The sequence below is a fragment of the Bidens hawaiensis genome, unplaced genomic scaffold (genome assembly GCF_021521415.1).
Source record: "Bidens hawaiensis isolate Kalapana, Puna unplaced genomic scaffold, B.hawaiensis_p1.1 tig00061517_1, whole genome shotgun sequence".
In the NCBI taxonomy this organism is placed as follows: domain Eukaryota; kingdom Viridiplantae; phylum Streptophyta; class Magnoliopsida; order Asterales; family Asteraceae; genus Bidens; species Bidens hawaiensis.
The window spans coordinates 1-64,984 of NW_027501070.1; the positions used below are offsets into that span (position 1 = coordinate 1).

The 64,984-nt window shown below is 37.7% G+C and overlaps 2 protein-coding genes across 4 annotated transcripts; both read right to left on the reverse strand.

The window, feature by feature from the left end:
- Nucleotides 1–331: 331 nt before the first annotated feature.
- LOC143603403 (cyclin-T1-3-like) lies at nt 332–6,679 on the reverse strand. Of its 2 annotated transcripts, XM_077080203.1 has the most exons (6): nt 6,114–6,679; nt 5,143–5,224; nt 4,317–4,451; nt 4,055–4,230; nt 1,118–1,263; nt 332–471 (listed from the first exon to the last, which is right to left on the reverse strand). In XM_077080203.1, exons 1-6 carry the CDS (start codon nt 6,665–6,667, stop codon nt 440–442), a joined length of 1,125 nt encoding a protein of 374 aa, XP_076936318.1. In that variant the 5' UTR covers nt 6,668–6,679; the 3' UTR covers nt 332–439. The 2 variants fall into 2 exon arrangements, with proteins under 2 accessions (XP_076936318.1, XP_076936319.1); XM_077080204.1 differs by lacking the exons at nt 332–471; nt 1,118–1,263 and adding an exon at nt 3,582–3,867.
- A 20,827-nt stretch (nt 6,680–27,506) lies between these two features.
- LOC143603401 (putative ATP-dependent DNA helicase CHR12) lies at nt 27,507–35,629 on the reverse strand. 2 transcript variants are annotated; one of them, XM_077080202.1, is made up of 13 exons: nt 35,477–35,629; nt 34,579–34,735; nt 34,416–34,480; nt 34,160–34,348; nt 33,903–34,052; nt 32,496–32,879; nt 32,165–32,424; nt 31,875–32,090; nt 31,007–31,214; nt 30,661–30,814; nt 29,363–29,965; nt 27,966–28,334; nt 27,507–27,929 (listed from the first exon to the last, which is right to left on the reverse strand). In XM_077080202.1, the coding sequence occupies exons 1-13, from the start codon at nt 35,612–35,614 to the stop codon at nt 27,676–27,678; spliced, it is 3,147 nt and encodes a 1,048-aa protein (XP_076936317.1). In that variant the 5' UTR covers nt 35,615–35,629; the 3' UTR covers nt 27,507–27,675. The 2 variants fall into 2 exon arrangements, with proteins under 2 accessions (XP_076936317.1, XP_076936316.1); XM_077080201.1 differs by having other exon boundaries at nt 27,507–28,334.
- Between the last annotated feature and the right edge of the window lie 29,355 nt (nt 35,630–64,984).

The following is a 64,984-nucleotide window of genomic DNA, read 5'->3' on the forward strand; positions in this document are numbered from 1 at the left end:
CTGCCAATTTCTTATGAGCCTCATATTTGCACTCACCGGTGAAGTTAATGGAGTTGTTAATAAAATGTTGATGTGTGACTGTGTGAGATGAATCAAATGGCGCTCTAGGAACTATGATTTTAGAGCGAAATATCATCGGTACAAATACAAATTGTGTTCATCTCAGACGGGTCAGTCTAAAAACAATATTTAAATGCGAAAAGGGACCCAAAGTTAATAATCATCATTTTGTATGACTCGTTTCAACTTTCAATCCTTTTAATCTGTTCTGACACTCCCATATTACCATCTCTAAGCACATAATGAAAACCTACAATATACTCTTGAAAGAATAAACAGCTCACAGCTTTGAACATACAGCCAATTCAACCTCTGATGTTCTGACACGTATATGACACCAACAGAGGCATCAAATCTTGACCATCTTTCAGGTTATAGTCTAAAACAGCTCCATCAACTGCTGAACAACATCTGCAACAAGAAAATCATTTGTGAGAAGGTTAAACTTTAGTCCCCACCGTCAATCCTAGTTGGTTTTTAAAAAAATAAGTAAATATAATATCTGAAATAATACCATATGCACAAATAAGTCGCTTACAATGATCTAATGTTTCTGGACAACGCAAATTAGGAGGATCATGGGTGAGTTCTAACCTCTTGGATCCGTTCACTTTTTGCCAGGTTGACCCGTTAGCATTAGAAAAAGCACAAATGAACCCAATGTCACATATATGATGTGAAAATCACATCAGTGAGCTTAAAGGTAAGAATTTTGACCCGTTTATAGATTGGTTGACTTAGACAAATAAAATATTCAGCTAAAGGGGAGCAAGTCAAACGGCTTGAACAGGTCAAAATCGGCTAGCTGTTCAAACTGAGCCCGTGAGCTGTGCCTAGAAAGCTCGAGCCTAAAAATAAGCTTGTACAATAAACGGGTGGCTTGGCTTGGCCCGTTTACACCACTAATCCTTTAGAGAACTATTGTAACAATGTTGCATTCATGATTATTCAACATTTAAAAGAACTTTAAAGTTAGTGGATCAAACTGACCAGTTACCCAACTAACCCAAACCATCCATCCACCCAGCTAAACTGAGGCAAGAATAAAATTGCATACCCCTGAGCACAGATGGCGGTGTGTAGAACTCTTGCCAAATCTTTTGAAATGAAGTAAGATCCATATTTAAGGATCTTGCAGCAAGATATGCAGCTCCAGCAGCAATCTGGTGTGGTTTAAACTGAAGCCAAAGTGAGCTACGCAGCCTGCAAAAATTTACTCAAATTTAGAAAAGGAACAAAAAACGATGAGGGCAATAGATATTATTAAACAACCATCTTTGTAGCAATAAAACAAAATGATGAAGATCTGGCACAAACTAAGACAAACAGGTTCAAAGTTTTTAGTAATTACCAAGCGTGTATATGAAATGTTGAATGAAGCTTCAAAGTTTCTAGTAATTACCAAAAGTGTAATCTGATGAACATTTTTCCAGGTAGATGCAGCATTGCTGACAGTGTCACTCACTAGCATAAAAATAAGATTTATATTCCCGGTCTACACCACCATACTAGTACTCACTTTGAAGTCACAATTTATTGGAATACACAGAAGAAACTAATTTGGGAAAGTCCAAGACTCTAAGAAAGCCGCCTTTCAACCCATTTACAAGTAAACGGGTCAATTTAGGTTATAAGTCACCAAGAATGTATTCTTTAACACACATACAACCTCCTAATATGTTTCACTAATATAGTGTTTTAATCACAGTTAAAATATTGACAAGCTATAAACCTCACGAAAAGAGAAGATAAAAAGTGTGTGGGTGAGTACAACCAGACCCAACGAGCCCATTTTGACACATTTAAAGATTGTACGTTTCACCCAACCCAATTTAGCCCATTATCCAACACGCGCTAACTGCCACTTTTGCCAACTCTAGTGCTGACACTTAGCACAACACAAACATTACCACACGTTCATTTTCAAATGCTTCACTACCATACAGCCTGGTACACTATTGACCTCTCTAGATTGCATATTGAGATCACCACTACTTGTGCCAGTAATTGAATAAGAGCATCATATTACAAAATCATGAACAATCTATCGAACAATTAGTTACATGATGCATTATTCACTAGCAAACCTACAGAAATGAATTATATACTGACGCATTAACATCCTATGCATATACTTACATAAGGGTTCAACGATCCATAACATAAGTCCAATCAGTGGGTTAAAACTTAAAGCCAAGAGCCACGTTATGTTTTAGACGATAACTTAACAAGAATATAAGAAATAAAGACTAAACAAAATAAAGAGAACAAAAAACAAATGGCTCAATTTATGTAAAATGGCTCAATTTAAGTATATTATAGGCAGTTGGTAAAAAGATAAATATAAAATCAAAATGAATTAAATGGGTCGAAGACGGTTTATATACTGTTCCAGTTATGCTCTAGTGTTTACACCCTCCTAAATTGCTTTAATCAAAAGAACTGGATCATTAGTCTAGTATTAGTTTTTGTAATCATCTCTAATACTTTACCTATGAAACTAAAACAAAACGAACAAGTTTTTATGTGTCCAACCCGGCCGTGATTCAAAAAGGCTGTATGAGGCTCTGGGAAAAATTATAAGAGGCTTAGCCTCATGAGGGTCAATTGAAACCTAAGCCTCAGCCTGTCCGAGGCGGTCCAAGGCGTCGAGGCTTAAGCCTCACTAGACTTTGTGAAAGTTACCTAATTTATGATTTTCTGGACTATTCTTTGACCCATTTAGTGCTTAGTGGACTTAAATGGTGGGCCAACCCAACATTTAGCCAAAACTAACTCATGTAACCTCTTAAAATCAACATCGTTAAATTAGGTTTTTTCTTGTTAAACCTAATCCTACTTTCACACACATACGCAGACACGCAGTCACACAATCTCTGACCTTCAGACTCGTAACATTAGTAATTTAGGTTGTTGAACTATTTTATGTTTTATACTCCCTCCGTCCCATAACAAGTGTCATGGTTTGAAAAACACAAATTTTAAGAAACTTTGAATTATTGCACTTTTTGCTTGATAAATGACTATAATGCCCCTTACATATATAAAAAGACAAAATTTAAAAAGTTTCAATGATTGTATTGGTGTAAGGGTAAACATGGATATTAGTTAATAAATTTTAAAAGTGAACATTTGCAATGGGACAAACTAAAATAGAAATGTAGACACTTTCAAAGGGACGGAGGGAGTATTAAATTAGGTTGTTTTACTATTTTATGATGTTTCTTTAATTACTAAATTAGGATTTATAATATTCATAATGTTTGTTTTATGATAAAATTGTGATTTTTATGGGATATATACTTTTTCATTTTTTTTAATGTCTCGAGGCTTACGCCTCGGTATGCCACGAGGCTTACGCCTTGTGAGGCAGACGGAAAACACCTCAAGGCTCGTTTCCGTTCTTTTAAAACTTACACAGCCCATTTTGACACTCTATCCAACCCGCCACACCTGCCCATTTGCCACCTAGGCACCTATACATGACCATGTAGCCAGATCATGAGTGACCAGAGACCGAACTGCAAGTCAACCACTATTGGTGATTAACCAAAACTAAATTAGGTCTCGGTCAGCCTTTTATAGTTTTGGCAGACACGCCCCTTAGGTTAGGTTTGAGATTTCTTAAAATTTTAAAGTTAATCGAACCGTGAGCATCCTAGGTCAAACATTAAGTTAAGCAAGAATATCATAGACACTGCATCCAAACACATTGGTTGTGCAACTTCAGTGAGAAATCAAAATGCATATCTATCCACCAGCTAACAAAATCATACACTGTGCATGCATGCTACTCTTCTATTTCCCCTGCAATTATACGTCAATCCAAAAAGTCAATATAAATCGACCACTAAACATACTACTCTTTTCCATGGTATCCTGCTATCTAACATCATTTTAACTTCTCAAAAAAAGCTACCAACGTCAGGGCCATAAACTTTGAAACTTGTATATTTCAAGCTTATAAAGAAAGACAATAAATATGATAACTTACCCTTCACTGACCAAACTCAAAGCCAGATTCACCAAAAGTGACTGTGCAAGCCCTGATTTGTCAAGCATGGATGTAAGATGAGCATACGGATGCTCCACGTTAAGCTCAAAGTTTAGAGTTGTCAAAACCATTTGCTCGGCTTCAATCACCCTCTCCCGGTACTGTTCAAACCAGTCCTGTTAAAAAATGGCGCATCAGACATAAAGAATCATAAAAATAACTATATTATCAGACGTGGAGTAAATAAAAAGTTATTGCTCACCACAGGGAGTAAATAGCAGAGTAAGTTGAAATCCTGCTTGTGTAAAATTTCAGAGGATACTCTCAAGACGTTGTTTAGAAGACAAGGTGTCTCCTCAGACTTCGCAGCAAGGAAAAGAGTAGCAGTAGCAATCAACTGTAGAATAACAATAACTAAATCAATAATAATAATAATAATAATATGATTAATAATAATAAGATGAAGATGCAAAAAGCAGCCTATGTAAGTTGTAGCATCTAACATACATAAGTGAATAGTTTGACAGAAAGTTGGTTTATTTAATAAATGAAAGAACATGAACACAATTTTTTTTTCAGTTAGTTAATCAAACGAACATGAAAGCATGTCTTGTTTGTTCATTTATGTTCGTGAGCGTTTACTTTACGTTCGTGTATGATTGTTCGTTTCATCGTTTGTATTCATTTATGTCCGTTAGTTACGACTGTTTAAATTTGGTCTGCGTTCGTTAATATATTTATTAAATTTTTTAGGCCTATTACAATTTAGTCTACTTTTAAGTCATTCACATTTCCTTTTAAATGGTTTTAGCTCAGTAGCATCCGTTTATCTATGTTCATGCGTTTGTAAACTGTTCTTTATCCCGAACGAGAAAACATAAAAAAAAACATGAACACATTTGTTTTCTTATCAAACGAACATGCGAATGCTCAGTTCATGTTCGCTCGATTCGCTTATAGGCCTAAGAAACTTTCAACAGTAAAGTGTATTTAATATCATAGTTTCATGCATTCTCTTAACCAACAAAGTTTAACATCTTTAAGCATTGCTATGTTTATTTCTTTACCATAAAGATATTGTAACTTACAAATCTATCATTGGATGCATGCGACCGCCGGACAAAAAACCGGTGGCATAGAACCATAGCTGTCCCTATAGTAGTTTGTGGCCTGTAAATATGTTATGAATTGGACCCGAGCCAAAATTAGCCCAATAAATCTGGCCCAACCATTGAGAAATCTGATTATATAACAAAGCGGGCATGACCAAAAGGGATACCAAAGATGACGAGAGAGTGTGCATCCTCTTCTTCCCATCCCAACTCTGAGTTTCTGATTTCCTGTCCCCCTTTCTTGTAATTTCTAAATTCCCATCTCCTTACTCTAGTATTTTGCTTATCTCAGTTTCTATTGTAATCATCTCTGAATTTGAATAGAAATTTATCATCTTCTGTTAATGATTGTTAGTTGTGAACATCAAATCACAACATTGGTGCTTTCATTAAGAAATGTTCATCATCATCATCATCATCATCGTACTCAGTATATCCCACCAATAGCAAAGCTATGGTAGGGTCTGAGGAGGGTAAGATGTAGGCAGCCTTACCTCTACCCCATAGGGATAGAGAGGCTGCTTCATTAAGAAATGTTGTGATTTGATATTCACAACTAAACAATTATTAACAGAAGATGATAAATTTCCATTCAAATTCAGAATTGATTACAATAGAAACTAAGATTAGCAAAATACTAGAGAGGGGTGATGGGAATTTAGAAATTACAAGGGGATAGGAAATCAGAAACTCAGAGTTGGGACGGGAAGAAGATGCACACTTTTTCGTCATACTCGTTATCCCCTTTTGGTCATGTCTGCTTCGTTATATACTCGGACATCTCACTGGTTGGGCCAGTTTTATTGGAATAATATGGGATTGGGTTCAATTCATAACAAAATATATAAAAATCTTGTCAAATTACAAAATAAACCAATCAGACCAAGATATATTAACTTAAATGATTAATATATGTCTACAACCACAAACTAAAATGTTTTACTTACAGCTCAAGACGAATTCCAAGGTTCTGAAGAAACGCACAATATGAGTAACGCAAATGTGTTTCCTGCAATGAATCAATACCATCTTTTCTAGAAGGAGAAAACCTCTCGATTTCATCTCGTGACATAAATTCAGTATCTTTGTCTTCAAATGTTGCACGGTCACGTTTATGGCTAGTAGATGTGAATGCTCTAGCATTGAATTCAGATGCTATTTGAGGAAGGAATGAGGTCTTGAAGCTTGAAGGGAAATGTTCATATGCGCTCGATTGATTATAAGATGTCCCATAACTTTCGTGATTATTGGCAGAAAACCTCCTTCTCTTATTTGAAGGTAAGAGTTGAGGATCAATGTTGTTGTACATGTTAAATTGCTGTCTCGATTCATTTGAGAAGTCATGCAAGTTGGTATAGTTTGTTCGATGGTTATTATTATTGTAATGCATGTTGGTCGTAACGGTTGTGTCATACACGCGAGGATGATTTCTTCCAAATGAGAATCTAAAATCACCAGGAAATTGACTGTTTTCCGCGTGATGAGGCTGAGCAAGGGACATTGTTCCTATAGAAATGCCTGCAAATTGAAAAGAGAAATGAAGCTAAAAATGGTATATATGTGCTTATACTTGCTAGAAACATACGAGTACATCATTTGCTTCCAGATAATGATTTTCTATGTATCATTACTCATTTCAGTCTCATTTAGTACTGAGATGAGCAACATCAAGTGTGATGTAATTTCATACCAGTCAAATTAAACTATGCTGCATGTGGAAAGCTAATAATGTATCATTTCAGTACCATGGTAAGCATAAGAAATAATAAAAATATTACAGCTTTAGCCGTGGAAAGAACAAAAATAATATTTTTTTTACAATAAAACTTTGAATATCATCAATCGAGCAAGATGAGATTCTACAACGCTTCAAAACTCAACTTCAAAAGTTTCTTGAACAAGGATCATAACAATACAAAATTCTGAGGCTTCGCTTGGGACAGTAGGTAGTGTTTATCTAATTAATAACTATTTGAATAAATCTTTTCAGTGTAAAACATATATCTTTATTTTTAATAGCATAATATTGTCGTATAGAGAGATATCAACCTTAGGAATGATTGCTAAAACGCCTGAATTACAACCAGTAAGGTGTTATTTTCTATGATTGTAAGATACAGTGTCTTGAGTTTGATGTTCAAAAAATCTTCATAAGTTTATTTTTTTTATTGATTTATCGGTCCATTTTCTTCCCCTAATTCCAAAATTCAAGCCCTATTTTACCAAGTTCATAGCAGATAACAAGCAGGTTACCAACAAACCACCGAAACACACAGATCCAGCCAGAATCAGACTGCTAATAGAGGCATGGTTGTAAAAATCCCGCCTAGACGCCGATTAATCGCTAGTCGGATCCCCACCGACTAGTCGCAGAATAATCGCTATTTGGTCAAAACTGAAATATATATATATACCGTCAAACTAGCGATTTCTATAATAATCTACCGGCAGCAAGAACTTAAAGAAACAGTATAAGATAATTTGTTTAAAATCAAGGGTGAAATTAGGGTTTCCAGCAACAAATTCAATACATAGAAGACATCTGAAGTGATCAGATTCGTTGAATAATAATAATAATAATAATAATAATATTATGTTAGGGTAAACTGATAGAATCATACCGATGCGTAAATGAATAAGCTAAGCTAAGCTAAGCTCTGGATCGATCGATCGATCTGACGATTAACTAGTAAAGTATCGATGTAATAATATCTCAGAAAAAGAGAGCGTATACGAATGGGAACTACGAAATAAAGGGCATCAAAAGAAAGAAACCCCCCACATAATAAATAAATAAATAAATAAAACCGACACGAACTCAGTCAGTATCGGTTAATTTTGTTTCATTAGCGTACTAAATCCGAAAAATAACTTTGTAAACGCTCAAAGTAGCATGGCCATATGTGCAACTTATGATTACGTCGACATGTAGGGATGAGCTCGGTACCGATACATAAAAAAAATGTTGATTATCGAAAATCGCCAAAAATGGATACTGATGTTGTTGTGTACTCAAATTAACACAACGGGGAGATAATCAAATGAGAAGTAATTACTATGATTCGATTAACTCAATAGAGAGATTACATGAGAAACCAAAAGATAACAAGAAGGAGATGGGAAACAGATTATAGAAGAAGAGATGAGAAGACCAGAACCATCTGTAACAATATTCATTCATACTCTATACTCCCTTCCTAACGCCTTATATCAACGGTCTCTCGTCAATTCATTCTTGTTGGCCTAATTACTTCTCTTGACTTGGGCTGCCCATCTTGACTCGGGCTACCAAATGGGCCTGGATGAGTGTTCATAACATTACTCTCCCCTTTCAAACTCACCTTGTCCTCAAGGTGAAAGAAATTTTCTAACGGGTCGGATTGAATCAAGCGGTGTAAACCAAGAAAGCTACTCATCTCATAGACACCAAAGCATTGGACATTGACACCACACCAATCTGATGATCTGATGTTAACTTTTGGGTCAATATTGACAAAAAAAAATCAACCCTTTTCACACATCAACTTTGACAAAAATATCAGTATATCCCACATAAACATATTTTTGCCAATATTCAATATTAATGATGAAAATACCCTCGATGGCATTTGACACCCATAATACCTGAAGTTCTGTTTGTATTTTCCGATGACCAAATTGCCCTTTCTATGATAAATGTTATGTGCAACTTTTTTCTTGTTCCTTTGATATTTATAAAGGCTAAAACCCTCAACAAGCACCCCTACTTCATTTCTTTTAACCTTAGTAAACATTCTGGCCCAATCAACGGCTTGAAATAATAAAAAATGAAGATTCCACCCAGGTTCACCATGGACCCATAGAAAGTCAACCAACCATTGTAATGCACCTTTAAGCATTATGTTTATTTTACTTTGACTCTTTGGAAAGTCAACACCAGCATCATTAATGTCCATGTCACTTTCACCAATGTTTTTTATATTGTGCAACTTTTCTTTATTTGAAGGAAACCAAATAGTAAGAATACTATAGGACCTTGTGTTTGCAACATGTAGGAGTACCAATTTGAATACAGCAAGTAGGAATGTCAATATTGCCATTGGTTGGACTAAAGCATTATCTCCAACAGTATCTTTCCATTTCCACTTAACTAACCATTTTCTCACACCTTTTTTTTTATAATTGGTTAGCCAAAAAGTAGCAGACATCTTGCCAAGAATGCTCAAAATTTTAATTTTGACTTGACTTTTAAAAAAATCAGCAGCCACAATGTTCATCCGCTGAACTTTACCAACATTACCTGAGTTATAGTGATTCTTTTTAACGGAATTTTTTAATTCCATTGCAGAGAGTTCATGTAGTTGGACTGTTAAAGTAACACGCATAGGAGTGTCGTGGTTGGAGCGAACTATTTCTGGTGGGTATCTCTCTGCTTTGGCAACAACAACCATGAAAAAGACCGCTATAAGTGTCCCCCCTTTCCAACCAAGGCGTTGATCCCCTAGTTGGAATAAAAGCACCACTGAAACTGTCTTTGTGTGTCCCATAACGAGTCCAACATGTGGTAATCTTCTGCGGAAAGAAGACTGAGCAGTCTCAAACCGATCATCTTGAAGCTGAGTAACATGTAGAAGTTTTGGCGGATGAGTTCATGGTACCGAAGTAAACGCACTAAGGAAACCAAATGACATTGGTCTAGATGGATACTTTGAATTAAACTGAGTGGCAATTGCTACTGTGAGTGTCGGCCATCCGTTGAATAAAGTATAACGAAACTGGTCATTTAACCATACCTCTGCCACACCATAAAAGACCCGAGGTAATTGATCATATTCGGAGATTGCATAGAAATAATTATACCTATTGGCTTGAGCATCACATATGAGATTAGTAGTAGTGAACCATTTCTTACTCATGATTTCATAGATTCTTTGACGTATCACACCAACAGATTCAAGGATGATAACACGAGGACAAGAAGGTGTATCAATAAAAGCCGGACCAGGAACAAAACCAAAATCTGTGTTGTTCAATGCAGAACCAAAAGTGGAACTAGAACCAGCCACGACAATAGACATGCTAAAAAGTTTGAAATATTTTGTACTAACAATCGGAACAGTTTCTGTTGGTTTCGAATATACTGGAAGAGAATCTGAAGTAAGGGTGGGACACGGGTTCGGTGGTTTGAGATGTTTAACCAAAACAAATAGCTTAGGAACAGTGGTTGCAAAGTTCAGTAAAACTTGAGCAACAACAGTAGGTACATGGCCCAAAATCGAATTACTAGTCTCGGGCATAACTGTATCAACAGTGGGAACCACCCTACTAATAAAGAATAAAGCATTGCGAGAGTAAACTGAATAAATCTTCAGAGGGGTATCAGGTATGAAAACGTCCTGATCTGGATGTGAATTTCCAATTGACGACATCAAATACGGTGGTGTCATGAACCCCTTGTGGCCTGTACCACCTGGATCATCTTTCATCTTTTCAAAAGTATTAACACGAGCAGGAGGTGCAAAATTATGCACGACAGAAGCAAGAACAACAGGATCAAAACCAAAGTTCCTCCGAAACCAATCAGCACCATAATTCGAACTATAACCAAAAGGGAAATGAGCTAAACAACTAATAGTGTCATGCTTTGCATAAACAGCAGTAATAATATTTGGAGTAGAAGATATCCGAACAGGATTGGCAATCAAACCCGGTTTCCATGTGAAGGAGTGTGCAACTATTGAATCAACAACATCACAAACGGTGGTTTCGAGCTTATTAATTGCTTTCGAATCATCTGCCAAAACCATATTTACAAAAGGTTTTACACGCTCAAGCGAAAAATTATAATTTGATATATATGTTTGACCATCCCTTACCCCCTGTGAGCCACTAACAGCAACCATGGATTCAGATTTGATATAGAATACCTCTTAATCAAGCGTGTGAGGATCTTCATCATCAATTTCAGCGGAAATATCGTTAGGCATTTCATCAAACACCTGGTGAGCAGTAGTAACAAACGGAATCGAAACTGAGTGAATCGAACATGGCTCAACCGAAGTAGTCTGGAATTGAGTAATCATTGCAGCGGTGAAATCATTCCAGGTGATGAAATCTAAACTCCGATGCCAACCATTGAACCACCAGAAAGGTTCATCATCGAATAATTCAATCACATAAGGAAATCGTTCGTCATCATATATAGCATAAAAGAGAAAAAACCGTTCAGCCTGAGAGATCCATAATTCGGGATTAGATCCAGTGAAACGAGGTAGTTGTGGATGTTCTTCCAAAGCCATCGATGCTAAGGTTCAATGAAAGCACCAATGTTGTGTACTCAAATTAACACAACGGGGAGATAATCAAATGAGAAGTAATTACTATGATTCGATTAACTCAATAGAGAGATTACATGAGAAACCAAAAGATAACAAGAAGGAGATGGGAAACAGATTATAGAAGAAGAGATGAGAAGACCAGAACCATCTATAACAATATGCATTCATACTCTACACTCTCTTCCTAACGCCTTATATCAACGGTCTCTCGTCAATTCATTCTTGTTGGGCCTAATTACTTCTCTTGACTTGGGCTGCCCATCTTGACTCGGGCTACCAAATGGGCCTGGATGAGTGTTCATAACAAATGTTACCTAAAATGCTCTATACAGTACCGGTACCGAAGATACAAAATCAGTAAAATAGCAGTACGGTACCATATCAATCCCAATACCTCAGAAAATGATAAGAAAATGTATTTAGGGGATGTTTGGTTCATTCATATCTGACTCATAGTCTGAATGAGAATCTGTCTCATTCAGCAACTGTTGGACTTGGTCTGCCCAAGAGACATATTAAATTGATGTGGCCTGTACGTTATGATCCAAGTCGGGTCATACCCAATAACAAGCTAGACAAACACCGATAATATTCGTTCATATATGATGTGATCATAACAAATGAATATTAACACTTGAGTTATTTGGAAAGGGGTTTCTAAATAAAATGTACTTGTGTAATAAACAAATCATATGGATGATTTATGTTTTATGAAAGAACATTACATAGTGTTATTTAAGTTGGTTAAATAACAATATGTGAATATATGTGTGAACCCATATGATGTATATATGTGTGAACCCTCGGGTGGGCAAAAGTGAAATTGTACTAATTTTGACGTTATTTTACTACTCTCGTGAAAATAACGTTAAAAGTGACGGACGGTTAATCAGGCATCATGTAGTGGCGTTGATAGCTGAAAGATAAGGGTACATGCACCGATCAGCCGGTGTCCCGATGATTGAGTGCTATGTGCCTTATGTCTAAGGCTTGATGCAAAACTACTATCGAGCCGGGGGTCTCACCGGAAGCAGCCTCTCTATCCCTATGGGGTAGAGGTAAGGCTGCCTACATCTTACCCTCCTCAGACCCTACCATAGCTTTGCTATTGGTGGGATATACTGAGTACGATGAAATAACAATATGTGAATAATAATAACCAAGCATGTCTCTTAACATATAATAGGTTTTATAAGTTATAAGTTATAAACTTATAAAAGTATATATGTATGGATATATATATATATATGTTTAAAGTTTTATAAAAGAAAAGGATAATAACTCTTTCAAATGTAATATTATTATATGTTTGAGTGGAGACATGCAAGGTGAGTGGAGACATGCAGTGGTTATTATTGGTGGAGAGAAAGATGCCTTTATATAAAACCAAGTCTTTCTCTTTCATTCTTTCATAACACACATAATTTCCAAGTAAACTTTTCTCTCTTCCTCTCTAGGGTATTTTCATCCAACATAAGAAAAGAAGAAGAAAATTTCAAGTTCAAATCCTAGCTAGAAGTGGTGTGTTGTTGAAGCTTGGGGTATGCTAGCTTGAGGAGCTTCCATATTCAAGTTCTTACCTTTCAATCATCATCTCTTTCACTCGGTTTTGTCATATTGAAAGGTAGTAGTAACATGCATGGACTTATAGTGACATGCATGTATTTGATAGTGTGTAATTCGTATTTGGATCCGGGTTTGGGTTTTGCATGTTTAAAATTGGTTTTATACATATCATATTAACAAGATTTAAAACTTTTATATCCGCTGCGTTTTTGGTAAAATAGGGATTTTATCACTTTGATAATCTTGTTAAAACCCAACAATGGCATCAAGAGCCGCTTATACGAATGCATGCTTCATTAGACCCAAAATTTTTCGGGTTTATGGTGGGTTTCACCATTTGGCCGAAACTTTTTGGGGTTTTGGTTACCCCATGGTTTTTCAAGGTTATACTTTACATGCATGTGGTAATCTTGAAAAACCAAGTCATTTGGATGATTGTTTAGTTTGTTTGGACAAAACCCGAAACTTTCGGTTTGCTTAAGCTTTGGCCGAAAGATATGAGGCAAAAAGGGGAACCATTTTGGTCTTGTATTATTGCATATTTGGATGTGTAATAGATGTTCATAACCTAGCCATGACCTTGTGTTTGGTTGAATGATTGTGTTGGTTGTTTGTTCATTCGATTTGGTTGTAATATTTATTTGGGTTTGTAATCTATTTATTCATTCATATGGCTTGTAATAATAAGTAGATTAGATGTATTTCTTTTACTAGAAAAATGTATTAGGATATATTTTGTAAAAGAAGATGCATGGATGGAAGCCCAAATAAAATGATGAAGACCACAACACCGGGAGTAAACACTTGGAGCATATGGATGCGGAATCAAGTGGGAGTTCACCGACACAAGTGCATGTTCTTTTGGGTCCCTTAGGAGAGACTTTTTGACACACTTGTCTTCGGTCAACAAGTGTGGTCAATATTAGGAGGGTATGGTTATGAACTTGTGGTTGTGTATATTTTATGCTTGCATGGTTGATTTACTTATTATTTTCAATATGGTTTGCTTAACAACTTAAAATCAACTAGCATAAAATTGATTCCTTAGAAATCGTTAGGTAATAAAAATTGGTTTTATTAATAACTAATGATTTCATAATAAAAATGGGTTTTATTAATTGGAACTTTGAAAATGGGTTTTTCAACTAAGTACCATACATTTGAATGCATGCAAATGAAAGGTACAATAAATAGTTTTCCAATCTAGAATTTAGAAAACTAAAATCCCTTTTTAAAAACAAGTTAAACACCATCCTTTTATGCGACACTTAAGTCACTTGTAGACTTGAAAGTGAGTTAGGATCACCTAAGCACTTTTAAGAAAACTTGTGATCTTAAGGTGATTTTACAAGTACTTTTGGCATTAGGATCACCTAACCACTTGTATGAGTAAACTCACACGTGTGTATAAGTAGGACGACTTGATTTGAAACCATGACTATAGGATCACCTTAACATGGCGTTCAAAGGTGTTGATGGGATTTAACATACCAACTAAACATATGATGTTTAACCGATCCCATAAAACTAGAAGTTTCAAAGGGTTGCAATTGTCAAACGTTGACTACCTTGTTAATTCGAATAGTATGATAAAGGTCACCTAACTACTATATGAATGAAACGTTGGGTTCTAGATTTTAATCAATAATTGTCTTGGAGACATTTAAAGGGTATTAAAGATTAAAATTTTATTAATATCGAAAATACTAATTTGAACTTTGTTAAAATTCTTTTAGATGGCCGCAAACAACGCACCGAACGCAATTATCCTAAACGTGCATAATCTATCACTAAGATCCATTCTGGATAAGGATCGTCTAAACTTTAACAACTTCATGGATTGGTATCGAAACTTGAGAATTGTTCTCAAGCAAGAAAAGAAGTCTTATATTTTAGACGATCCTATTCCCGATGAACCCGATGTCAATAACTTGGATGCCTATGCGGATTGGTTAAAATACACCGAGGATTCGGTGCAAGTTTCTTGCCTCATGTTGGGAACAATGATTCCCGAGATCCAAAAGGATTTCGAGAATCATGGGGCGTATGACATGATAACCCAACTTATGGAAATGTTCCTTACTCAAGCTCGGGTTGAGCGATTCGAAACGGTTCGAGCGCTTCATGCATGTCATATGGAAGAAACCCAATCTGTTTCATCTTATGTACTTAAGATGAAGAGCCACATTGATCGGCTTGAACGGCTTAACTGTCCCGTCTCAAAAGAGTTAGCCACGGATTTAATCCTAAATGGCTTAACTAAAAGGTTTGAGACATTCGTCATGAACTACAACATGAATGGATGGGACAAAAGCATTGGTGAGCTTCACGCAATGCTTAAGACAGCCGAGGCCGGCATGGGTAAAAAGGTTTTACCCGTTCTTGCGATCAATGAGGGTGGCTCAAAGAAAAGGCATCACCCGGAACCAAAAGCAAAGGTTTCCGTTGGTAAGGGGCAAGTCAAGAAGGGGTTCAAGGGAAAGGCAAAGGCGGAGCCAAAGCCAAAGAAGCTAAAGGTTAGCGCTGAGGATCCGTGCTTTGGTTGTGGTGAGATAGGTCACTGGATGAGAAACTGTCCGACCTATCTCAAGGAGTTAAAAGCTAAGAGGGATGCGGGGCAAACCTCAGGTACAACTTTCATGATTAACATTGATCTTAATATTATTTCTTCTAACACATGGGTATTGGATACCGGATGTGGAACTCACATATGCAATTCATTGCAGGGGTTCAAAAGAAGAAATGAGGTGAAGAAAGGAGATATAAGTCTCTTCATGGGCAATGGAGCAAAGGTTGACGTCCAAGCCCGAGGAGATTATGTTTTAAAGCTTCCAAATGGTTTGGAAATTGTTTTGAAAAACATTTTATATTCCCCTAGTTTTACTAGGAATATTATCTCTGTTTATGTATTAAGACAATCTGGTTATGACTTTAAGTTTGTTGATAATGGTATTTATGTTTTCATGGATAATGTCTTTTATTTTAAAGCGATGCCGTTTTATGGCATTTATGAATTAATTCATGATGACTCATACATTGATAACTCGTTGTACCAAGCTAACACCAAAAGACTCAAAATGGATTTGAGTAATACTTTTCTTTGGCATTGTCGTCTTGGTCACATAAACAAGAATCGTATTCATACACTTCGAAAGAAAGGTCTTTTGAAATCAAATGTTGATTCATTTGATGAATGTGAATCTTGTTTATTGGGAAAGATGACCAAAGAACCCTTTAATGGAACAAATGAAAGGGCGAAAGACTTATTAGGTATCATACATTCGGATGTATGTGGACCTTTTAGGACAATGACAAGAAATGGTGAAAGATACTTCATTACCTTTACCGACGATTATAGTCGCTATGGGTATGTGTTCTTGTTAAGACACAAAAATGAGGCCTTTGAAATGTTCAAAGTCTTCCAAAATGAAGTACAAAATCAACTCAACAAAACAATCAAAGTACTACGTTCCGATAGAGGAGGTGAATACCTCAATGATGCGTTTCTAGAACATCTTAGGAGTTGTAGGATTGTCTCGCAACTTACTCCACCTGGAACACCACAACATAATGGTGTGTCCGAAAGGAGGAATTGAACTTTATTGGACATGGTTCGATCCATGATGGCTAGAAGCTCATTACCTCTATCATTTTGGGGTTTCGCTGTGATCTCTGCTGCCCGTATTTTAAATATGGCACCAACCAAGAAAGTGGATAGGACACCTTTTGAAATATGGCATGGAAAGGCTCCAAAATTTTCATATTTAAAGGTATGGGGTTGTGAGGCTTATGTTAAGATCTACACCCCTGAAAAACTTGAATGTCGATCCACTAAGTGTATATTTGTAGGATATCCCACGGATTCGATGGGATATTATTTCTACAATCCAAGCGAGCATAAAGTGTTTATAGCTCGAAAGGCTAAGTTCTTGGAAAGAAGGTTCCTTATGGAAGGAACTGATAGAACTGTAGAACTCGAAGAGGATCGAGAACTACAAGCCGATACACGTTTGGTTGACACTAGCAATCAACAAGAGGTTGTTGAGGATGATCAAATGGTTGATCAAAACACACAAAACATTCGCAAATCTGGTAGAGTTAGCACCCCACCTGAGAGATATGGATTTTTCATGGATGGATGCTACGTGGTTGATTCGGATGAACCCACCACATACCGAGATGCAATGTCGCAATCTGATTGTGACAAATGGCTAGAAGCCATGAATGTTGAGATGCAATCCATGCATGACAATCAAGTATGGGACTTGGTTGCTCCACCTCCAAATTCCAAGCTGGTTGGAAGTAAGTTGGTTTTCAAGAAGAAAACTGATATGCATGGAAACTTGGATACTTATAAAGCTAGACTTGTAGCAAAGGGTTTCACTCAAACTCAAGGGGTTGATTATGATGAAACTTTCTCGCCCGTGGCGATGCTAAAGTCTATAAGGATATTGTTTGCCATAGCCGCATATTATGACTATGAGATATGGCAAATGGATGTCAAAACTGCTTTTCTAAATGGGCATCTTAATGAAGATGTTTATATGGTTCAGCCTGAAGGTTTTGTCGATCCACAACATCCTAACAAAGTATGCAAGTTGAAGAAATCAATCTATGGATTGAAACAAGCATCCAGAAGTTGGAACCACCGTTTTGATGATTGTGACAAATGGCTAGAAGCCATGAATGTTGAGATGCAATCCATGCATGACAATCAAGTATGGGACTTGGTTGCTCCACCTCCAAATTCCAAACTGGTTGGAAGTAAGTGGGTTTTCAAGAAGAAAACTGATATGCATGGAAACTTGGATACTTATAAAGCTAGACTTGTAGCAAAGGGTTTCACTCAAACTCAAGGGGTTGATTATGATGAAACTTTCTCGCCCGTGGCGATGCTAAAGTCTATAAGGATATTGTTTGCCATAGCCGCATATTATGACTATGAGATATGGCAAATGGATGTCAAAACTGCTTTTCTAAATGGGCATCTTAATGAAGATGTTTATATGGTTCAGCCTGAAGGTTTTTTCAATCCACAACATCCTAACAAAGTATGCAAGTTGAAGAAATCAATCTATGGATTGAAACAAGCATCCAGAAGTTGGAACCACCGTTTTGATGATGAAGTTAAGAAATTTGGATTCATCAAAAACGCTGATGAAGCTTGTGTGTATAAGAAAGCTAGTGGGAGCATCATAACCTTTCTGGTATTATATGTCGATGACATATTACTGTTGGAAATGACATTCCAACATTGGAAGGTGTGAAAGCCTGGCTTGGAAGCTGTTTTTCCATAAAGGATCTTGGTGAAGCCGCCTATATTCTGGGAATAAGAATCTATAGGGATGGATCAAGGCGGTTGATAGGTTTGAATCAAAGTGCATACATTGACAAGATCTTGAAAAGGTTCAAGATGGAAAACTCTAAGAAAGGTTTGGTACCTATTCAAAGAGGAACGATGTTGAGTGCTTCTCAATGTCCAAGCTCAAAGGATGAGCAAGACAAAATGAGTGGTATCCCATATGCATCTGCTATAGGATCCATCATGTATGCCATGATTTGCACTAGACCGGATGTGTCATGCGCCTTGAGCATGACAAGTCGATACCAACAAAATCCGGGAACTAGCCATTGGATGGCTGTAAAGAGCATATTGAAATACCTTAGAAGGACTAAGGATATGTTTCTAATATATGGCTCTGGTGAGGAGGAACTCGTTGTAAAGGGTTACACTGATGCGAGTTTCCAAACTGATCGAGATGATTCTCGATCACAATCGGGATATGTTTTCGTTCTCAATGGTGGTGCTGTCTCATGGAAGAGTGCAAAACAAGACGTGGTAGCTTTATCCACCACTGAATCTGAATACATCGCCGCCTCCCTGGCAGCTCAAGAAGCTGCATGGATTAGAAAGTTCATTGCCGATCTAGGAGTGGTTCGTACCATTCAGGACCCTCTAGAGATCTTTTGTGACAAAGAGGGTGCGATTGCTCAAATCAAGGAACCCCGCGCACATCAAAAGACTAGGCACATTGAGCGGAGATTCAACTACATAAGGGATGAAGTTGAAAAGGGAAAGATATGTATTCGCAAAGTTCACACTGATCAAAACATTGCGGACCCACTCACGAAACTCCTTGAAAGGCCGAAGCATGAGAGTCATACTTGCGCCTTAGGACTTCGATATTCTAGTAATTGGATTTGATCAAAATTTGTATTTGGATATTGAAACAATTTTATTTTAACTCAATCATATGGTTTTGGTTATAGTCATGTTCTTGAGTTATGTTCCATTTTAGTATGTTTAAATCCGTGAATAATTTGAATTATTCTAAACGTCCGTAGTCGTTCATATTTGTGGGAACAAATGTGAAAGTAAGACTATTATGAACTTGGATTGGTAGATATTCATGAGGTATGAATATAGCAAAGGGTTGCTGCCAAGGTTCATAGATATTTATGGGATAAATATTGGACTGACCCGCTCTCAATTTTACTGCATGGAATTCTTGGGATTTGTGATCATAAGTAAATTTGAGTAAAGGCGAACTTCATAGTATCCTCCGACCTGAGATACATATTGGGTCTTGATATTCATCGACTATTATGCTTTGACTTAGTTCTTCGCTGCTCTGAAATATGTCAGTACATAAGGCTAAGCTCAAGTATAGTACAAGGTGATAGTGAGAGACGTATGTAGTCAATATGGGATTTGTCCCTCTTATTCGTTGAGAGTTAAATGTCTAAGGCCTGACAAGTTAAATCAACAGAGAATGATCACTCTGTGTCTCTGGATTTAACATGACATTTGTGGCAAAAGGATAAATGATAGTTTCACCTAAATCATTTTCAAGTATGGGACTTGAAAGGGATAATGTTATTGAATGGCACTTCGTCATACGTATTAGGGGTAGTAAACCGTAGTTAGGCGGTATTTGCTACTTGCATCAATCTTCTATGTATCTTGTGCAAGTGGGAGATTGTTGGACTCGGTCTGCCCAAGAGACATATTAAATTGATGTGGCTAGTACGTTATGATCCAAGTCGGGTCATACCCAATAACAATCTAGACAAACACCAATAATATTAGTTCATATATGATGTGATCATAACAAATGAATATTAACACTTGAGTTATTTGGAAAGGGGTTTCTAAATAAAATGTACTTGTGTAATAAACAAATCATATGGATGATTTATGTTTTATGAAAGAACATTACATAGTGTTATTTAAGTTGGTTAAATAATAATATGTGAATAATAATAACCAAGCATGTCTCTTAACATATAATAGGTTTTATAAGTTATAAACTTATAAAAGTATATATGTATGGATATATATATATATATATATGTTTAAAGTTTTATAAAAGAAAAGGATAATAACTCTTTCAAATGTAATATTATTATATGTTTGAGTGGAGACATGTAAGGTGAGTGGAGACATGCAGTGGTTATTATTGGTGGAGAGAAAGATGCCTTTATATAAAACCAAGTCTTTCTCTTTCATTCTTTCATAACACACATAATTTCCAAGTAAACTTTTCTCTCTTCATCTCTTGGGTATTTTCATCCAACATAAGAAAAGAAGAAGAAAATTTCAAGTGCAAATCCTAGCTAGAAGTGGTGTGTTGTTGAAGCTTGGGGTATGCTAGCTTGAGGAGCTTCCATATTCAAGTTCTTACCTTTCAATCATCATCTTTTTCATCCGGTTTTGTCATATTGAAAGGTAGTAGTAACATGCATGGACTTATAGTGACATGCATGTATTTGATAGTGTGTAATTCGTATTTGGATCCGGGTTTGGGTTTTGCATGTTTAAAATTGGTTTTATACATATTATATTAACAAGATTTAAAACTTTTATATCCGCTGCGTTTTTGGTAAAATAGGGATTTTATCACTTTGATAATCTTGTTAAAACCCAACCGCAACAACAACAATAAGGAATAAATTGTTTTTTACGTTTTGAATTCAAACTTAATGGGCAAGTAAGTAGAAAACTAAATTTTGGTAAAGAAATATGAATCTATATGTATTTGTTTTAATATTGATATAGGAGGATTATACGATTATATAAAAGTGTGTTTCTCATGTAATCTAGTCAACATAAGACAAACAATGTTAAAACATTGGAGTAACAGATAAAACATCAAAACGATACGAATCATTTAACACAATTCTTGAAATATTTTGTTCAATTTATCGTCTTTGATTATCGTAACATGTCTTGAGCCATCGCTTCCACAACTGCATCTGCAACTTACGATGCAAACACCCAATGTTTTTGCTTAAGAGAGAATACCACAATATATGAAAAAAAGCTACTACATCCAAATCGAAAAGTAAGTAATGCAAAATCGCAGAACAAAATTGTTGAGGTTTGGTCAACCCAAAACACTTTTATAACTTTTTATATACTACAGCATAAGGCTAAGGGTAATGTAGCTTGATCCCACACCAAGTGATCCAATACAAATCCGACACGTAGGCGCTGACGTGGCACAAGATCAAGCCCCGGAGGGTGTAGTGGTCCAGGTGATCCGGGGCTTGATTGAATTTTCTTTTTCTTTTTCTTTTTTTTTTTTGTTAAACAGAAAAATACTAAATTAACATTTCATTAAAGCATAAATAAAAAGGAAAATAAAAACATAAATTTAATAGCGTTTTTATTTTTTTCGTCAATTACTTTCGAATACGATCTTTTTCTTCCTCCATTATCGCTTGGTCGGATGGCGGTATGTAGCTAAAGTCTTTGGCTAGAAAAGCCAAACTCTTGAACCGGTTTTTTGTATGTCGAGCTTCACCAATCGAGAAGAGACCACTTGTCAATTCCTTAATTTCCTTTTTATAGTCATCATCACCAACCGGTTTTTTCCCACGTTCCCTAACTAGGGGGGCGGCTACAACCTTGGTCTTTCAAATGACCTTCGTAAAAATTTAGGTCGAAGTCAATTTGATTCTCCGACCCGCTCGAAGAGACGTATGCGCCGGGCGTATGATGACCGTCGTTTAAGTCAATCAAAAACCTAATTTAAAAATAGTTAGAGCAAGTAGGGTATCGTATCACAAGGAGTATGTGGTCAATGTAATTCGTGTACAGATTTAATATAATAAAGTAACTAGTGTTTAGTGCTGATCACACAAGCAATTGAAATGAATTTAGAGAACTAAGCAACAAACAAGTAAACGAGTTTTAAGCAGTTAACAAACAAATCACACCCGGGAATTCAAGTAATCAACCTACAGTTATCTCATGCAACCTAACAGATTAATTATTAACGATTAACTAAAGACTAACCAATCAGACAAAACCTTAGACATCAACAATCACTTTACACACGGCACTGGTTATCAAACAGTCCTTGCCTGTGTGACTCAGTTAAGGGTAATTGTATGTTTTATTGTATTCAATCTAACGAAACAGTCATATGATCAATTATCTAGCAACTGGTAACAGATCGTTCAGACTAACTTAAACCTAAACCAACCGAAAACTCAGAAATACCAAACATCAATAATCATATATCAATCATCAATAATAATACAATAATATTCTTAGTCACATGAGAAAAACTGTAAAGATTACAAACTATACATCCCGGGTGCGATTCTAGGAGATTAGCCGAGCCTTGACATCATTGAATCTTCAATACGGATGATATGTATCATGTGTAGGGTCTTGGCACAAGCTATGGTGGTGAAAATCGCCTTCTTGAACTGCAGGAATCGCCTCTTGGTTGTCAAAACGAAGTTAGGGTTGTTTATGATGAAGAATATGATTAAAACCTAAATTTCCCGTCTTTTATGTCCATAGCGATACGCGATGGACATAACCTCATGCCATCGCATATCGCGACCTAAGAAAACCTCATATTTGGATTCCTCTCGTCGAGAAACCCAAAATTCATATATTATGGCTCCCGTAACTCATTTTCTAGCCCAGGATATGCTCGTTTTACTTCATGGTCGCATTTTGACAACCATCTTGTTCAGTTTTAGCATCGGCTTATGATTTCTCATCCATACTCTTACCGAATCCTTGTAACACTTCCCAAGACATCAAATCATGCTTCGGTCTTCCCGAGATATCATTCCATGCTCGTACAAGTCTCTCATTTAGCATCTTTAACTATCAATGACCTGAAATACAAAAGCACGTATGGAGTACCAAAGTTCTAACAGATACTCAATAAAACTACATAATTAATACACTAATATATATACAAAATAACCGACCATCAGCGTACTAATTTTAGTACGTTTTGCCCTTTCACCAAAGTCTTTCGCACATTGTTGCATCCATTTCGAGCACTTCCTTAACAACTCCCACAAGTAGCCCTCGTCAAACGTCTTCACCATCCCGTACTGTCACACCCCCATCTAAGGCCTAGGAGGGCGGCCAACAGTTGGTACCATATTTGTAAATCAGAGTTACGTATTTAAGCGGAAGTCTTTTGAAACATGTGAATTTAAAAGATAATATTTACATTATACAAAAGACGGAACAAAAGTTTCCTTTTAAGATTATTTGTTTTAATTACAAAACCACCATTCATTAATATTTAAATTTAACAAAAAGATCCGAGCCATCGGATATCTTGAGCACTTCGTTCTTCAAGCCCTAATCTTGGTTACCAGTAAAATGTTAGAAAATACGTCAGCAACGAATGCTGGTGAATATGTTGACGCAAAAATATTTTCTTTTACTTAATCACCCCTCGAGACCACGTAAGTCTCGGCCCATCTTGGCTTAGGAATAATCAAGTTAAAACAACACAATTATAACTCGAGTCTCTACACTAAATACCCCATCAAACACCGCAGTGTTCGACTTACTTAAGTACCCGTATGTATACACATGGTCATTACTCCCCGCAGGCGAGCGTCACTATAACCAAGTGTGGTGCGATGTGCCCACCGCATTTTACCACATATGTAAGGATCCAGATAAACGTATACTACAGCCTGAGGGCTAGGCTTATACTCTTGTTTATAACGTTTTAGAGATACGTAATCTCATGTAAAATCTTTTCATTTAACACATTGACTCGTTTTAAAACAAGTTTATAAAGTTTGGGGCGTATTCACCTTTTTCGATTTGGATCGGCTTCAAACACCGTCCGAGGGTCTTTCCCGTTGCTATCTCGCACTTATAGTACGAGTATAACCTTTTGTTAGTCGGATATACAATCCGGTTTAAGACCTTTAGCCTTGTTTTATAATCTTTACCTCGATCATATATTTGCTTTACTTTAAAACCTTTAGTTAAAAAGTATTTTCTTTTTATTTTAAACCTTTAGTTTAAAAATATCTTTCTTTCTTTCTTTTATAAGACAACCTATAGTTAATCTTATTTTCTTACATTTCTTCTTCTATAAGAAACGTACATCTATATTTCCTTTATTATTTAAGAATAGTTATTTATTACTTAAATAATAATTTATAACAAAGAATAATAATCACACATATATGTATATATGTTTTATTCATATTTTCTTTCTTTTCTTTTCTTTGTTATATTTTCTTTTATTTATCGAGGTATCGAGTATAACCTCGACTTTAAGGTTTTAAGCCTTTTATAATATTTTATTATTATTTCATTCGGGTATTATGCCTACCTTTGTCAGCTTAACAAAACCCTATACGATTGAACAACACTTCGACATTTTTACCCTTTTCTTTATCTTCTTTGATCAACGCTTTTCTTTTGATAGGCTTATCGAGACACCAACTCTTCATGGCACGCTTCACGAGGCGGATCGTCGGGATGGCAACACCTTCTTCGTTGATACGTTTTTGGTATGTGGCACGAACTTTGAGGTACTTTGATATTTGGGTGCGGAATTCGAGGAATATGGTTACGCTTTTCAAGGTGGATCGAAGGTAGGGTTCTCGGGTTCTAGAGAGATGTTAGAGAGAGAGAGGAGTTGTGAAATTTGGTGTGAAAATGTGAGAGCCCGACCTTGCTATTTATAGGCATTTTTCAGGGGCCCATCGCGATACGTGATGGTCTCTTTGGCTAGCCCGTCGCGTATCGCGACGTAGGCTTGGCCAGTCACAACGTAGACCTGCCACGTGGCAGGCGTTGTGCCACGTGTTGACACATGGCGGACGTGTTGCCACGTGTCAGAGGTTGTGCCACGTGTGGACACGTGGCACGCCACGTGCTTAGTGTGTGAGACAACCCATCGCGATACGCGATGGATTTCTCTTCTGATCCATCGCGTATCGCGATGGGTCAGGAAATCAAAATTTTTATTTTTAACGCTAAGGTTTGGAATTTGACAGTTTTGGTCCTTTGACTTTGGAAATTTGGTATTTTAAACCCGAAACTTTCGTGATGTTACACGTACTTTCTAAACACCTCTTGTTTCCATTCATCACAAGTGAATTGGTAAGCCGAGAGATCATCGGTCCAACTCGGCAGCATTCGGTTAGCATTTCAGTTATGTAGGTTGGTAAACAATCCTACAAATTTACGAATATCGGTCAACCGACCCGATATCATATTTTCGGTACGATCGGTACTCCCCACTTGCTTATAAAACATTCCCGAACCTTGCCCCAGAAACTCGACGTCTTTGAAAGTCAGCTACAAAATAAATAACAAAAAATGTGATAATTGCATACAAAAACTAAAAAGGTATATTAAAAAATAAAATCCGAAAAATAATTTATCCGCGTTCCGATCTTGGGATATTTCAATCTAAGCATTTGCCAACACGAGTTTCTCTTCTTTAGACCACGAAGTAACCTTTCGCTTACTCACAACCGGTGCCGATGAACCACCCGCTTCTCCGGTTTTCTTCACTTACCTTTGTCGGATCGTTTTGCGGGTTTAGCCGGCACTGATTCCGGCTCCGGTTATGTCTCCGGGACTGAATATTCGGCTTGTGACATCTCAGAGTTGTAAAAAGTTGCGTTTTGAGAATACATGAAAGCTTGAAACGATTCGTCGTCCAAGTAATTCAATCATTCGGGAAATTGAGGGTCGTTGATGTTGAAATTAATCGAACCGGAACCCGACATGGTTATAAATTTGAGAAACTTAGAGAGGTTTTGTAAATAATAGTAGAGAGAAAGGGAGTGAGATTGATGTGTTATTTTTATAAAATTGGGTTGTTATTTATATTGGTACTAGTAGGGTTTGTAATTAAAAATAAAAAAAAAAACTTTTTTTTAACTCAAGCCCAACGGCTCCTTTTGAGCAAACCAATATCCAACGGCTCGTTTATCCCCTTGGTTCGGCTTGACCCAGGCCTTCGCGCCCCTTCTCGCGTGAGGGTGGTAGTGGTGTGCGCGACCATAACTCGCTGCCACCTAGTTCGCGTCCCTTGGATGGCGCCCCATTACCCTCAGCCTAACATACGATTATAGATTGTATATTTTTAACAGTATATTACTTTTTATATAAATTATAAATGATTAAAAAGTTAGACCCGGCCCAACAAGACCTATTACTTATCAATTTATCATACATGTATCTTTTAGCTTCTACTCCATTATAAGATTTTCTTTTTGTTAATTGTAGCCAAACTGTTACTAAGACCATCCTTAATGGCTCGTTATCGCCGACGTTTTGAAGCATAACGCCAGGGCACACTGCCCCCCTCCCCCCGGCGTTTTGGGGGTTTTTTTTCGAGCGTTTTGCATATAACGCGAGATCTGGCTCAAAAATAAAAAAAAAAACTATCCGTTGGGGTTGGGGGTTACCGTTGGGAGCCGTGGAAGGGTTTCTAGAGATGGGTTACCGTTGACACCAACGGTGAGTAACTCCGGCAGCGGCTGCGGCGGTGAAAGGAGACCTTGTTTTTTGATATGGCTTCGAGCTTGCGGCGGAGGAGGAGGCGGTGGAAGGAGACCTTGTTTTCTAATTTGGCTTCAAGCTTGCGGCGGAGGCGGCGTGAGTATTTGGTTTCTGATTTGGTTTTGGAATGAAATGGAAGAGTTTTGGTTGGTGTGCGTGTTCCCAGGAGGATGTTAACAAAAAGAAATATTGGGTTGGTGTCTTGGTGGTTAACGAAAACCCGATCGAATGCCAATTTTGCTTCTGGTTTGTTTTGTTTTAGTTTCGGTACCGCAATGAAACCGATTGAGTTGAATAGACTCACCGTCTTGACGCTCAGTTGAAACCGATTGTTTTTATTTATGAGTTTAATGTATTTTTTTAATTTTAATGTAGTTTTTTTAATTTTATATTTAACTATTTAAATGAACTATTATTTTAAAAAAAATATTAATAGTGACTGGACGCCACGCGGCGCATAATGCCTGGGAGTGGGGCTTTATGACTACACCCTATTTTTGTAAAAAGTCCTTTTGACTAGGCATCACGTGGCGCATAATGCCTGGGGCACGAGCTTTATAACTACTCATGGTCTAACGTTCTTTTTGATATTGACCGTCCGTTGACGCGCCTACGCCTTTCATGTTTTCGCCATACGTCAAAACCGCAACTTCCCGTGTATGAAGGCATAAAACACGCAACCAAATTAACACGGAATTGCTTTATATGCTTAATAGATGATACAATACAATAAAATAAATCTCAACACTAAACACAAACTAAAACCCGTAACCTGTCAACAATCATTTTACATAACCAAAAACTAGAAAACCAAAATCACACAAAACGAAGAATCGACCTCTTCTTATGGGTCTTCCAAGTCGGTAAATCCCCACCCACACTACTTCCATCATCGACCCCAACATACTCGTTCCTCAGCGTTGGCGTTGGCGTTGGCGTTGGCGTCGGCGACCTAAACCTTTTCAACAGCCCGGACCTGCGTTCGGTGGTCCCCTCACTCACACTTTTCACTTCCACAACATCATCTTCCACATTATTAGAACTTCCCGGTTGGTCCCGCCTCGATCGGCCTGAATAACTATCACCATGTTCAACCGCCTTCTTACCCGAATAACCATCACCGTGTTCAACTGCCTTCATAAACTGCCAGTCACTGATTGTGTCGGCATACACGACGTCTTTTCTTCGTCTTTTTCCCGAGAGGTTAGCGGTTTCGTAGTCAAACCCTTTACTGCGCATGTCTTTTGGGTTGTCGGGTTTCGTGTAGGCCCAGTCGGGTACCTCGTGGTCTTCCATAAGGCGGGATCGATATCGTTCTTTTTGACGTCTTTCGTCATCCATTTTTTCAAATAGCCAAAACTCTTCCTCTGATCGGGCGGTTATTCGGTTGATTTCTCTCTCGCTTGGTGTGTCAGTTCCAAGTGAACTTGTGCCTCTTCGCATAACTTCTTTGAGCATCTCTCTCCGATCTTGAGCTGCAACAGATATAAAAAATGAATCAAGTTTAAGTTTTTAGCCATTGTGTGCATCAAGGACTTACCGTATTTATTATGCAACTATTTAGAGAATCTAATAAAGTGTTAGGTATTAGTATATGATACATCACTATACAAACTATATTACCCAAACATCCATACACAAACTAAATTTCCAAAATTAGGGGTGGTAAAAAAAACCACTGAAACTGACCGAACCACTCAAGTCAAAGCAAATCGCTTGAGATCTAAACGGTTTGGTTTTGCAGGGTTTGACGATTTAAAAGTCAGACCCGGTTAAAAACTTGAAACCAGTCATATAAACCAAACCGTTCACATCAAAGCGAGTTGGCCGATTTGAGATCCAAACAGATTGTTTTAACGGTTTTGACGCTTATGATTGATCCGGTTTGAAACCTGAAACCAGCCGTATAAACCGGATTAGCCATTTAACCTTTATTTATGTTTTCTTTTTCACTTCTAAAATATGTAGTTATGCATATATATTATAATTATGAACAATTCTTATCTTTTAAAAGTTTGAATGCAAACTAATGATCTTGAAAAGCAAAATGAGTTCAAACTGACAAAGACGAACAGCTAAACTGTCAAAACTGGTAAAACCAGCTGACCCACTCAACCCGACCGGTTTAATTGGGGTTGTCAGTTCCCAAAGCCCTAGATAGCCGTTCGACCAAGAATTTTGGTCAATATTGGTCAAAGTGGACAGTGAACACCCATAACCAAAAGGTCATAAAAACATTAAAAAAATTACAGCATATTATGTTCTATTTAATGAAAAAATAAACAGACGGGCAAACCAGTAAAAACCCATATACCCTAAAATAAACATGTGTGGTATTATATGCTCAAAGACCAATTATAACCCAACCGGACTGAACCAGACTGTTGAAAAATCGAACATTTATCTTCTCTTTCGTTTTCAAGTGTTATATTTCTCATGCATTATAGAATTAAAAACATCTATAATCTTAATTAATGAATAATGATAATTCAAAAAGACTAACCTGTAGAAGTTGTATTAAACAATCCTGCCTGTATAACCTTAGCATCAATCCCCATCTTCTGTTTAGCCCGTTCCAATATAACTTCTTCAACTGACCCAACACTAACCAAAACAAACACCCTAACTTCCTTCTTCTGACCAATACGGTGGGCCCGATCCTCTGCTTGCTGGTCCATCTGTGGATTCCAATCACTATCAAATATAATCACAGTATCCGCAGTCTGCAAATTCAAACCAAGACCTCCCGCACGGGTACTTAACAGAAACATGAAATAAGGCGAGTCAGGAGCATTAAATTGTTTCAACAAAGTGCCTCGTTCTTCGGTCTTGGTTGACCCGTCGAGTCGGAGATATTTGAACTCGTGAAGTTGGAGATATACTTCTAGAATGTCCATGAGTCGGGTCATTTGGGAGAAAAGTAAGACTCGGTGTCCCGCTCGGTGAAGTTTGGGTAATAAACGATCTAGTAGCTCGAATTTTCCCGATGCTCTTACTATTTCTTCCTTTCGCCATATGTTGTACTCGCCCGTGAATAGGTAAGGATGGTTACAACATTTTCTTAGCTGCATTGAAAGATTTTGAAGACTTTTAGATTTACCCGTTCCTGCAAACACGCATTTTTGTTAGTACAAATGCAAACAAAAATTATTCATAACTGCTACAGAATCATAGATGTAATCCTAATTCCATAAATGTAAACCTGCCGCATCACCTTTTGTGTTCAAGAGTGTAAAATAAGTATAACATCAACTAATATAAAACATCAGTTTTATTTAGTGTCACATAATATGGCATTAAATGTCGCAAGTGACGAAGCCCTAAATGATTCGTAAAATAGAAAAAATAAACACCAATACATTTGAGGATGGCCCAATTTGGCAGGTTTAGACGACGAAATGCTGGTAAACTTGTTTTGGCAAACTTGCAAACCAGATCAGCCACATTAATGGCCTCTTGTAAGTTGTGCCAAATATCCATAGAGGGTTCAAGAAAAAATATAAATAAAAACCTAACTAATTCGGTTTGTAAAGAAAGATAGAAGAAAAAAACAAGGAATTTGAACTCTTAGCCTTGAACTATAAAGTATAAAACTTACTAAGTTAGTTAAAATGAGTTCGCCTATAACGGGATAAAAAGTTTAGGTGACACCATTTCTGTTATTGTCTCACTGAATACCCTTTATAGTAATAGATATTAAACTGTTAGCATGAGCGCATAGCTAACAATGTAGAACTTAATGCAAAAGTACAAATCAGCAAAAAAAAAAAATTATAATAATTTATGGTAAACATTACTAACCTGTATCCATTCCAACCCTTCCAACGTCGGTGACTTGCTGGTAGTACACCTTTTGCCATGCTGACATGTCACATTTTAGTATGACCTGAGTTTTCTGTGGAAGATACTTTTCCACCTCATCTTTCTTCCTTCTTAAAATAAACGGCCTTATAACCTAAATTTTGTAGAGTATAAATATCAGTCAAAACAGATTAATATTATTTTACCCTAAAGTAACAAGTGTTGTATCACGAGTATGTAACTTATCATCCAAAACTTAATAATAGACCAAGATAATCAAAAACTGATCATTGCAACCACAAGTAAAACAAGATCAAGTAATCAATTTTAAAACACAAAAGTGTACCTGATGTAGGCGACGAATGATCAACAGCTCTTCTTCATCGGTTAAAGAAACATCACATTTGTCTGCAAATGGTGCATTAAACCATTCCTCAAAGTTTTCAACTGAATTAAAAATTGTCGGAAGAAGAAAATTAAGCAGCGCCCACAGTTCTTGTAAACTGTTCTGTATCGGAGTGCCGGTTAACAGAAGTCTCCTTCGAATTTGGTATCTGCAAATATGTTATTTGCCTATATTAGAAATAACGTTACACAAAGGAAACTTCCACACACATATATGCATATACTTATATATGATAAGTTATCAGTTACCTCATCTATCCAACATTGTCTAAATTAGAAAACATATATTATAATCTAAAATATTCAGATCTATCATCATCACATGCTTACTTCAGTAACTGTCATTTGTTATAAATAATAGCCTCATCTTTAACTTTAAATTTCATTCTTTTACGTATGGGTACTTTTGGGAAGCTGACAACAAAATTTATAACAGCGCGGGCACCTCATAAAAAAACATTGAAAGAGTGACCAACAAAGTAAATGTGACAAACAATAAAACATAAGATTTATTTGGTACTTGTTAAAAAAATTATTTAATGCCCAATAACCTTTTATCCAAAATTTTTATAGGCGTAGTAGGCCATATATGACTACAAAAACCACATTATTTCAATAGAAATCTAGTTATTGAAACAAAAAGATTTGCAAGGCTTTATGCATTAAAAGATACATTTTGGGCAACTTTCGACCCGTTCGACATGGTTCCTTTTAAGCTTAGTTTTTATCACTTTATTGATTTAACCTTTTAAAGATAAAATTAACCCAAATCAGCCCATTCATGGGTAAACATTTCAAAATTGCCATACCCGGAGACAAGAGTCTTTGCGAGCACGGATTCAGAATTCTTTAACCGATGACCTTCATCAACAACCATATAGTACCAAGGTATTTTCTTCAAAAAGGCCTTGTCTCTCATTATAAGATCATAATGAGTAATCAAAACGCTAAATTTCCCATCTGATAATTCTTCCCTCATTGCTTTTCTCTCATCAAGACGCCCATCGTATAGAAAGGCAGAAATACTGTAATAACAATTCAATAAAGAAAATATTATTGAGTTACCTTATAAATAATGATGCTATAAATGATGCTATACCTAGGAGCCCATGTTGAAAACTCATTAATCCAGTTTGGTAGTACTGCTTTTGGGGCCACGATTAAGTGGGGACCAGTTACGCCCTTATTTTCCATGAGGTATGCTATCAACGATATGGTTTGAATTGTTTTTCCCAATCCCATTTCATCAGCCAATATTCCATTAAGATTGTTGTTAAATAAAGATACCATCCATTGAAGCCCTTCTAATTGATATTGTCTTAATTCTCCACCTTGAAGCATTGATGGTTGCTCTGTTACCTACAAGATTATAAATTTATTAAACGTTTGCAAATTTTGATTATATAAAGAATGCACAATATTATTAATACCTTCTCCTGAATTGAATGAATGACTGAATTATATTGCCTTTGGCCTTCAAGTAAGTCGGATGTCTTTACTCTATTATCTTCTTGGGTATCATCAACTAGACCTTCCTCGTCCACATCAACGTCCACGACAGCTTCAGGAGTTGGCACGTTGAGTTGTGGACCAGCCAAGGGTTCAATACCATCATGCTCAGCATCTTTTTGGCGTCTTACAGCAGCTCCTAAACGAACAAGAAGTTCATTTGTTTTCCCTAAAAGCATTGTTAACCGTTCATTCTTGCTTTCTTCAACCATTTTCATGTATGCTTCTTGATCATCTGATTTTAAAGCTTGAAACCTTAATTTCTCTTGTCTAGTAGCACGCTGCCTTTGTCTTCCATGCCATGCCTGATTCACACAAATCACATAAAGTTTGGAACTTTGGAAGTTAAATAGAGTGCTGGATTGATTTGGTAACCGGTCAAAATGAGGTGGTTTGACCAGAAACACTGTTTGCAAAAATATGAAATATTTTATAAATAACTTGTGTGTCAAATACGATACTAGAAGTTATAGTCCTTCCGTTTATCACTTATTGTTCACCTTTTTATTTTAGTTTGCCACAAAAAGCAACAACTTCCTAAAAAGAGGGGTGAATTTGCCAAATAGCTAAATAAATTAACTAGCTTTACATTCTTAAAATTGTTTTATGTCCTTGTAAAAAGCTTTGGGGCCAATGGTATAACCTTTCAGCGATTTGCTTTTCGATTAATCGGTTTTGTATTTTACTCGGTCGTAATCGAAACCAAACCACATAAAATAACCAAACCGATTTCAGGTTAAAACCCAAACCAACCGATTTCAACCAAATTAACCGATCAACCAAATAAACGGACCTTAGCCATACTTAAGTTCCTTTGCCTAAAAAATATATTCTTGAAATAATATACTTCTTTAATTCTAACTACAATCCACTAGTAATATATAACGTATAACGATAAGTTAGTTTGCTATAATTGTCATATAGTGATTAGTTAATTTGGCATAACTTTTATAATAAGTAACTAATTTAATTAATTCAAAGTATTGTACAAAGAAAAATTATGTTAGTATACATAATTTGAAGTTGGGATTTAAAACATAAGATTGAAAACAAAAATGGTAAAGTACTAGATATATCATATATGACATATTCTCGAAGAAATATTATGGATATTCGGTTATAACTGAATTGATTATTCGGTTTTCATTTCAATCCGAACCGAATAACCCACACCTATTTGAATAATACACTGATAATTTTTACAAAAATGATTTAGGAGGTTCTATGCAATAAAAAAAATTCTAGGCATGTCATATGTGTGTAAAAAGACTAAAAGCTAAATGTGTATATGGTGTACACGAATATAGAGATATAATTAATTTGCAAACCTGAACACCATCATTCCGTTGCTTACGACGTTTCTGGGATGCCTGCACTTGCAACTGCAGTTCCCTTATTGCATTAAGTATTTCTGCAAAGAATTTCCTCTTCTTTGTTTCTACTCTATTCTTTTCTTCCTCTTCTAATTTAGTTAGTCTCTACAACAAGTGTCAAGATTAGGGTTTCGAATTTAGAAAACCTACTTATAGTATCAAATATTATATAAAAAGGAAAAACAAAAACACGGTAAAAGGTAGAAAATTACATCGGCATCTCGTTTCTTCTTCAAATAGTTATCTGAGTCGACACCAAAAGCATCTCCCACACCATATGAAGGCCGAGACAGCCTCATCATGCCCCAATCAAATAATTGCTTCTCTGGATGCGCACAGTTTAATGACAACATGTACTCTGACCTCACATTTGACCTCACCTTTTTTTGCAATTCAGCTAACTGAAATGTAAGACATATATTTCATTAGTACAATACAACATAAAAAGTATTCTAAACTAGAGTATACCTTAAGTCCATAGAGTTCAAGCAAACATTTTGACTGCAGGTCCTCGCCTCTATTTGTAGGCAATTCTGAATGCATAATAAAACAAATAAACAAATCATTAAGCTGTTAACTGCATACAGATTACTGAGCAATCATTATAATAGTTTATCTTAAGTTCCACAACCTTCAAGTTGAGTCAAACGACTCTGAAGGTGGCTCTCTATCCGATTCTTCCTTATTTCTGCCAATTCAGAACTGGTTGTGTGATTAGACCGATGCTTAAGAAGAGCATCTTCAAGGTCTGCCATTAACTCTCCTCCTTTTGGAAGTTGTAAGTTATTCTACAGTAACAAAAGAACAATCAATGTTAAGAAAATCAAATAGTCTTCAAGCCCCTTTAGGACTTAAGCCAACACATTTTACTACAAATATTAACCATGGATGCTAAATACAAGTTCACATCAGACACCCTTACCTTAACCTCACTCAAATTCACAAAGATATGTAATCAAAACCTAACATTACAACTATATATATACAAAAACACAAGCAATCCAGCTATCAGAAACCATAAAAAACCTAAATTTGAGGTAAATCAGATTTATAAGAAACATACATCCCAAAATAGAAAATTTTCACAATCAACAAACGTGAATTCACAAACGCAGCAGCGCAGCATTAATTACAACAAAACACGTCTACAATTAGGTTTACACGGCCAATTCAACAGCCTACAAAACCTAATTATCACTAGACACTAGTAACATAAACAAACAGTTACCATGATTCCATGCCACATTATTATCCCTAGATGCGAAACACAAGCTCACATCAAGCAACTTTAGCATGCTTTCGCAAAAATATGTAACCAAATCCATACGATACAACCAATTAACTAAAAGAAACCCTATAAAACCTAAGCTTAAAGAAAATAAGTATTGTAACAAACATACATCATAAAACTGCAAAAAATCACAATCAACAGCACACAAATTGAAACCTAGAAAACCTAATTATCAGCAATCACAACACATCCAATTGAACAACCTACAAAACCTAATTAGCACAAATGACAAACTTACGAGCGACGAATCATCAGATCCGTAAATGGACGTAACGGCATCGAAAACATCGGTGGGAAGCGGTAGGTTTCTGGAGAGGAAAGTGAGAGCGGAGATAAGAGTCTTGGTGTCGTCTAATACCTCCTCTGTAGTGGTCATGGCGGGAGTCAGTCTGGTTATTGTGTCTTGTGTTTGAATTTCTTGGAACAAACAAATTATTATTATTATTATTATTAACTCAAATTTGGGGTTGAAACAAACAAACAAACAAACAAACAAACAATTATTGGGTTTGGGTTTGCCACCGACGATGGATGGATGGATAAATAGACACTAACAAACTTGTGGTTTCGCTTGCTTAACCTACCCGGTACAAACAAATACTTTACATCATTACCTCAATTTTACCAAATTGCCATTACATATTTTATATTACGATTCTTTTTTGGCTATACCATGTGTTGGTTAAAAAACCCGTGGTTCGTTCGATAAAAGCTTGAATAACACTAGCTAAAAAAATTTGATTCGTAACAACCTAAGTTGAGTTGACTCGTTTTGTAACCGAGCCAAAATCAACCATGGTTTGGCTCGTTGGCTCGATCTTATGCCCGTTTAACTTCAAAATCGAGCTCAAGCCTAACTGAGTTGCCTCTTTTAATTTCGAGCTCAGAAACCAGCATGACTCGACTCGTGAACGACCCTAGATGTGGTGGTAAATTGATAAACCCGACTTGAGTTAAAAAATAAATAAATTTAACAACAATGACAATTCGGACACAGTGGCACGCCTCTTTATATCTCAGGTATGTCCTGACTCCAGATGGAATTTCAACCGTCCATCACGCTCGATGATGGTGCCAACTCGTTCCAAGAGGAAAACGACAACTTGTAAAACTTCATGACTTGTCTATGTCCGAGATCTCAATGACATTCTTGTTAATGTCGGCAAGATTTTTGTATTGAAAGCGGGATTCGAAACTGGTGGCCACAAAGGTCATAGAGGCTTATTCACCTCAGCTAATATTGTGAACCAAAGATTATCGACTTAAATTAGTATGGGTCAAATTAGTTAATACTAATTTTTGCGGCTTAGGTAAAGCTTTTTTTTAACGACTTAAATGTTGTAACGGAGTTATTTGTGAATTAGCGATTTTCCTTTTTTACTTTTTTGAAGAGGTTGAGTAATCATTTTGCTTTGTTTTAATATAACCTAGACATGATTCTCTTGGGGTATATGGGATGAACAGATTGATCTAAGATTGACATGTTTTGTTAAGAGATTAGACATGACAACTGAAAAGTCATATGTCAAAACGATTGTTGCGAAGACAGATTATTGGGGTTTAGAGATAACATGTCGTCGCGATAGAGGGTAAAGGCCTATAGAGACAGAATGTCGTTGCTAAATGGGTCGAGGCTAGACGGTCATGCGCACAGGTTAGTTGTGTTATTTTTGTCGGTCGATTTATGGGGACGTCATATCATCTCTATAAAACACACAATAACATATATACATGACTTAAATTGATCATGCAAAAACTACATTAATAATAATTATATGTAGTTACGATGTGTCGTCTCTACAAGATTTTCGAATATTCAAAATCAATAAAACATTAAATTATTATTATTTTCATTATTGTTTTAATTTTAGGTTTTATATAAAATAATAAAACATCGGAGTATTCAAAATCAAACACGAATCTCACAAAATTGCCCAAACTATTATACATATCAAAGTATTTAAAATCTTTGTAGAATTGCTCAGAAAATCATAATTAAATAATACACATTAAATAAAGACAAAATAGCAAAACAGGTCATTTATGTTTTCATGGTTTTTCAATAGTCGTCATTTGGAAAACTTAATGACTGAATTCATATACCGTGTTTTCAAAATGTTGCACGTTACGTCCTTTTCCACTAACCCAGTTAGATTTTTTCGTTAACTCTGGTCACATGACCTGCACGTGAGGATAAATACGTAATTTCATTCTCCACCTCACCCCCCCCCCCTTATAACCATCCCCCGTCTTTTCCCTCCTTCAATTAGAAATTAGGGTTACGAGCCGTATTCGATTTGTGAAATTGGGGAAATTGGGAAGCCGTGATCGATTTATGAATGATGGTGTTCTGTGAATGTGGTAAAGAAGCCGTGATTAAAACCTCTTGGGCAGATTAAAACCCAGGTCGTCGGTTCTATTCATGCCCTGTCCAGGTACAAAATTCTATTTCTCTTCTTGAATTAGGGTTCTGTGAATGTACTTAACAAGATTAATTATATGTTTTTGCTTGAAATTAGGGTTCAAATTGCAAATTTATTGGATGGTTTGACCATAAAAAGTGTCAAAGGTGCATGGACATCATACCTGGTCTGCTCAGAGCTAAGAACAGTCTTGAGGAAGCTAATCATAGTCTTGAAGAAGCTAAGAACAAGCTTGAGGAAGCAAACAAGAATTTGGGATACAAATCAAGCAAAATGAAAAGGATGTTGATTACTAGTTGGATATGTTTCATAATCTATGTGCTTTTGTTCAATATGAATGTAGCTTTTGTTTAGGTTAATAAGGTATTTATGTTGTCTTGTAGTGTTGACTGTTGTTGTTGACTTATGACACCTCCCTAATGTAAGTTTTCAAGGTTGATGTAATCAAATCATGTTTCAAATCCACTATGCATGTTAGTTTGTGTATTTTGATTGCCCTTATTAGTAGTGACAAGATGTGTATTGGTTGTTTTCAAATTTCAATTGTTAATTTTAACTACACATTTGCATTTGACAAAGAGTTTGTGTATGCAGAAACCAAATGTGCATTGCACTAGGCATATGTTGACTGCAATAACCAATTTTGACTGCAGTAGGCTATTGTTGACTGCAAATAACCAATTTTGACTGCACTAGACATATGTTGACTGCAAATAACCAATTTTGACTACACTAGACTATTGTTGAATGCAATAACCAAAATGGGACTGCACTAGACATATGTTGAATGCAATAACCAAAATGTGACTGCACTAGACATATGTCAAAAACATCAACCTAAGTCATTACCTCAATCATTCAACCAAAGAGATTACATAAACCATTCAAATAAAGTCATTACATCAACCATTCAACCACAGTCATTAAATATCCAAATTCAAAACACTAAATTAGCATCCTAAAGTCATTAATCCAAGTTCAAAACACCAAATTACCAACATCCAAACATACATTAACACATACATAAACTAAAACACATTCCAAAAGACAAATCATCCTTACATCCTGCCCAATCTTCCAGAAGACCAATCATCTTGCCTGCTTGCATGTCCTTATGTTGTGTCCTGTGGAGCCCCACTTTGAACAAGCTCCTTTGGTTTCTTTCTTTGACAACTTACCACCTTGAGTCAAGTCCTCTAACTCAAATGTTGATCTCTTCCTAGCCTTCTTTGGTCTACCAACTTGTTTGTTATGTTTGGGAGGAGTAAGAGCTGTAGGAACTTGAGACTTTGGCCACAAGGGCCTGCCATTGATTGGATTAACCTTGAAAGAATAAACTTGCCTCCATGACTGGATGAACCCAACTTTCTACTGCACCAACCCTTCCACCATTAAGAGCCTTGTACCGAATTGCTGCCACCACATGTTCATAAGGAATTCCCTGGTTGCATATATTAAATAGTTCAAACAATTGCATAATTTAAACACTACCCAACTAACTACATAATGAAATACAATAGACAATTGCATACCTGTTGGCTCCCACCTTCTGCATGTACATGTTGTCACACCCCGACCAAAGGCAGCGGGACATACCAGGGTGCAACGATTGCCCATAAGCGCATGACACTATTTAAAGCGACAATATTTAACAAACTCATTTCATTTCACAACATCGAAAATGTCACATAACCAAATATTCATAAGTCAAATACAACAACATGTAACAAAATATAGCAAATCAAATATTGTTCATTTTTGCTAATATCCTAGAGGTATTTGTGACATTTTCTTCTCCAAACTCCATAATCAACCTAGATGCAAACCTGTAACATTTCATAAAATAAAGTTTATCAACACAAAGGTTGGTGAGCAATTCATAAGTTTGAACATATAAGTAGATAATAAGAAAATCCACAAAACTTGTATACAAAACAATAAATAAGAGCAATAACTTGGATAAATAGATAAAATTGCTAATATAATTACGTTAGCGACACCTTGCTATAAGGGGATGCCAAATAGTCTAGGATTTGATAGTTATCGTTAATTGCATTACGTTAACGACACTTTGCTATAAGGGGATGCCAAATAGACTAGGATTTATAGTTCCACGAACCGAAAACGATAAACACATAGGCATATAATCATAGAACACCAAATCGAGCATTTATTTAAGTAAGGTATACAATAGCGTTTGTGGTTTAAGACCCAAGTATAAAGCATTTAGTTTAGATAAGATGAAATGTCACCCCAAAGCAAAAGATAGAAAACGGGGTATGAAGTTACTCACATTCGAGTAATAAACTTGAAAGATGTTAATTTGGAGATTTGACGGGACGACGGGTTTAACGTATGAAGCCTAAATAAAAGAAAGTCTTGGATTTAGAAAGGTTGTCTTGAAGATCTTTAAATAAAATAATTGTTGCAAAAAGTAAACAATTAAAGTTCAAGGTTTAAAATGTAACTATTTAAGAATTTATAATAATAACCCTTTAAAAACGTAAGTTTGCTCGAAACCGGGTTAAAGTATCTAATCTCAATATTTACTTAACCTATGTTAAGTAATAAGGTGAGAAAAATGCTAAATGCAAGTTCCTTTGGGACAAAGATACTAAAACGGGTCTTTAACGAGTGGTTGGATTGTTGGTTCGTGTCTTGATAATTGGTCAAACCCAAAGTCAACTTTCCAAAATAATGAATGTTATGAGATAACTAAATAAAACTTATTAAGACTTAACCAAGTATGTAGTTCTATTGTTTTAGAACTAACAACGCACGTTAAGCGAGTGTTCGGTTTTGTCGGTCCAAACTATGTTATGAGATCAAGTTGGATCCAACATTTCCAAGTAATTAAGAAAATAATTAAAATCAGTTTGTAAACTATTTTTAAAGAAATATGCAAGTCTTGATAGCTAAAAACACACTTGTGTGTCTTAAGCGAGTAAAAATCGGATCGGTTCGGTTTCCATCTCACAATACATTCCTTGATGGTTTCCACATGCCCAAATATCATAGATCTTGTATAATAATGTACAAATGAAAATACTTTAAGATTTACAACTAAAAATTCAACAACAAGTCTTTTATACAAAAGTTCGGTTTGGTTCGGTTTCCATCTCACAACGAGTTCATAGATGGTCTCCACATACCCAAGACATGTAAATGTGACAAACAAATTAAAATGAGTAGAAGTTAAGCAAGATTAATATGTGCAAACAAGTTTTATAAGTGTATATATATCAAGGACCACGAAAGTCCTACATGAAGCCTTGCCTTACGAAGTCCGAAGCTTAACCAACCGGAGTCGGAGAAGCAACTACCAAAGGTAACAAGGGGTGTGTATTATATATATATTGTGCCACAATAAACAAGTATTAATAAGACTACATAAGCTAATTAGAATGAATGAAATAACTCAGTTTGACTTTTAGAAGTCAAACCTTCAAGAACACTAAGAAAACAACCTTAAAATCTTTGAATTTGAGAGAGAATTTGGAGTTGTAGCAGGGATTAATGGGTGGAAATGGTGGTGTATATATAGGGTAAGTTGAAATGGTCAAGTATGAAGTGTTTTGCATGAAAATGGGATGGTTTGGTCACATGTTTGCTTAAAAATTAACAAAAACGAGCTGCTGCAGCTGATGCTGCTCGCACTACGTGACCACCCAGGGTGTCCCCCGTCGCGCGCGCACGACAGGGTTGATTTTCTGATTTCCTGAATTTTGTTATTTGGCAGATTTAGTCCCTTTAGTTCGTTTTAGGTGATTTTTACGCGTTTTAAAGACCGAAATGAATGTTTTCAAGACCCAACAAGTGTAAAACAATATTGTAACATAAAATCCATCATTTTGATTATATCCAAGGTTTCGGTTTACAAAACGGGTTGGTTTACATAGTAAAACAAATACAAAACGAATACAAACAAGACCCGAAATTGACGAATGTCACACATGTACTCTTAACCAAATCAATAACTCTTTGCTTACCCGGTCTGCCACTAACTTGATATAGATCTCCCCCATTCCACTAAACAATATAATGTGCTGCATTTGTCCTGATTTTTTGTAACTCAATGGTGGCAGTGGGTGTAAGCAACCATTCACTCTTGTCTATAACCTCCAAAACATCCACTATCCTTCTCGTTAAGTATTCCCTTATGTATTCAAGTGCTGATATGATTGGCATGTCTCTGCCTTCCACAATCTTACCATTAAAAACCTCACACATGTTGTTAATAAACATATCAGAAATTTCCCTCCCTATGAACAAATCAAAGAAGTTAACCCATTAAAGATGAAAGTTGACACATGACACAGAGCTAAAGATGGCAGTTGACACATTAATGAGATAAAGTACATACCAGAGAAATGTGACTTAGACCAGTGTTTAGGATGAATGTTGGATAACCACAAGTGGGTATCCTGGTTGAATTCTTTCAACTCATCCATTGTTGTCTCAAATTCAGAAATGGTTGTTGCATAAGCACACTTATATAGCAGATCTTTGTACAACATCCCTCTGTAAGTTGCTTTAAAGTTCACATGAATATGCCTAACACAAAATCTATGCTCAGCACATGGAAACAAATTTTCAATAGCAGGAAGAAGGCCCTGTTCAAGAAAGTTATAACTTAAATCCAGATCTAGTGAAGTGTCCAAGAAAGTTATAACTTTAAAACAAACACAAACTAAAGAACATACCTTTTGCCCATCACTCATGAAAGTGAAACATGAGTTTGGATCCAAATAAAGATCATCTCCTAAGTTTTCTAGGAACCAAGTCCAAGAGCTAAGATTTTCTGTCTCTACAACTGCAAAAGAAACTGGGTAGATTCCATTATTTGGGTAAACTCCAACCGCAGATAATATTTGACAGGGAATGGTCCTTTCATGAATGCACCATCTAGAACCAGTAGATCCCTCCCTATTGCCTTAAACCCTTTCTTTAAATCACCAAAACAAACATAGATCCTTTTGAACCTTCTAGTTGGTATATTTATGTCTGTGTCCTCCTCAACATGAATTTTTACAGTGGTACCTGGATTTTGTTTTTTTAATTCAAGCACATAATCGCTAAGCATACCATAATGTGTTGTGTAATCCCCTTGCACCATTTTCTTGGATTTAGCCCTAGCCCTGTATGCTTTTAATCTAGAAATTCCTAGTTCATATTGTCTTTGAAATTGCTCTTGCACAGACTTAACAGGTATTTCAGGGTTGGAGTGAACTTGATCCAGCAGTTGATATGATACAAAGGTGGATGTTCAAGCACTAACTTTCCTTGTTTGAAGGCATTTATGCTCACTGTTCAATCTGCTCAACACCTAAGATTCAACACCTTTTGGTTTCGAAACTAACATTGACCAAGGACATTGAAATTTGTTTGGGTCTGTCTTTTTTCCCCTACCACCAACATTAATAGGGTCCTTACTCTTACCTACCCCAACCTTTTGTTTCCCTTTTTCTAAAGAACCCCATTCACTTCTCTTTCTTTTCCCAACATGTCCTTTGGCTTTTGGTTGACTGTCAATATGTACTCCATGATCATCAATATCAAAATCTGGTAAAGAATCACCACATTGTACCCTTAATCTGACTTTATCATCCTTTGCAAAAAACAGCTTCCTCCTACTTTCAACTGAATGTCTTTTAACCAACAACTTCACCTCTTGCTTGGTCCCAAACTCTTGCCCTATAAAAAAGTTGACTCTAGATTCCTTATCCTTATTTTTATTTGCCTTTCTAATAGTATTCAAGTGGTGTTTTCTAATACTAGTCTCATTCTCATCAGATTCTGACCCACTAGGTATTTTGTCATTGTCTAAAATTTCATCGTGTATATCTACATATTTAGGGCCAGGGTTATTCTCTTTCACTTCTAAGTCAACATTGTTAGTGTACTCCATCATATCAACGTCAGGATCATCAGTCAGTTTGCACTCATCACCTCTAAAATCACTATCACTATCATTCTCACCCTTATGCACAACCTTTGTTTTCACATTGAAGTCATAGTCACTATCACTATCATCCTCATATAAATTACCTTTAAAGTCACTATCATCATCACCCTCACTATCAGTCTCAACCCCACCCTCACTGTCACTATCAACCTCACTCTGTAGCACAACATCCTCATCCTCGCCCTCTGGCCCAATATCACCATCTAGCCCACCATCACCCTCTGGTCCAACAACCTGTGGCCCAACATCTGCATCAACATCTAGCCCAACATCTGCATCAACATCTAGCCCAACATCTGCACTAACATTGACCTGTGGCCCAACATCTGCATCAAAATCTTGCCCAACATCTGCACTAACATTGACCTCTGGCCCAACAAGTTGTGGCCCAACATCTACATCAACAGCTAGCCCACAATCACCCCAATATCAACATCAAGCCCAACAACTTGTTTCCCAACATCTACATCTATATCAATATCTAGTCCACTATCACCTTCTACCCTACAATCAACATCTAGCCTATCATCACCCTTTAACCCAACATCAACATCTAGTCCAACACCACTTGACTGCCCAAAATCAATTGACCTCCCAACACCACTTGACTGCCCAAAAACAATTGACCTCCTAACACCACTTGACTGCATAACAGGGACAATAGCATAAGGTCCAGGCTCATCAATATCTTCATAGATAATGATATGCCTATTTTTGGCTTAGGTGAAGACCAAAACTTTTTAATATCTTTAACCCCATGTTGAGTATAAACATTAATGAGCTTATGTTGTTCCACATGTGTAGCTAACCTCAGCACATCTTGGTCACTACACAGGTCTTCAAGACCATCATCTAATCCTTTTCCAGGATGTAAAAAATGATATAAGATTACATCAACAGTGGAATACCCTAACTCACTCATCATTTCACTAACTTCGTGAACTGAGAACATGTCGATGTCAATCCCCTCCATGAAATGAAAAGTACCTCTTACATATGTGCGATTTGGAGAACTAGTCAATCGACCACCGTGATGAATCTTGAAGCTAAAAAGATTTGGATAACCAGCTGCAAAATACTATAATTTTGTAAGTAAAATGCCCAAAATAAAAAACCTAATTATCAAAGAAAAAATCAAAACTTCAGTATGCCATTACTGTATGGGTCGAAATCCTCATCTTCCTGAGTTTCCCATATTTTCCAGGTCATTTTTACATATAATCAATGATCGTGGAAGAGGATCATGGGAGAAGGCGATGAACCGGAGAAAACGATGAAGTGAAGAAGATGAAGGATTGGAAGTGAGAATGAAAAGACGGGGGAGGGTTATAAAGGGGGGGGGATGAGGTAGAGAATGAAATTACGTATTTACCCTCACGTGTAGGTCATGTGATCAGAGTTAACGAAAACATCTAACAGGGTTAGTGGAAAAGGACGTAATATGTAACATTTTGGAAACACTGTATATGATTTCAGTCATTAAGTTTTTCAAAGGACGACTATTGAAACACCATGAATTCATAAAGGACCTGTTTTGCCATTTTTTCTTAAATAAAAATAGTTCAAGAATAGACAGTTAAAGGGAATAGTTAATCACTTTCATCATCATTTTTATGGTGTTTATATTCTCGTCTCATCCTTTCTTAGTGTTTCATAATTTATGTTTGTAATTGACTTTAAAGTTAAAGAGGTAGGGTACCAAAAAGACCCAGATACCCTTAAGTACTACCCATGGGTCAGAGGGAAACCCCTCATATGCCACCCCACAGGGCATATAAATCACCCGCATAACTCAAGACAAAGGAAGAATGATCATACGTCCTAGAGACTATGTGCGGGAACATTCAGACGCCCTCAGGAGTCATCCGCAAGATAGTACTTTCACCCGCAAAGGATGGCCAGAAGGCAACGTCATGGGACAACTGTAATTAACCAATTTCCTTCTAGATGATTTACCAGGATCCTTTCTTGGAGAGCACGTAACTCTCCAGCCAATAGGAGAAGGACGCGTGGTCAGGTTGTTATAACCGTGCACATGGTCAGGTTTATCCCGCCCTATTACAGGAAGACACGTGTCCAGGTTGTTACAACCATGCACATGGGTCGTATAGCTAAACCTATCACTTGAGGACATGTGTCCATACGGTTATGAGAGCATCTTCTAGAAAGGAACAGCTGGGCCAATTATATTCCCACGTCCTTCGGCTATAAATACCTTCACAATCTTCATGAGGTATTCATTCACTCCCAACTATCTACTTTAATTACTCTAAGTATTTTATCTTCACCGGAATTGTACTTATTCTCACTCCGGAGGGTGGTTACGGGAAGACCCCCCTCTTTTCATTCCCGTAACGAGCTCACGGTGTCTGTTTTGTAGGTTTCTGTCATTGGACTTGGGAGATCAAACTCATATCATTGTTAGTAGTTGTTCGTATCATACCCTGTGGACACATTGGATCTAGGACCCGTTAAAGGGATCAGATCTGTGTTTCTTCATTGGCGCCATCCGTGTTTTTGCTAGAATTGTGTTAGTTTTCGTTGTTCTGATACGATATGAGTCAAAATCCCAAAGGGCCGACGGAAGCTCTGGCAATCGTTGGAGGTACTGTTGATGTCACAGCACCTGGAGGTCCTACTCTAGGTGACTTGGGACGCGTTACTGGTGAGAATCATCGAGCTCGTCCAGAATTGGGTCTGGAATACAGATCTGATGATTCTGAATCGACGAGATCTCATCGTCGTAACTCCAGAGTTGAAGAAATTCAATCTCCAGAGGAATGGTTACGTATTCAGCAAGAAAATGCCTTAGCTGAATATCAGCGTAGGATTCGTGAAGAACGAATCCGCGCTCGTACTTTGGTTTTTGACGATTCAGTTGAAAGATCTTTGTCTCTTTCCGTCGCAATTCGGAGGAGTCAGATACGTACTAGTGTACGAACTGAGAGAACCTCAGAGGATGACTTTGAAAGAAGAAGGCGTGAACGTCCTTATTCTTTCACACGTAGTCCTCACAGGGTCGAGTACGACATTTATGATCCAACATATCATCCAAGTGATGTCAGTTATTTCAGTGGTAATAGCAGATCTCATGTTAGAGAGGGGACTAGTCGGTCGCGGGCGGTAGTTCGCCATACTAAGTACCACAGTGATGCAGAAGAATATTTCACAAAACCGTATCGCTCCGCAGCCTTTGCTGAAAAGTCGAAATTCATAGCACGTATCGTAACAGCTCCATTCCCAGTTAACGTGAAGATTCCTACGTCATTAGGTAAGTATAATGGAATGACAGATCCTAGTGATCATCTCCTAAATTTTGTAGCGGTTGGTGGAGTTAGTGGATGGACGCTACCTTATTGGTGTCACATGTTCGCATTGACATTAACTGGGGCAGCACGTGAGTGGCTTGAAAAGTTACCTGACGGGCATATTACTAGTTGGGATGATTTTGTGAAAAAATTTTCTCAACATTTCAGTCAGCAAAAGAAGCACACTCATGACCCGTCAGATATTTTAGATGTTGTCCGCCGAGATAATGAATCCTTCGAGGACTTCATTACTCGGCTTAATGACGAAAGCCTGAACATCAGAGGAATCAGTAAAGATATGTTGCGGGGAGCCTTCCGCAAAAATGTAAAATGTAGTTCTTTGATCCGTACATTTACTGGTAAGGATGGGATACCTCAAGGATGGGATGACATTATGACTGCTGCAAAACTGTTTGCAAGGACTGAAAAGACCTTGGGATCTGACAGTTCACAGTCAAAATTGAAAGTCGAATTTAAAAATCCGCGACCGAATAGGCAGGCCAAAGGAACAATTTGATCAAGACTTCAACCCGCCGCGGATAACTCAAAACAATTCGATGCAAGATCCTTGATAGGCAACAAGAACAAAGAAGGCGGTTCAACACAGTGTATCAACAATTGGACCCCGCTTACAAAGATTCCCTCAGAAATTTTGACCACCGAGAACATGAAGTTCAAATACCCTCAGCCAATGATGAAAAGATCATTCCTTAACCCCAAGAAACATTGCATGTACCATGATGACATTGGTCACACTACTGATGAATGTTTGGCCTTGAAGGACGAAATTGAAGCAGCGGTCAAGTCTGGAAAGCTTAGACACTTGGTCAAGAATACAAGACATGGGACTGGTAAAGCTTCTTTTCAGGATAACCAAGGCCAGTCTAAAAAACAGGTCAAGGACTTGAACGTCCACATGATTTAAGGAGGACGCATAATTAGGGGAAAGAGGAGAGAGTTTGACGAGGAAGAGGGGAAGAATGAACCCGTAATTTTCCCGTGGGTCATGGGAGGTCCTTGTAACAAAAATCCGTTAATAATCACTGCCCTCATAGGTCATTATCGTTCACATTATGTCTTCTTTGATACTGGAAGTACCTCGGACATAATGTACGAATAGTGTTTTGAGCAACTTGACGAAGACGACAAGGTGAGGCTGAAACCAATTCACGCACCTGCGTCTGGATTTGGGGGTGAGGTAATGCATCCAAGGGGAGTAATTTATTTTCCGGTCACACTCAGTGACGGAAAACATTCAAGAACTGAAGACGTCGAATTCCTAGTCTTACCGGTGACGTCAAAGCATGATATCATCTTAGGGATTGAGGTGATTGGTGATTTCAATGCCCATCACTCTACCGTCACACCCCAACCTACCGCGGAAATGTCGGGGCGTGAACTGATTTCCACAGCTCTCAATGTACTATCATACAAAATTTAAATGACAATAACTATTAATTAAATTAAGTTTTCAAATAAATCAAATACAACAAATACATAATCCATAATCATACAACAATACAACTTATATCACAAATGATCTTGATTACTTATTTTCTAACTTAAATTCTTCACTAAGTCTTCACCAACATGCACTAAATTCCTACGATAACCTGCATATGCGTATAAAGTAGAATTTTGTCAGTAACACATGTTGAGTGAGCAACACACCAGTTTAAATGTACATATACTATATATATAAAAATAAGTATTGTAACAAGTCATATGAGAATAAAAAATTAACCAAATGAGCAAGTATAACTGAGATGTCGAGAAGCACAATGGCTATAACGACTGGCGTATGATCATACTAGACTGAGATTATGTTGGACCTCTCCGAATGCGGAAGCATATAAAGCAAATAAGCACATAAACAAGTAAGGTATAAGTTGTTAACACATAAGAAAAGTTGCAGTTTTGTGTATAAGTATATATGAGAAATATAATTTACGCATATGTCCCCAAAACGTGGAAAAAGAAGTAAAATAGGGGAATGTGATACTCACTTGATCGGATGAACAAAATAAAAAGATAATGTGAGAATGATGAACCCTTCGGGATACACCGACAAAGATTCCTGGATAGATAGGATAAAATAAATTAATTATAAATGATTTAACTTAATTTAATATTATGAGTTATTAACAACTGAGATAATGCGTATAATATATTTGAGATTTCGATGTTATTTAGGTTATCTTTGTGATTAGAATGTTCATTGAACGGTTGATTGATTTCTATTATTAATATTATTGCAAACCATTACTCTTGTTATAATTTTAAAGAATTATTACTTTTATTATTTTATAGAATCACCATTACAAATACTTGCTAAAAAAATCCTATAGTTAGACTTATAAATACATAATTGAAATAAATAATTTTAATGTAACATATACTTATAATTATTTGAGTAATCAAAAATACTAGTGTATAAATAAATTATTAATCATTATAATAATGTATAATTAATTAAATATTATATGTAGTAATATATAAATACATATTATGTTTAAATCTTTAAAAAAATCTATTTAATGCGTTTAATATATATATATGTATATATACATATATATATATATATATACATACGTAAACGAAAGCTTTTTACGAGGTTTGACAAGAAACATAATTCCAAGATATCGGTTTCAATACATAAATATTTAGTTTGTTTTTAATTATTAAATTAAGTAATTTATAACCATTTAAAACCCTTAAAACAATAAAAAGAATCAAAGGCAACCAAAAATGGGCTAGGGGGGACTCGAACCCGCGCCCCCTGCCATCCACGTCTTAACACACAAGCAACAACCAACTGCTACCAAGCCAGTTGGTAAAAGATTGAAAACAAATTATTAAATATAATAACTGTTAAAATCCCCAATTCACTATAAACCCTAACATCTACAATTGATAAATCTGTCGTTTGTTTAATTGATTAATGTTAGGGTTAATGTCACGCGATAAATAATGATATGAAAGTATGGATCAATTACCTAAAAACGTGATGTATTGATGACTAGGGATGGCAAAAAAGCATGTGTCCGACGAGTATACCCGAAACCCAAAATAAATGGGACGGGTATACCCGAAACTCGATGGGTATGGGCCGGGTATGTGATTAAGATTTAAAAATTTTCGCGGGTACGGGCCGGGTATGGGATTAGATGATACCCTGCCCGATTACCCGAAAACACATACTCGTTTACCCGAACCATATACCCGAATTATATACCGGCAAAATTCTTTGTATTTCATAGGTTGTGAATCATATATATAAAACATTATATCTTAATTATAATGATATTATTTATTTATTGTCATGATTATATATATGGAGTGGATTATATTTAAATTTGTAATAATTGTTGTATGAATAAGATGTATAAAATAATTATAATGAATAAAAAAATGTACTTGAAAGTCCCAACGGGTATACCCGATACCCGCGAGTATGCCCGATACCCGACGGGTAATTACCCGACAAATACCCGACGGGTAATGGGCCGGGTATGGGACAAAATTTTACAAACGGGTATGGGCATGGGATTACCGATACCCGGCCTGAACCTGACCCGTTGCCATCCCTATTGATGACTAACGACAAGTTGCAATATCGGCCAAACATAGTCACGGACATGATACTTTGAAGCTGTTAGGATGCAATTAGGTTTAGGGGTCTTGACGGCAACGATGAGGAGGTAGTTTCTACAGTTTTAATTAGATTTTCATGTTCGTTATGATGCTTCCACATAAACGGGTTTAGACGGTGAAGAACATTTAGTAATACGTATATTTTTGATCTGGATTTCTTAATTCGTGTCGTCGATAGGGTTGATTAAGGCAAGGGATCGTAATACATGATTCAAATTCCAAAATTACGACGATAATTGCGGTGCAACATATAAATTGGGTCACGCGTTTGGTATTCGGGTCACGGATATGGGTGAAGGTTGTGGGTAAATAGGTAAGAGGATAATAATAATCAAAACTTACAGTTAGGTCCTTGAAGATTAGAAGTGGAAACAATAAGAGATTAAAGTTTATTTAGGGTATAATTTGAATATAAGCCAAAGTTATTAATTAAATATAATAAACAAATATTAATAAAACACTATTAACTCGAATGACGCGATATTTCTTGGTAATTTTTTTTTGAATATAAAAGCGGGTCGGGTAACGGATATAAACTATTAGTTTGAAAACCCGAGTTGTTACAGTCTCCCCTACTTTAGTGAATTTCGTCCCCAAGTTAAAGAATAGTATAATAAAACCATTAAATTTTGAGGAAAGAGAAATTTTAAAATATAATACAAAAATTTATCATGACACAGAACATTGAGTAGTTAAAACAACGCTCAAAATAAAAATCCGATAAGGACAGTTATATATAGGATATAACAGCGGCGTATGCACCATGTCTTTATCATCTTCACATTTGTACCGTTATCCCAACTATTTTTGATTCTATATTATGACACACAATTGTACGTTTTATGATTTCCATGCGAGGATTTTGATAATTATGTTCCGGACCATAATTACTTATATCCTCGGATGGTACACATAACTCGTCCCATCGTGTGGGTTACAAAACGTTTGAAGAACATGATTTTTAGAGAAAACAAGAATCTTAATACGTTTTAGTTATAAATAGAAAATAGTCGGTATGTAAAATATTGGTAAAAATAAATTAAATTTTTGAGTTGTTAAAATTTCAAAACATCTTTTGAAAGTATAGTATTGTCAACAGTTGTATTTGAAACGATAGATTTTATTGTATGAGCATTATCATTTAAAATTAATAAATTATTAGAATTGAAGTTGTTTAAATCCAAAATCTAATAAAGATTTGTTATAATATACGATTGAGAAATGTAAATTATTTTTAGATAAAAGTGACAAAAACACATTATTTAATAAACTTAGTTATGAATAACTTGATTAATTATTTCTATAAAAATTTGAATGATTAAAGTTGATTGAACTGAAATATTTTGATTAGGTCGCAAAGTAGGGTTTAATAGAATATGTTTGGAAATTTTGAGCTTGATGAATATGATTGAATCGGGAACACACATGGCGTAGGTAATTAGGAGTTCCATAGTTGTGGCAAGTATTAACAAGATAATCAAATGATTACATTGGGTAGAAAACGATATGAGGATTGGATTGAATAGTGATAGTGGGAAGTGAAGCGTAATGAGTGAATTTTGACATAAAATTCCTTGTTTAAGACACTATGATTTATTGAGATTGATTGTTAATTTGATTAGCAACATATAGTTGACTTGTAGACTTGCGTTTGCTATTATTGTTGTTATGAGAATGAGTGGGGGTAATTGAGTTAAAATTACCAACAATAAGTTTAATGAACAAGATTTAATTGATTGTATTTATTTTTTGAAAGTTGAGTTTATATTTTAGAGAGCGCATGAGCTATCTTCTTGACTAAACATGTGGCCGCGAGATAAATGATTGATGTTAAGAAAACACTCTATGATTAATAAAGATGTGATTTAGTGAGAAGATTGGATAGTTGTGTAGATTTCATATGAGTTATTGTGTAAAACGAAACTTAAATATGTTATGCTGATGATTATTCATAACTTAAGGATAAGTTAGAATTTAGATTGAAAATCAATGAGTTCATTTGATGAGTGAATCAATTTTATCAAAGTTTGACATGTTTTAACAAGTTAAATTTTGAAGTTGATTACGTGAGATATGCTTAATAGTTTATGTATATGATACCATGAGTATAAGAAAGCCATTCGATTATTAAATATGCAATAATTTTATTTAAATTACTTGATATTTTGATAATATAATATGTATCGTGATAAGATGAAACAGTGAAAACCAATAGAGTGTAAATTGTTTTGATTAGCTCATGATAACCGAGTCTTGATGAATGAAGAATTTGTATCAAATCAGAAGAATAAAAATGTTTTGAGTATATGAATAGGTCGAATCAATAGATCTTGATTAAAAAATGATTTAGTAAGCAAGTCATAAATTGTTAAATCAAATCATAAATTGTTTTCGTATAAAATCTAACAAATAAAACAATTAACGAATGTTCTTCGAGGTGTTGGGTTTCCCATGAGCTTTCCATGGCATTTTGTTTCCCCAACTTACTAGCATACCAAAACCAATATAAATGTGTGAGTTGACCTCCCATGAGCATTACATGGCAATTTGATCTGGAATTCTTAATTCGTGTTGTCGGTAGGGTTGATTAAGGCAAGGGGATCGTAATACATGATTCAAATTCCAAAATTACGATGATAATTGCGGTGCAAGATATAAATTGGGTCACGGGTTTGGTATTTGGGTCACGGATATGGGTGAAGGTTGTGGGTAAATGGGTAAGAGGATAATAATAATCAGAAATTGCAGTTAGGTCCTTGAAGATTAGAAGTGGAAACAATAAGAGATTAAAGTTTAGTTTAGGGTATAATTTGAATATAAGCCAAACTTATTAATTAAATATATAAACAAATATTAATAAAACACTATTAACTCGAATCACGCGATGTTTCTTGATAATATTTTATTGAATATAAAAGCGGGTCGGGTAACGGATATAAACTATTAGTTTGAACCCGAGTTGTTACATCTACAACTCATGGTGTAGTGGGGGTCTCGACCCGCACTGGCGTAGCAATCATCTACATAAATCGTCATTGCTTTGTGGCAGAAAGTTCAAAACCAAGTAAGATATCAAAGCAAGCTCAACAAACTGAGCCTGAGAAGTGGGTGTTGAACAAAAAGTTTCCAGACTAGATGATTGTGATTGGACCCGCTATTTCAGAGATAGTGAGGACATTTCTGAAGCAGCTGTTAACAAAAAAACATGGACATCTTTGCGTGGAAGCCCGCAGACATGACTGGTGTCCCAAGAAAGATTGCGGAACACAAACTACGGGTGAATCCAGCATTCACGCCAATCGTTCAAAAGAAGCTCAAGATGGGCCCTGAACAGACCAAAGCGATGAATGAGCAGGTTCAAGATCTTCTACACGCTGGAATCATCCGCAAAATTCAGTATCAAACTTGGGTGGGTAATCCGGTCATTATTCCAAAGAGCAATGGAACTTGGCGGATGTGCATAGACTTCAAAGATCTGAATAAGGCATGTCCAAAAGATTGTTATCCATTGCCCGAGATTGACCTTAAAGTTGACGCGGTAGCTCCGTTCAAATTTAAATGTTTCCTCGATGTCTATAAAGGCTATCACCAGATTTGCATGGCAGCTTGCGATGAGGATAAAACAACTTTTCGCACAGATCAAGGCACATTCTGCTACAAGATGATGCCCTTCGGTCAGAAGAATGCGGGGGCTACATATCAACGTTTGATGGATGAGGCGTTTAAAAGTCAAATTGGGCGAAATCTAGAAGTATATATGGATGATTTAGTAATAAAGAGTATTGAAGAGGATCATATGTTACGGGATATAGAGGAAACATTTCAGACTCTGAGAAAGATTAACATGAAGCTTAATCCTTGTGAGTGTTCCTTTGGGATGGAGGAAGGAAAATTCTTGGGCGTAATTGTCACGGGTGCGGGCTTCAAAGCTAACCCAGATAAGGTTCAAGCAGTCGCCCGCATGCCTTCACCTTCTTCCCACAAAGAGGTGCAAACACTCAATGGAAGACTTGTCGCTATGAATAGATTTTTGGCCAATCATACGGCTAAATCTTACCCATTTGTGTCAACTCTGAGAAATTGTTTAAAGAAAGCACATTACAAATGGACCGCGGAGGCTGAACAAGCATTCCTAGAGGTAAAAAAGTGTTTCATGGAATTGCCTACCCTGACAGCACCGCATGCGGAAGAGCCCCTGACAGTATACTTGTCCGCATCTGATATTGCCATTGGATCCGTGCTATTGATAGATAGGAAAAATGTTCAAACACCAATTTATTATGTCAGTAGAACGTCGACAGATCCAGAAACCAGGTATTCAATGCTCGAGAAACTGGTCCTGGCACTGGTCTTTGCTGCAGGCGTCTCCGCAGATATTTCCAGGGCCATCCCATTAACGTGCTAACAGGGTACAAGTTGAAAAATATATTAACTAAACCAGAATTGTCTGGACGTTTGGCATAATGGGCTATTGAACTGGGAGAACATGCAATCGAGTATAAACCAAGACCCGCGATAAAAGGCCAAGTGTTGGCAGACTTCGTCACAGAAGTCCCGCAACACAAAGAAGAAGAATGCCTGGTTGAACAACAAACTTCAATAACCTCTGAACAAGGCCAAGTTTGGTCATTATTCACGGATGGAGCTTCAAGTAATGAAGGATCAGGCGCAGGCCTCAGGCTGGTTAATCCCGAAGGTCATGAGTTTACTTATGCCATAAAGCTAGACTTCAAAAGCACTAATAATGAGGCAGAATACGAAGCTTTCTTGGCAGTCCTGCGGGTAGCTAGGAAACTTGGGGTAAAGCATTTGGAAGCGCGGGTGGATTCTATATTGATTGCGGGACAGATCAATGGAACTTACGAGGCAAAGGATGGTGTGATGGCAAAAACTTATCACAAGTAAAGGATTTGATCCTTCAATTTTTATCATGCAAAGTCATTCACATCAAACGAAGTGAAAACAAATTGGCGGATGCTCTTAGCAAGTTAGCTTCAATGAATTTTGAACACTTTGCGAAAGACATTCGTGTAAAAGTCCTTGATCGACCGTCTGTCCTGCAAAATCAAGTGTTAGTGATACAACCGGTGTTTAATCCTTAATCCTGGATGATGCCAATCATGGCTTACTTATCATCAGGAGTTCTCTCAGAAGAAAAAGTCGTGGCCCGGAAGATAAGACACAAAGCTTTGAATTACCAAATGCAAGATGGTATCTTATACCGAAGATCTTTTCTCGGCCCACTTCAGAGATGTGTGGACGCCGAGGATGCAAATTATTTAATAAGGGAAGTTCATGAAGGCATTTGTGGTCTTCATGCAGGTCTAAGGATGGCCGTAGCAAAACTTATGAACGTCAGGTACTATTGGCCAGGGATGCACATGGACGCAGTGCAAGTAATCAGAAAGTGTGATTCTTGCCCGCGCCCCTATACTTGCATCCAAAAAACGAGTTAGTACCAGTAACATCCGCCTGGCCGTTTCAAAAATGGGCGATCGATATCATGGGTCCCTTTCCAGAGGCCCCGGGACATGTCAAGTTCTTGATCGTGGCTATTGAATATTTTACCAAGTGGGTAGAAGCCACGCCGGTCGCTTCCATCACTGCATCGAGCATCAAGAAATTCTTGTGGGAGTTCATTATTTGCCGTTTTGGCCTCCCGTAAGAATTACTTAGTGATAATGGAACTCAATTCGCAGACAGCGGGTTACAAGCATGACTGAAAGAGTTGCTAGTCACACAAGCATTTACTTCTGTAGCCCACCCGCAGGCCAATGGCCAGGTCGAAAGAGCGAATAGATCCATTAAGGATGGAATTAAGACACGGTTAGGAACTAAAAGAACAGGCTGGGTAGACGAGTTACCCCATGTGCTTTGGGCTTTTCGCACCCAAAAGAGATCAAGCAATTCTGAAACGCCGTTCAGTGGCAGAAATCGGTATCCCATCCGCACGGACGTTAATAAACAATGAGAATGAGAAAGAGTTGCGGATGAACCTTGACCTCCTTGAATAAAGGAGAGAGTTAGCATTGATCCGTGAGCATAACTACAAACGTCAATTACAAAAGTACTATGACTCGCAGGCTCAGAAATGCACTTTTGATGCGGGAGACTTTGTCTTCCGTAATAACGAAGCATCTGGTCAAGAGCCTCCGAGAAAGTTGGCCCCAACTTGGGAAGGCCTTTGCAGGGTAAAGGAAGTATTATCGAAGGGCGCATATAAGTTGGAAAAGTTAGATGGGACGGAAATTCCTAGAACCTAGAATGTTGCACAATTGAAAAGTGTTACATTTAGGTTAAGTCTGTTATTAGTTACTTTTTATTTTGGCCTGCGTGCCCCAATAAATTAGTAAAAGGACATTTAATGTCATCATTTGTAATATATTTTGGCATGCGTGCTTTTCTTATTAAAAATCTTATCTGAATCCATCTACAAGTCTTAGGCAACAAATATTTCCTGGTCCGCGTGCCAAAAAGGATCCGCAGGTCCTTAACATAAATTCTCGTAATTCTTTATTGACAATTAAGAAGATCCTACAATCTAACACTTATATTATACAATAAACAAAGTGTGAAGGATAAACAACTTCTTATATATAGTTAAAAGGGATTACAAAGTCATACGACAATTACAAGAAAGATAATTACACACGGTTACAAAAATGTTACAATTACAATGGCGGATCTTCATCATCCCCATCCGCATCTTGATCTTCTTGGTTTTCTTCATTTTCATTATGACCAATCGCTAAGTATGCTTTTAATTGGTCAACGCCGTCATCTTGATCAGCAAGCCCCGCTACTGTTTACTCAATTTGATATGTAAGATCGTCAAAGGCTTTTGTCTTCTCAGCGTATGTCTTCGCGGTGTCTTGACCATGAAGCTCGAATTCTTCGAGCGGTCGTTTGTCTTCCGCAAATTTCACGCCTTCGAGGAAGCCTGCTTGGCGTCCAGCTTGCGAAGATGCAACAAGTAACGATGCAATACAGTCCCCAATCTCAGCACCTTCACGAATGTGCTCGACAACCTGAAATAAAGGAAGCGTAAGAAAATAGTGAAAATAAAATCCATCAAAAGGAACTAAGAAAAGAAGAAGTTACCTGGGGAATTCCTACCGCCATCAGCAATTTCTTGTCCGCCTGGGCCCGGACGAGATCCATTTTGTGCTCAACACATTCCAAGGCTTGTCCCCTGTTTTTAACGACAAGATTGGCAAGGCGTTCATCATTAGCGGATGCTTCGGCCTTTAAAGTTTTTATTTCTTCCAAGTAGGAAGAAATAAGATCGTTGCGTTCATCCACTTGATGCTGTAAGACAGTTTTGGTTTCTTCAGCAATGGTTCGACGAGCCTTATCTGCCTCCAATGCCTTATTGGCATCTGACAATTGCCATTTAGCAGTGTTAGCAGCTAGGCGATGATCCTCAGCCTCTTTCTTGGCCTCCTTAGCCTTTTTCCTCGCCTTTGCTGCTTCGGCTTCCAAATCCTCCCATGAATCATTCATAGCTAGCCAGTCTTGATATATTTCCTGACTTGTAGAGACGGCGTTAGCTAGAGTGTAGGAGTAACAGTTCGCCAACTCGTAACAAGGACGCCCAAGTTGGCGCTCCCTCTATACAGGAGGGATTCCTTGTTGTAGATACTCGTGACATACGTCGGTATCAGAGAACACGGAATCCCGACGCACTAACCAGTGCGGGCGGTGTACCAAGGGATCCTCATGGTGCTGTGAAGTGGATGCCTGAGGACTACTGGCAACAGCACTTGGCCCCTCTTAATCCACAAAGTGAGGAGGGAAATCAAGGGGCGAAGAGATAATAGGTTCTTTGAAGCTAACCGACACATCCTTCTGTTCACCCTTGCCAGGAGGGGTGTCCCCGATGACGATTGGGTCTTTGACACCTTTTGGTGGCGATGTGAGTGGAGAAGTAGGTGGTGTCTTCTCTCCGTGATCAGATAGATCCTTGACATGCTCCTCTGAGGAACCTACAAAATACTTCACTTTCTCAAAAAAGGGGGTATCACTAAGAAAAAAATAATCAAAGTATGAAAGCATCAAGAACTTCACCTGGTATAACCTGTGTTGATGCAAGCTGATGGATGCGGTCCCCCAATTTCACCTTCTTACGTTTTTTGGGAACAACAGGTTTGGACAGTTATGATTTGCTCTTTCCAGCTGGCTTGGAGGCATCCGCATCAACAATCTGATGTTCATCCTCATCAGTAACAACATCAACAATGTCTTTCCCCGCGCCCACATCTTTGCTAGTAGATGGGTTCTGCTTCCGTTTTCGGGTCAGAACTGCAATCGCATGCATGATGCTCTCATCGTCAGTAGTATCAACAGATAACTCTTCTTCTTCACGGGGTAATGACTCCTCACTCGAAGACAGAAGCACTATCACCCCGCTAGAAGTGAGTGCGGTCAAAGGACGAGGTTTCAAAACTCCCTCACCTGTAGCAAGCATATCCTCACCTTTTTCAAACATCGCCTCGGATACCACGAGTTCCGGGCGTAAGGCGATGGAGAATAGAAAGTTGTTGCGGGTGCGATCGAGGAAGGGAAAATCCTTGGGATCTATAGGGCAACATACCATAAGCCCCTCCACATGATCCAAAGGGAACTCAAGATTGACTCTTCGCCTGCACAATAGTTAAATACTTAACCGAACATTCAAAAAATAAAAGTAAACTTACTTTTATCAGAGTTTTTGTAGAATGGTTCCAAGTATAGAAAGGGCCACAAGCGACTCATTCTAGCACACACCAATGCTCCCTCATGTATCGCAAGTATGGGGGGAGTGTGAGTTTGAGTCAGCGTCTTGAACCATGGAAGGTTCACCTGAGTGGTAGCGCGAACCTCCGGCATGTTATCATCGGATTTGCGGTAGGTCATCTGGTAAGGAACGACGTCCTCCCGGATCCAAAAGAATTTAGGCCGCCACTCATGTAAACTTTGATACCATTCGGTGCCAATGATACCTTTTCCGGTGGTAGCCCAAATGTACCATCCACCGCGACTTGTCATCTTGTAAAAGACGGCGAATTTATTAACCGAAGGCACCAAATTGTGGGCTTGGCAGCAGAATTCGAAGTGACGAATTCTCATCAGTCCAAACGGATGGACTTGTGACAAGTGAATTCTGTACGCCGTCAACACAGCCCCATCGAACTTCGTCAATGGAAATCGAAGATTCCGGTGGTGAAGTCTTCTGCGTATATGGCCATCTTCTTGGCCGGAGGATTATTATCAGTTGAACCGGCAGCAGGATATTCCGGTTCCCATTCCGGTGCTAAGCCGAAAACATTCACTATGTCTTCGAAATCTCTTCTCTTCCAACTAACAACAATGTTGTCAATAGAAGAAGTGTTCCTCTTTTCTCCAGCCATAATTTTAGTAGGTAGTGTGAAGAAGCACTCAGATATGGAATTCAAGAGAAAAGCAGAGAAGAAAGTATTTTGAAAAGGATAAGAATGTGATTAGGCAAGAGTCGTCCTATTTATACACATCGTAATTAATGCGATAGATGGGATACTCGTGGAAAGAGAAAGTATGGCCCAATCAGAGGGAGACACGTCCGGCGGGAAAGATGAAAAACCAAAAAGGACTGCAGAGAGCTGGCATACACGTCCCGTCAACTGTTCTATAACAGTTTTTCTAACACGTCATTTCCTCGCTTCCACTTGCAAAGTTCAAATCTTCCAAAAAAGAAATGTTCTAAGTGTAACATAATATCAAATATTACAAAAAGGATGAAAGATTTATTTTATTCACATCAAAAGACGATTACAAAGTCAAAATAAAATTACAACTTATAAACTATCCTATGGATCTGGAGCGAAAAAGTCCTCGTGTTCTTGGGCCTTCGAAGATAGCGTGTCTGGTTTTCGAGAGGTTGGCGGAGTAGGCGGAGTGTCTTCAGATTCCTCCTTTAAGTACTCTTTCAGGTGGTACACACCGTCACCTGCCGTCGCGAATTCTGGTAACATGTTCTGTAAAGGAAATGACAGGTTGTCATAATCTATCAGGCGCATGTCATATTCCGTCTTGACATCAAGGCCATGCAGAGGGTGTTCCTCGACTGAGCGGCCAACCCGAGCATATTCTAATCCTTCCTTGAAGCCAATCAGGCAGCCAGATTGAGAGGAAGCAGTAAGCAGGTTAGCAAGGCTATCTGTTAGCTCGGGCCCTTCTTTAATATGCTTAATGAACTGTCAAGAAAGAGACACTCATAAATATTGATGGCAGGACCAAAATTAAGAAGAAATAATAAAGGAAGAAAGGGAGTAACATGCCGAGGCTAGGCCCTCATCTAAGAGTAACGTCGTTCATCTTCAGCCCGCTTCGTTCTCTCCTGAAGCTTGCGAAACCCGTCAGCCATTTTTTTGGTTATCTTCTAAGTATTTGGTTGTACGGGCTTCCGCGTCATCAAGAGATTGCAGAAGAGAATCATATGCGGCTTGCATGTCGATAGCCCTCTTCTCCATGAGCTCCGCCTATTCCTTCTGCAGCTTAGACTCCGCCTCATGGCCTTGAATGATGGCACCTTGGCGGGTGTCACTTGGGCTTCCAATGCAGTGTTTGCCTCAAGTGCCTTGGCCAGGTCCTCCTTCTTTCGTTGGGCTTCGTCCCCGGCGGCCTGGAGGACAGTATTTTGTTTCTTACAAGCCTCTTCTCATTGGCGGGCTGCGGTGGTATGCTTGTATCTCTCAGCTCTAAGAGCAATTTCAGCATCTGTTAGCTTCCACTTGGCAGTGATAGCTTTCAGACGCTACTCTTCAGCATCCTTTTTAGCCTCTTCCATGGCCCGAGACATGTCGCCCCATCTTTCCCCCATTTATCGTCATTCCCGCAAAATTTCTTGTCCACTAGCCATGGTGTTGGCCAGGACAGAAGAAAAATCCATATGGAGATCATGGCGGGAGCGACCACGCTGAAAAGCCTGTTCCGTAGGAGGAAACACATTGGCTGACAAAGGCAACACAAGTGTCTAGATATGTGAAATGGGATCCCTATGAAATAGTCCATCGAGGGATGTACAGGTGATCATCCTCCCCTGGGTTGGCCACTCCATAATAATAAAGATTTGACGGTTGGGAGTGGGAAGTTTCCCAAACACCCGCTGGGCGTATTGGGGAGGAGTAGGAAAAACGAGGTGGAGGAGGTTGAGACGAAGATTGTTGTGGCGCATCACGCGCCACCAGTCCCTCGTTATCCTGAACTGGCTCCCTCTCTTAGAGCCGGAAGCGATGATTTCTCCGTCTCTGGCAGAGGAAGTGGAGTTTCTTCGGTCTCTGGCGGCGGAGATGGCGGTTTCTTCGTCTCTGGCGGCTGAGATGTTGATTTCTTTATATTTGGTGGTGGAGATGGCAGCTTCTCTGACGATACACCCTCACCGGTAGCCCCACTCGATTCTACAAATAAACAAAGATAATATATAAATACACGAAGTAAGCATAAAGAAAAAGACAAAGTTTACACATAGACTTACTGGTTAACTCCTTAATGCGACTGGCAAGGCTGATCTTCTGTTTTTTTTGGGCGTTGTGCCTGATGTTTCTTCTTTGCAGGCTCCTTCTCGACATCCGCGTGACTCGCCCCCGTGTCACCTGCCTTGGAGGACCGTTGTATCCTTTTTTGCTCCAACTCTGCCAATACACGAGCGAGAGATGAAATCTCAAAAGCAGCGTCAGAATCATATTCCTCCTGGTGTGATGACTCGTCGCTCGAAGACAAGAGTACAATCACTCCATCAGAGGTAATGGCATTTAAAGGACGAGGTTGAAGAATGTACGCACCTATTTGGAAATTAGCTTCCGAGGCTATCGGTTCGGCGCACACCTTGGTCGGAAAAAGGAAGCGGTCTCGGGTCCTGTCCAAAATGGGCAAGACCTTCGCATCTTTGATTCTTTTTTGCGGAGAACCCATATCATGTATAAGGGCATTAAACATGGACCCTACACTTGAAATACATGAAGTAAGGATTAAACAAAAATCTTACATAACAATCACTGAAAGTCATAAAAAGATGTAGGACTTACTCTCATCCACATTTTGGAAAAAAGGTTCCAAATCTGGGTATGGCCACAGGAGGCTCATACCCACCCAAACTAAGGCTTCCTCCGGGATGGCACGCATGGGTGTCGGCGTACCCATTAGCACGCGGAACCACTCCTGGTTCTCATGTGGAGCTATAATGGCGTCTGGTATTGGCTCATTAGTTGGACGATGAACCATGGTGGTGGGCACAACCTTCTCGGAGATCCAGAAAAATTTTGATCTCCACTCATGAGCACTGCGGGGCAGTTCAGTTCCAATGATCCTCTTCGGGATCGGCGTGCAGTTGAACCACCCGCCGCGGCTGACCACCCTGTAAAAGACCGGAAACCGATCAATACGTGGAACCATCCAACTTGCTCTACATACAACTTCGAAATGTCGAATCCGCATGAGTCTGAACGGATGCACATGGGAAAGATGAATCCCGTAGGTGCTAAGAATGTTCATGAGAAACTTGTTTATCGGAAACCGAAGATTCCCATGAGAAAAGAAGTCGGCATAGACTGCCATCTTGCCGGCAGGAGGTCTGCTAGCGACAGATCCAGTAGCTGGGAACTCCGGTTCCCACTCCGACGGGATCCCATAAGTGTGGATAAGCTTCTCATAATCAGGTCTCTTCCAATTAACTTCTACAGTATCAATACTGGGTGACGATGACAATTTTTTATCACCGGCCATTGGTTCGATGATAAAATGAAAGCAACGAGCAGTGTTGAATAAGGGTAATCGTATAATCTGGAATTTGAGAGAAAGATGAAAAAGAAGTGAGAAATCAAAGACGACAAAAATTCAAAAGAGAGATCATCGCTACTATTTATACCCATCGCAATAAATGCAATGAGATGAGAACAATGGAGAGAGAAAAGCACGATCCATTGAGACGAGGCCACGTCAGCGGTAAATTCAAAAAAGGTGAAAACGCGAACAGTCGGGTACAGTGACAGCCAGCATAAACGTCATGTCACCTGTTCACGCATCTACAAACTGTCAAATCTCCCTTTTTCATGCTTATCCTCACCATACAAAGAAGTGTCATCCACTAACCTTCAAAAATTCAAAAATCCCCAAAAATATCTTAAAGTCCAAAATTTCACCCGCATAAAAATTTACACGAAAGAAACAATGGACTGAGGGGACTTATAGAGGTAGGGTACCAAAAAGACCCAAATACCCTTAAGTACTACCCGCGGATCAGAGGAAAACCCCTCATATGCCACCCGCGGGGCATATAAATCACCTGCATAACTCAAGACAAAGGAAGAATGATCATACGTCCTAGAGACTATGTGCGGGAGGATTCAGACGCCCTCAGGAGTCATCCGCATGATAGTACTTTCACCCGCAAAGGATGGCCAGAAGGAAACGTCATAGGACAGCTGTAATTTCTAGAAGATTTACCAAGATCCTTTCTTGGAGAGCACGTGACTCTCCAGCCAATAGGAGAAAGACGCGTGGTCAGGTTGTTATAACCGTGCACATGGTCAGGTTTATCCCGTCCTATCACAGGAAGCGACGTGTCCAGGTTGTTACAACCATGCACATGGGCCGTATATCTCAACCTATCACTTGAGGACACGTGTCCAGACGGTTATGAGAGCATCTTCTAGAAAGGGACAGTTGGGCCAATTATATTCCCACATCCTTCGGCTATAAATACCTTCACAATCTTCATGAAGTATTCATTCACTCCCAACTATCTACTCTAAATACTCTAAGTACTTTATCTTCACCGGAATTGTACTTATTCTCACGCCGGAGGGTGGTTACGGGAAGACCCCCCTCTTGTCCTTCCCGTAACGAGCTCACGGTGTCTGTTTTGCAGGTTTCTGCCATTGGACTTGGAAGATCGGACTCATATCGTTGTTAGTAGTTGTTCGTACCATACCCTGTAGACACATTGGATCTAGGACCCGTTAAGAGGATCAAATCCATGTTTCTTCAAAAGTTTTGTTGCATTTCTTGCATTTTTTCATTCATTAGTTGTTAGACTCATTGTTCGACTTTTTCATTCACTCATTGTTCGCCATGTTCATTCATTTGTTGTGAGATGTTCTTTCGTTTGATCTCGTCATTGTTCTTGTGAGTAGGTGGGGATATGAACTTGACACATCGGGGTTGTGGCTTCTCACAGCTCGACCATCGTCTTGCCCCCATATATGTCCACGCCTTTCACTTAAGGCACGTTTCATAACATCAACCTCCTTATATGATGATGGTTTGCTTTCTATTATCCTAACCTATCAGGCTATCATTGACTCGTTTTCTACATTAAACAATACAGTACATTAAGTATTTTACTAAAATCTAGTAAACAACTTTAAAATGGGATAACCAAC

What these genes read in the sequence shown, in the direction of transcription:
- LOC143603401 (XM_077080201.1), bottom strand. Translation starts at nt 35,614, where the DNA reads ATGACCACTACAGAGGAGGTATTAGACGACACCAAGACTCTTATCTCC. An exon ending in TCGTTTGACTCAACTTGAAG is followed by an intron (nt 34,481 to 34,578) that starts GTTGTGGAACTT and finishes TTATGCATTCAG; the next exon opens with AATTGCCTACAAATAGAGGC. An exon ending in TTCATTCAATTCAGGAGAAG is followed by an intron (nt 32,425 to 32,495) that starts GTATTAATAATA and finishes ATAATCTTGTAG; the next exon opens with GTAACAGAGCAACCATCAAT.
- LOC143603403 (XM_077080203.1), bottom strand. Translation starts at nt 6,667, where the DNA reads ATGTCCCTTGCTCAGCCTCATCACGCGGAAAACAGTCAATTTCCTGGT. An exon ending in CTTGGAATTCGTCTTGAGCT is followed by an intron (nt 5,225 to 6,113) that starts GTAAGTAAAACA and finishes ACATATTTACAG; the next exon opens with GCCACAAACTACTATAGGGA. An exon ending in ATGCATCCAATGATAGATTT is followed by an intron (nt 4,452 to 5,142) that starts GTAAGTTACAAT and finishes GTTATTCTACAG; the next exon opens with TTGATTGCTACTGCTACTCT.